General features: G+C 48.2%; 1 protein-coding gene across 2 annotated transcripts; it reads right to left on the reverse strand.

Annotated features, from left to right (window-relative positions):
• Positions 1 to 49,016: 49,016 nt before the first annotated feature.
• On the reverse strand, positions 49,017 to 60,092 carry LOC119461217 (uncharacterized). 2 transcript variants are annotated; one of them, XM_049672053.1, is made up of 2 exons: positions 59,676 to 60,092; positions 49,017 to 49,144 (listed from the first exon to the last, which is right to left on the reverse strand). In XM_049672053.1, the coding sequence occupies exons 1-2, from the start codon at positions 60,086 to 60,088 to the stop codon at positions 49,138 to 49,140; spliced, it is 420 nt and encodes a 139-aa protein (XP_049528010.1). In that variant the 5' UTR covers positions 60,089 to 60,092; the 3' UTR covers positions 49,017 to 49,137. The 2 variants fall into 2 exon arrangements, with proteins under 2 accessions (XP_049528010.1, XP_049528009.1); XM_049672052.1 differs by lacking the exon at positions 49,017 to 49,144 and adding an exon at positions 58,525 to 58,786.
• Positions 60,093 to 69,100: the final 9,008 nt, after the last annotated feature.

Raw genomic sequence — 69,100 nt, forward strand, 5'->3', positions numbered from 1 at the left:
CGCAAGACTGGGGTAATTGGAGCCTTCGCCCTGCAGTGGACATAAAAATGGGCTGATGGCGATGCTTGCGCATTAAAATATAGTTTCCAAAAAATACTTTCCCTTTCACGTTGTTTTTAGCGTTGCCCCCTTAGTGCCACTTCACGACCTTGACCCTTTCGTCCTGCTTCTCGCTCTTTTACTCTCATCTACAAGACCCTCTAAGCTAATCGGGACAACCGAACGGAGCAAGAATGCACCGAGTGAAAGCACGCGCCCATCTTGTCGAGCCTCATTTAGTTCCTTACTTAGCCGCAGGGGGGCGCTCAATCTTCTCGAGACTTTCGCTGCGGGGTGCCTGCGCTTAACCCGCTTTCGCGCGTGCAAGCAAAACCGGCGCTCGTCCCGACAATTGACACAATTACTGTTGCCGCTTCTGCCTGCATGCCTCCGCCGTTTATGAGCATCTGGTCCCATCTCCGCGGTATGCCCTTCATCGCCTCGGGAAAGCGAAACGAGTTGGCCGAGGCGGCGGTATAATTTGCCTTTTCGACACGCCGGCCGCCCAGGAACCACGACGTAACCACTGCCCTTCGCTTGCTCACAGCGTCCTCCGCGTTCTTCCTCATTCCTCTGATGGGCGGCCGCAGTGGAAACGAGAATCCGAGCTTCATTTTATCGCGTTGTTGATTCATCGGGCACATGGTAAGCCCGGTGGGGGGTGGGGGGCAGTGGTTGGGGGCTCCAGGGTAATTTTGACTCCTCGTGGTTCTTTAGTATACACCTGCATATAAGTACATGAGCGTTGTTTGCATTTCGCCCACATGTAAATGTGGCCGCTGCGGTCGGGTATCGAACCCTCGATCTTGTGCCGTGCAGCAGAATGAAATACACACACACACACACACACACACACACACACACACACACACACACACACACACACACACACACACACACACACACACACACACACACACACACACACACACACACACACAAACACACGCGCTCATTACATACAGACACATACAGACAACACACATACATACATACATACATACATACATACACACACACACACACACACACACACACACACACACACACACACACACACACACACACACACACACACACACACACACACACACACACACACACACACACACACACACACACACACACACATACATACATACATACATACATACATACATACATACATACATACATACATACATACATACATACATACATACATACATACATACATACATACATACATACATTGCTTTGCTTGGGCAAAGCTTGTCGACTCTTAGGCGCAGGGCGCTTTAAGTATACAAGGCCATCTATAGAACACTATTATCGGCGAGCAAGTGGTCCTGATAAACTTCTCGAATGTCGAAACACATGTAAGTTAAGCTATCGCTGCTTCTCGGAGCAATAGAAGAGGCTTTTCTAGACTCGTTTACTTTTTTTAATGATCGATTGAAAAGCAGCTTTCTGTTAACGCGCCGCGAAATAACTGTGTGATGAAAGACCTTCCTTAATCGTGCAGTGGGCATTCACGAATTCATCTTGCAAATGACCTGTGCGCCAACAACCCATGCGTTGACGTTCACGACAGCGTAAATAATGTTGCTGCTAGCATGCCCGTGGGTGGTCGTCATATCTCGGGAGATACATTTAATTACTGCGTGAAACTTTTGATGTTGAGTGTTTTCTTGCCAGAATGACGAATAGATGTGTCCACCTTGAGACCCGCCTTCTATTCTTCGCAAGCTGCGTTTCACCGGGTTGCGAAATTATTGCTACTGCTTTGTTGCCTGTTTCTTACTTTCTTCGTTATTATTATTCATATTTTGATACGCTGTAGGCCGTCTAATTTATATTAAAACAACGAAGTGTGCATTGTGCATGTTCCTGTAAGTAACGTGAGCTGACTAGATGTGCAATGCCCGCTCCCACAACGCCCCCCCCCCCCCCCCTCCCCCCATCTACCGATTGTTAGACGTAAGCAGCACACAACACAGAAAGAGAAACGGGCTGTCAATTGTCTCTCGAAAGGAACACCCCACTGACCGGTTTGAAGAGCATCATATAAAGGAGGGAAAGATAGAAGCACAGCACATCGCACCAAGCAGACTTAGTAGGATGGGCAAAGGCTGCAGCCGACTCGCCGTATCTGAAAAACATCCCAGAACAGCTTCGTGGACTTCGTGAATAGTTGCTAGCACAGCTGTCGTATACGTCTCCACAGAAAGTCAGAGAAAGAGCGTACGCAAGTCTTTATGCTACCGGCACGCATAAGTTAGGAGTATAACGGGCGCGGACTGATGCAAATTTATCGCCCCCCCCCCCCCGCCCCTTCCTCCCCGCTTTCCCTACTTCCACCTCCTTCCCTCGTTCGCAGTGAGGAATTGACCATTCCATCCCGATATTTCTGCTCGCTTTCAACCAAATTCCACTTTGGCTGCAGGCTTTCAGTCTCAGCGCGAGAGTGTGCGGGCCGATCTTTTCTCAGCCTCTTCGTGCGCGACGAATGCAAGCGTGGATTTAAGTAAGGAGGTAAGCGACGTGGTAAGCGACGAGGTAAGCGACGAGGTAAGCGACGAGCCTCTGCATCTCTCTCAGGCTGTTGCCAGAAAGGATGCGGAAGAACCCAAATCACTCGTCCTGCAGTCTCTCGTAGTCTCCGCCACGTCTCGCACGGCGGTCCGGCTCACTGACGCCGCGAATGAGGCAGCGGGAAGCATATTCGTATATGCGACAGCCGCGAACGCGCGCGATAATTCAAACCGCCTCGCGCGGAACGCGGACGTAAAGCCGCAGCAGCAGCAGTCTCTTGTCTACGCGAGCTGACTCAGGAACACCTATAGGCGGGAAGACGAGAGAGCCGGCCTTTCAAGAAGCCGCGGAAAGAGCCTTGTCTCGGCTTCTTTATATACTACCAGTCGTGCTCCCCGTGCCAAATTCTGTGCAATGATGCGGACACTAAGAACCCGCCTTTGGATCGACGTCCGTTCGTGGTAGTCAGATTGTCATGTTCGCTCGAATGCGTATGCCAGCTTTCGAGTGCAAGCCCTCTAGACTCGATAAATCGGGATGGGGAAAGGGCGCAGAATAAGATATTACGTTTTTCTATGAACGCCACTCTCCCAGGAAGAAAGTGTCAGCAGCAGTGAAACAAATTCGTTCTTTCCTGCAACGCAAACTGCTCGCCATTTGTAATGACATGGCTTGAAAAGCCCCTTTGCAGGTAGATTTTCATTCGTCGTCTTGGTACTCATTAGTTGTCGTAGTCTGCCGTATAGGGGGCGCGCGAGGCGCTCTAAGCTTTTGGCCATGGTTGTGGAAGAACCGGCTGGATCCTCGAGTCCTGGTCGACCTCATAGTTTACATTTCGCTATTCTTGACAAACTTATCATTCGAATTGAGACGGTAGTAGAGCAGTGCGGAAGTTCCGCTTGCATCAGCAGAACTTAGCCATTAATACCGGAAGTGTCATTCCTGGGGAGTTGTTGATCCAGTAAGACTACTCTCTAATAAACGCTCACGTGAATGAGCGCGGTTGCAGAGTAGACGATAAAGGTTCAGTTTGGGCTCGTTTGTCGAACATGTTCTCTGCCTCGATCGAGCAAGACGACAAGGTGAATCTCGCCATCCTGTTTAGTACTGCACGGAATTGTAGAGCGTAAACACGTGCGCTACGCCCTAGCTCTGTATGGGCCGAAGCCTAGAGAGGCCAACCGCTGCAGAGAAAAGCTCATTTCGCTTGCGAGACACGCGGACAGCCGTGAGGGGAGGACAGCGAGACAGCGCGTGGGTCCGTTCTCCTTCACTTTGCCTTCGCTGTGATGGCACACTTTCTTGTTTGCTTTCGCCGGGTCCACTTGCGCGGGTCTGTGGTGTGATGTAGAGATTGGACCCTCACAGAGGTATGTAAGTATACAGACGGCTTCTGACGGCACGCGAGAGTCGACAGACGAAGCGATAGAGATAGGAGTGACAGAACAAGCGTCTGAGAATCTAATATACTCGAGACACTGTCCGTGGAGAATGGCCGGCATGCGACGCATATTTTCATTCATACGTCTCGGTTGCTCGGAGGTGCGGCGAAAGAGAAAGAACTTTGATAGAGGCCGACAGATAATAAAAGAATACCAAAGAAAGCGACCAGGGGAGGACTGGACTCGTAGGTTACTATTTCAAAACCTTCTCTGTATTACAAAAAAAAAAAAAGGACTGGCCTATTTGCAGCAGAAAGAAGATATTCATAATTATAAGAAACTTCCTTTCTCAAAAGAAGGCCAAACTTTTTTTCTTTGACCTTAGCGATAAAGTCATTGGTACGTCATGAATTTCGCCTTATGTTTGTGACAGAGTTCAGGCCGCTTTGACCCCTGTACCCTGTCACTTTCCTTTAAAACCTCTCTGGTCCCTTTACCTCCTCCTGAGCTCCTTTAGGCCCTTCTGCCCCTTTGCTTCTGAGCGTTATTGAAACCTGTTAATGAGTCCTACCAGCCGCGGCAAACACTACTGCCTGTATGTACAAACTGGAGCGCCATAAACGACGTAAAATCGAAACGCTTTTTCCAACCTTCTCTCCCTTCTAGGACTACACTGAGCATCGACGCCCAACACACATTCAGCGCCTTGGCCGATCTGGACCTGAACCTGGTCAAGATAGCTGATGCAACATCATCGAAGAGTGACGACATTCAGTGGCGTAGCCAGGATATTGTTTTTTTTTTTTTTTGGTTAGGGGGGGGGGGGGGGGGAGTTGAGGGGATAGAGGTGACATGCACTTGACTGGGGAAGGTGGGAGCGGAGTGGAGGAGGGAGGATTGGGCAGGTGGCATCCTGGTACACCGAAATTCCGAGCTCGCTTGCCTCCTGCAAGCTGGCTCGTGTGGTGCAAGGACGTTGCGTGCGCATGACGTAAATGACGTAAATATATAGTTGCAATTGTGCAGCCAACTGACTAGGTCACATTCCTTACCGCCTTATCCATGTGCCCTACCGTGACATTGGCAAGCATAGGAGGACGGACGAAATGGCTTCTACTTTATTTCTTCTCTAGATGTCATTATAGGACGTCGAACGTTTCTGCATATGTGAAAAATGACCTGATCTTGTTGGCCCACATGGTTTGCATTGACTGCCTTGTTTTCGAAACCAATCCGAGGAAATGTGCCGGCTCTCTTCTTCAAAGTACGCGTGTGCAAGTGTTCATTAACAGTGGTCAAACAGAAGCGTCCGTCCTGACTGACGCTTCTCTTGCTGGTCAGTTGATCAGTCCATGTGAACGTCTTCCTGAGACCGCTTTGTCATGTGCAGGCCTTTGTCATGTGCAGGCCTTTGTCATGTGCAGGCCTTTGACGTGTGCAGGATTTGTCACGCGCAAGTCTATGGCCTCTGGATGCAACGCTCATCGACAGCCAGCCAGCCAGGTCGCATCTTCGTCTCCATCGCGCCACAACACCCGGACCGGCGTCTCCGCGGGCATTGCTCTGGAAGCGTTGTCCCACTCTTCTATGCCAAAGGGGCAGCGACAGTCGAGAGTCGCCGCACACTCCCAAATCGATGCAGAAAGCGGTTGCGGCGGCGCATCAGAGGACCCCGGGGCCACGCCGCGCGCAAGGGAGAAAACGACCGCGCGCCCAGCCGCAGCGGCTCGGGCAGGCACGCACACACACATGGCAGACAGTTCCTCGATATATGGGTCACAAAGGCAGCCCTTCTCCGGTCGCAACCTCCTCGCCACTCGGTTGCTGACCCTGACCGTGAGGCAGGCCAGGCCTGGAGCGAGAAGGCAGAAAGAGAGAGACTCTCTTTCTGTCTCTCGCTCGACTGAGTCTGGCCCAAAATAACGGAACATCTCTCGCCCTCCTCTATCGGTACGACGGACGAGGAGGAATTCGAGTGGCGGCAGCGCATCTTCAAGAAGAGCAAGAAGGCCGACGGTCAACTTCCGAAACCCTCGCCCGAACGCCGTCGAATCTGTCCCACGGGGAAGTCTGCCAGCGGCGTTGAGGTTCCACGCATGAGCGAGAGAAGCTGCGGAGAAGGGAACACACACTGACTCGCATCTGCCGGGGCATCCGTACCCATCGCGCCGGAGCTCTCGGCGGTGGTGGGGGGCAACGCAATCCGAACGCCGGCCGGCTGGCTGTCCCCATTTTGCTCTCGTTTTGGTCATTGGACGCTGCAGGAGGGGGGGGGGGGGGGGGCATAGCCGAAGGAAAGAAGAAGCCTCTACTGGCGGAGAAAGGGCGCTTGGTCGGTTGGTCGTTCGGTTGGTCTGCGCGCGGGAGGAGAAACGCGGTGGTCTTTTTTCCCCCTTTCCCGTCCAGGTATAAAACCCTGGCGCTTCCTCAATGGAGGTCTTGTTGGCCAGCGCGCGCGCGCATCTATACCAATTGTCTGTGGATTTCATCGCGGTCGGTGTGGTTCTTCGGTGCCTTTGATTGACTACGCCGGTTTGTGTGTGTTTGCGGGCGGGCCGCCTTCTCCTCTCCGACAAGATGGCGTACAGACGGTGCAGGACAGTGCCGGTGAGTAAATCAGGGGGCCTTGACCCACGGTCCATGCCCGTATACCTCGCATCGGGTTCTCCCGGTTGGGCCTTCGGTCTTCAGATCATAGGGGAAGCGACCACCTTGTTTTCTGTTTTCAGTGTTGGGTGACGATATCAAACGCGGCGGCATGCGCGCACACAGACCGACCTTACTAATACGGACGCAGTAATGTCTTCGGACTGTGACTTCGAATTCGGCTAGGCCATGTGTGGGCACGCGTCATGCTCCTCTCGTCTGCATGCATCGCTCGTTCGGAGAGAGCCACGGAGTGAGTCCGCCGCGTAACGAGGCTGGACGCCCGTTACGCTTACGTAAGCGTGACAATACAGGCAGAGGCGTATAGTGTACGCTGTACGTGCGCGATCAAAAAAGCGTCTTCCCAAAACGCGCTTTGCAGAGTTTCAAAACAGTTTCTGTCTGCATTTAAGTGTGTACGCAATGCGCGGCCTAAATATTTATACTTTGACGCTGACAGTATGCGTTCGCGGTGAATAAGCATTGTTAGCCACCAGACACGATCACAAATATCAGTATGTTTGTTGCAGCGGAAGAAAACGCAGACAAAGACTAGAAAGGTAGGACGAGTGCTCGGCCTGTGTTTCTAGTCTTAATCCGCGACTTTCTTACGCTTCAACAAACATGTTACCATACCAACTCGCCCAACCCCATAGATCCTGCTACAGACATCAAAGCTGACGCATTGAATCGCAAGCTTCGGCGTGAGCGATTCGTAGAGACGTAGGGACGATGCTTAGGACTTTCGGTGAACGGTATGTACCACTCTGTGCGCTGCGAAAAAGAGGCTGCATGCAACAGGTATTGGAGGAAAAGGCGTCATTCTGCATCCCGTATACTTAAGCCGTGCAGGATCACATGTCTCATTGTTTCTAGTTCTGCGGTGCTCAAACATGGCTTGACAGCGTTTGGCATGTATTTCATTACGTAAGCACAAGATTTCAGAAGACGCATAATGCCACAATACAGTGTTCAGCAATAGAAACGCGATACTGAGACTTCATGGAGGCCGACGCTTTTTTGCGCTACCGGTGTGCACTGGTTGATCGCTGGGGCGCCAACTTCAGTCACAATGCGTCGCAAGGACATTCGCTTTCATCGCATAACACAACGCATAAGCTCGCTGTTCCCAGCTCCTACTGTTGGCACAAAAAAAAAAATGGCAGTAATGTGCTCTGAATATCGCGTTGCAATCGCTGAGCACTGTACATGAGCACACCGTCCGATGCCTGAAGGTATACGGTGCAAACAATCGCACCCATAACATTCAGATGAAAATAAGTTGTAGTATCTTTTGTATAATTTACTTAAGGCGGAGGAGAAATAAAGCAGCGGTTACGGATCAAAGCACCTCTTGAGTGTGACACATTCGTAGCGCACTCAAGCGTGTGTCAGCCAACCTTAAGTAAGTTTAGTGAGCGTGCTTTTAAACGCCGCTGGTGAAACTGCAACGTGAATTTTTGCTAACGATTCAGAGTATATTTTATTGCAAAGTTACAGAGTCAGTTATCGGTACAAGTGACGTGATAAGAGGTCCCTGGTAAAACTATATTTAGTACATGCAGCTTAATGATGCGACAAACAGTGTCAACTCTATGACAAACTCAAGCATACTGCTTAATTATAAGGCACAGCTACTTATAAGTAAATGTTACCAGCATTGATATTGTTGAAGAAGCGTATTCCGAAAGTTGGGAGGAAAGTAAACCAGCATATTCAAGTGAACAGACGCATTTTATATTATCCTCATAAACAGCCATTACCTTCGTCTAGCATTAAACTGCCACTTGCCAAATGATCATGTCGGCATTAACGGATCACTGAAATCTCTCAACGGTACTCCACTCACTATTAAACGCTGACTAATAAACGTATAACGTGATTTCGAATGTGAAGGAATTAAGGGTACATTTTTCACTTTGCCTTCTCTTCGCCATTGGCGTCATATTGGCATCGTTTCTAACTTTTCCGCTAACTTGCTGGTCAAACTATAACCTCACCCCGTATGGGGCTTTTTGGGGCGCAACATACAAGCGTACAGACAAAATGAAGCATGCCTTCCGCATGATTCCTATCAGTGAATTATGTACGATCGAATCATGATGACATCGAACAGCGCTAAATGGATGAGTTACTAACCACGTGCGACCGCTGACCAGCTTCAACTTTTGCATTGATGTAAAATTTGCAGTTTGAAGATAACCTCACTCTTTTGTCTTATTTCGCTTTAAAAGCACCAACGTCGGGTACCAGCGTGTATTTACCTCGCAGATAATACACCTCGCGCTGAATTCACGAAGATTTTCGTCCGTAAAGGCTGTTTGTCATTGGCCGAACGCCTTCGCTAATAATATGTCCAGCACCAGTAGTGGCTCGAATTTGTTGAACAATTTTATGGTAAGAGCTTCTTGTGAATACGGGCCCAAATTCTTAGGCAGTCACACAGGTATACGGGTAGCCGTTTCACTGAAAAGAAGAAGTAGAAGAACAGACACACGAAATTGTGTCTAATGTCAGAGCAGAGCACTCGTGAAAGACAAACAGGAAACCAGGCACCTGTGCAACATTAAGGCTGTTCGAGCATGGCATTGCTTACAAACAACTTCACGTCACCTTCGCCGCACTGCATGCAGTACACGCGGTAGAACACCGCTTTCCTTTTCACTAATTCGTATTTACGGCAGTATTCGCACGCAACGTGCGAAGCCGGATAAGTCGACGCTGGCTCGCAAGGCAATAAGGAAGTTGCCTGCCAATCACAGATACACTGCACGTGCCACCGCGGCCCGGCTATAGGCGACCTATATAGGTCCGCCTCATATGGAAAAAAAAAAAAAAAGAAAAAGGTCCGCACAGACTGGCCGTACCCATATAATGCCGCATCGCTGAAGGATACAGTCCCTTCCCAAACGAGAAACGGAGACAGTAGCAGAAGGAAGCCTTCGGACATTGCTACAGGAGGGCGTGTGCCTGCTTTCCATCGCGTCGTTCCGAGACGCACACGAGCGGTTACCCGACAACTAAAAAATGACCGGGGACGACGGCGCGCGACAGTTGCGTCACCGCCCACGTATCAGCTGGCCGCAGAACGGCTAATATGCACCTGAATGGCCCTCTCCGTTGGGATTCGTTGACCCCTGTCGGTCCGAACCCCTGTCGCCATCAAGCCAACGCCCGGCCGCCCGCCTGCAGCCGCCCAGCAGTTCGCCATAAGCCGAGACGCCGACGACGTCGGCGGCCGAAATAGCCCATTGTGCGGCTCACAGCACGCGCGCATGCGCTCACGCAACAAGCACACGTATACAAAAAGCGGCCCACCGGCCATGCAAGCACACTCCTGCGCCTCTCTCCGACCGGCAAACGGCTATGCTATGCCGTACTACACGGCTCGGGTAGGACGTTTCGGGTTCATAAACAATGGCAGGTGGTGTGTCCGCTTACGGCGCGTCGTGTAGTATATGGAAACGACGCGATGAATAGCCCGGAACGCGCGGGCTCCCACCCCCACCACTCCTTTTACGATAGCGGTCGCACTGCCGCGCTGCTTCTCTCTTCTGCGGTGAAAGCCACCGCGCGGCCGCTGAGGTCGTCGTATTGTTTTGTTTCTGCGGAGTCGACCGCGTGTCGACCGTTTAGAGCTAGCAGGGCTGCGTAGTGTGGCGCGTGTGTGTGCGTATGTGTAAGCGGCTGCTCGCGTGCTAGTTGGTAAAGAGGAAGAGAAATGAGGAAGAGGTAACCGCGTGCGTCAGAGGGCAGCTCGTCTTCTGCATTCTCTATACAACGTACTTTCTTCTGCTTCTCTTCTGCTGTTCTTCTACTCCTCTGCTGTTCTTCTGCTGTTCTTCTGATGCTCTTCTGCGACTCTTCTGCTGTTCTTCTGCTCTGACAGCGAGAAACAAATGAGCCTATAGGAAGATGCGCACGTGCGCGTACGCGCGAAATTAACGAGGAAGTAACCGCCCGAGGCGGATGATGTGCGGAGTGGGCGCACGACTGGTTTAAAAACAGGAACGGAAACGATGAAATGAAAAGTGAGCACGCGCATTGTCTCGCCTATATTAGGGGTGGGCGCTCAGGGCGAGCGCTGTTGAAAGCAGTCACCTTCCTGTTTAGCGAAGATGGACGCAATTTGCGGTCCGTGTCCTTCGGAGATGAAAGCAGCGTGTGGCAACAACGCAGAGGAAGACTTGTCCGCCGGGGTTATTTCGGAAGCACTAAGCATACGATGCACCGCAACAAGACTGTGATAAAGCAGCAAGCGGCGTGCACTTTTACTTTTGTTTGTTTTGTCAGTCAGCCTACACATTCTGTGCGGGCGATTTTAGAGATGTTGAAAGTTTCGTTTTTCTAATATGCTTTCTCTATCAAACTGTATTGTAAGCAGGTTGCGCAATTCACGAACACTTTAATAAGACACTGTTGCGAATGCGGGAACATTCCCTTTACTCATAAGTCAGTTTTTTTTCTTCAAAGAAGTCCGGCGCGAATTAGAAATGCAGACTAGTTCCAGACAAGTTCTAAATTAGTTTCAGATGATTTTCAGGCGCCCTTAACTGGGTCTCCAAACCATCATATTTGCCCGCTTGTTTCTTTCCCTGAAAAAAAATCAAATGTTTTCACAAGAAGTGTCTATTTTTCCCTGATGGGAAGATTCGCCAGAGAAGCAATTCGTGAAGAAATCGAATGCGTGAATAAATCAACGAATAAAACCATGAGTGGCATGCAAATGGATAGTGTCAGGCGGAAACACATTTGAAATCGAAAGTGGCAGATGCGGTGATCTGAAATCAAGAGTCTTGCCAAAATTGTTGCCGTTTGTCAAAATTACAGTTTTCTTCTTCAAGCGAGAAGAATAAGGGGAAACCGAGCGGCTCGATATTTTTGTTAGTTACAGGCTCGTGAAGCGAACAGATACTGAAGACAGACAAATTATTGAAAAAGTGAACTGTTATTTCTAATCGAAATGTAGAAATAATAAAGAAAATGAAAATGAAAGTGGACTACAGGTGGAAGCCGAAACCACAACTCCCATAACGCGTGCGATGCCTCTACCATTTAACTACCACGGCTTCCATTCTCCCATCAAGCTTTTTTGGGCATTTGCGCATCTATACTATACATCTAGCCCCGGGGGTGTTAGCCAACGCCCCTCACAAACCACGGCTTCATTGTCCGTAGGCAACTTCGTCTTTTTCAAGAACTTTCCCGCGCAGCGCGAATGTCGAACGGAGAAGCCAAGTACATTGGGGCATGACGACAACGTCACGCTTTCGCAATACGAAAGACGTGGCGCACGCAGACATTATCCGGAATTCATAGAAGCCCAGAACAAAAGCGCCCCCCCCCCCCCCCCTCCGACTTGGATAAGCGTCTATATAGATGCAGGCAAGCTCTGCTATCGTAAGAGAAATTCGGGGATGACCAGAAACACCTGCTCCATCCATGCACATGCCCCTAACTCCTTGGAGCGTGCAGTGGATAGTAGAACGCCGGCGGCTTCCCGCCGCCGCTTGTAGCTTAGAGAGGCTTCGCCGGAGATGGCACGCAACGAACCGATAAGTTTTGCATGAATGTGTTCCGTCGCTACCGACATGGAAGATTCAGAAGGCTTATCCAGCCTCACGTCCACACAAATAGGTCACTTGCTCCGATGGGTTGGGAAAGAATAATAGAGCCTACGTGACCGTGCCCTGCGGTCGAGCCTTATGGAAGGTTTTATTTCGGGTGCGAACAAAAAATGAAGTGGAGGGGGGGATCGAGCTTTTAAGAACGAGAGAGAGAGTGGCGGAAGATGGAACGTAGAAGTGCTCTTAGCACGCCATAAATAAGTACCTGATGGCGTGCTGGAATTCGTGGTAAAAAGAACAACGGGCTTAAACAGGGGTCGTTGACTGAAAACTGTTGTCGGGTAGAAGCGAGCGACTTAAGGGTTAGGGTCACAGAACTCCTCTCGCGTGAGTGCTGTTCATGATTCGCGTTTGTATAAGACGCAATCTTGTTTATGACCTCGTTTGTTATCAAGTAACGCGAACGGCCGCAGGCCAAGTTGAAATCCATCGCGTGTGCGTTAAGGAAATGTGGCGAACACTTTCGTTTTGGTTCTCTCGTAAAGTTATCTGTTTCGACGATGCCGAGGAAGGCTCTGCTTACCCCTTGAAGTTCCATTTCTACAATTGTCACAGTAAATAAAAGAAATGAAATGAAAGCATGCATTGAGACGATCGAAATGACGTGGAGCTTTAGAAACGTGAAGGAACAGTTCACTCACTTCAACAAAGACGTTAGAATGTTTTAGCCTATATAGCGATATTACTCTGCCTCAAACGCCGACCACCTCTCAGCAGGCCCCATCTCTACTGCACGTGCGCAGATGGCATCAGGCACTGCAGCAGCGGTAACGGCATACTGTTAACTTCTTGCTAAAGCTTCCCAATATTGACTTAAGAGTATAAGATAGACCCTCAAAGTTTCGGAACTTAATACATGAAAGATCGCTATTTCTGTCAGCAAAAAGAAATGGGGGAAGACGGGCGAGGAGGCTACTGAGAATATATTCCGGTTTGCTACCCTACTCGATTGGAGATGTCAAAGATGGGATACAGAGAGATAGAGTTGTTCATAAACGGAGTGCGTTATAAGCATGGATTCAATGCTGTTCTGAAAACAGACACTTCTTTTAGCGACAGTCACAAGGCTGCATATTATGGGCCCTTATTTTCTGGAAATTTTCGTTATATCGATTGCCTATGATGCAGTGGTCGTGTTGACTGACGGGTGAGCGAAAGTACTGCCTGCGGCCGTGTGCACAGAGGCGGGTGGTGGTGAGGTTGGAGAAGGTGGGTTTAGCCTACTAGTTGAGGCCGACAATTGCGTTTACTAGAATATCATCAGAGTGGTCGAAGAAAGAGCTTGCGCATTCCACTTTTCTTTTTTTTTCTTTTTTTTTCGCGACAGCGGACTCTCAGACGTGTGGTGTCAAACTATATATCTTGAAAGAATCCGTGCGAACTGATCGCTGGACGTTTGGCGTCGTACTTTCTGGCAAACTAGAAATATTTTATGGATATCATTCTATTCTATCATTTCAGCCGTCACTATAACAGCGCGTCAGCCAAACACTCGAGTGACATTGTAAATTTGCTTCCACGCCCTGCCCAGTCGCGAGTCTATTACGTAAACCTGACTTCGTGCGTCGGTCGCTAGTCAGTTTTTTAAATGAAAAGGGGTTGCACAACTTGCGGGCGTCTTAAAAGTGCCGGATAAGCTGCTGCCATCTTTCTAGCATACAGGGGGAGAACTCTATTCCCTTTTTCTTCTTTATTTCTTTTTTTTTCTTTTGCATTACCGCTCTCTCTGCAATGCAGGAAGAAAGCAGTAAACAGTGTCATTTCCTTGTGCATGAAATGATGCCGTTTGGTATAAGTTGCAATTTGGCGCATCTTACGAATAAATGAACGAAATTCATTTGCCCGCAAACTCGGCATCACGCACAGACTAAACAAATCGCCTAAAATTGTCCAGTGTGGTGTTACGCGCCGAGTATGTTCTATGCGTATTACATTATTCTTTCACGTATTTCCTTTTTTTTTTTTTTTGGGGGGGGGGGGGGGGGGGGGGGCGTCTCTGCCAATGTGTTGTGTCAAGTCAAGCCCTTTGTCGATGCACTAAGCGGTGCCATCAAATCGTGCATTAGCGTCTCCGTGGATCCTCCCTAGCCCACTCTATACTGATATTTTACGTCCACTATCAGCCAACCCTCTCTTGTGATACTACGGTATACTTTTACTTCGTTCGCACTCGTATGCCAAACTCACTTCTAGTTTTGCGGACGCAATAGCCTGTACTACCCGCGGAGTTCTCCTAGGCCTTCGATCCAGCAGGCTTTTTATAAAACGAGCCTCTAAGTAACGGTCGAAACCGTTACTGTATTATTGCGTATGCTAGGCGGTAAACGAAGGCATTAAATGAAGAGGAAGATAAAGAAAATACAATTACGGGATGACTTAGTAAGGATGACCCGTGATGAACATTGGTATCTGATTTGCGCGATACCAGCGATCAAGTATACTCGAATAAATTAGCTCCGATTCAACGCTTCGTTCGCGACGAATCTGCGTCCCCACACAACAAATTTTCACGATGCCACGATATTCTATCATCAACATCATCTTGACTTTATTTCCACTACAGGACGAAGGCCTCTCTTCCAGCGATCTCTAATTACACCTGTCTAGCATCAGCCGACTTCACCCTATAAGCTCGCAAATTTTCTTACATTAGACTAAAAAAAGACAAAAAAAATAAATTGCGGAAAAGTGCGAAGCACAAAATGATCGTTAGGTCACTGCCACTTTACAAGCGAGCGAGTCCAGAAAAAAAAAAGATATAAATCACGAACGAAAGCTGACGGGCACGATTCGCGGATAAAAACAGCGTCTAGCCGACCTTAACCTTTGTATGTGTGTACGCGTCGCTACATACGCGCTTGCAACGGCAACGGCGTTGGTGCTTCTGCTGCTGCTGCTGCCCTGGTTTTCAACTTTCTGCCCAGATTTTGATCGTGAGCATCGGGCCGGGATTGCTGCTCTACTTTGAAGCGAAGCGCGCGCCGGTCCTTTATTTTATTTTTGTTTCAGTTTTTTTTTCCTCGCGCACACAGGGCAAGACACCGTAATGATACCTTATATATACTCTCTCGCTCCCATAGCCGCGTATGTGCAAGCCTTGAAAAGGGATGCGGGTTAAGACGATAACAGCCGCACGACATTTTGGACGAACAGACAAAGTGAAAAAAAAAAAGCAGAAGAAAATGAAAGAAAGATGGAGGGTCGGTATCCTCAGAGCGGGTGGAACAGTTGCCGCTGGCTTTGGTAGATTACCGTTTGCTGGCGAGGTGTGTATGTACGGTTAGGATTTTTAAGGAAAGTAAACGCCTACAAAACTGGGTTGACAGACGCGTGAGGTGCACGACCGGATCGCGCAGGCGAGGTTGTTCTCGGCGCGTCGTCCCTCCAAACTTGCTCGAAGCGTGGCACGCGAGTCATCCCTTATTTTTAGGACGACCTGCCTGTGTGTACCTTTTCTTTCGTTGAGGTTTCTCGCGCAAAGAAAAAAAAAGTGGGCTTTGCAGATAAATCTTTATGTCTAAAGCAGGGCGCTGCTCGAGAATGCGCGGACGTGACTGGCTCGTGAAGTTTGTTTTGGTTATGGTTATGCCAGTGGGGCAATCGACATGAATGCCTTGTTCAAAGCAATTTTTTTTTCATTTTTATTAAGTAAAGAAAAATGGGAAAGTAAGTCTCTTTAGTGCTGGAGATCCCAAAGTTCCGAACAGTACTCAGGAACAAAAAAGGAAAGGAAGCGAAAATAAATTTAAAATAACAACAACGCTGCAGACACAATTAAACAAAATTATTTCAGTATACCTTACAGGCCCGGCCCAGAAGGGCATGCGTAAGGGGGTGATACAGAAATTGTGATCGTAGAAACTCACGAATTATATAACGAATTATACAACAATTATGCAAATGATACAGAAAGAACGAGGAGGGGAAGAATAGCAAGATATCAGTGATAAACAAGTGTAAATTATTAATAAACAAGCACAACCTTGACACAAGTCGCCAAGCACACGAGTTGTGTCACCACGGAATCAACACCGGAAGCATGGTCTAGTTACTTGGCATAATCGTTGCATCACATTAGGAGAGTCTACACAGAGTTCGCATCAAATGTAAGTGACACCCGAACTGGCAAATAATCTTAATGAGATTGATGAACATAAACTTAATGAGCATAAAGCTAATGAACCGGCACTCCATGAGAATGCTGTCCACTAACAATTCTTGAAGCACCTCTGCATATCAGGGGCACGGGCACGGCACTAAATTTACTCCTACGTAACCATTTGAGCATTCTTGACAGACAGTGACAGTGACAGACAGTGACAGTTACTGACAGTGAGCAAAGTTCTTGGAAAGTGGTCACGCCATGGTAAGCAGAAGCTTGCCATGGTCGCCGTTTCCCTGACTTCATTTTAATCCTTTTTTTTTTAGTAGAAACTAATCTTATGGATTGGCTTTGAGGGACATTATATGATTTTTCTGCTCTGTACTGGGGCCCTACTTTCGAGCGTCTTCGTGTTACGACCGTGCTGTCCTTTTCACGGTTAGCTTTACGTGCAAATATGGATGCATGCTGCAAATATGGATGCAGGAAATGACTTGTGCTGACTTTCTCCATACCTTTGTGACTGGTGACTATACTACACCTCACAAGTCGTTTTCAACACTGTGGAAGCTGCAGGACTCTCCTTAGCCAATCGAAAGGCCGAATGCCCCTCGAGACACGTTCATCCGCGTCGTGTCGTCTGCTCACCGCCACAGTGATTCGCGGTATACGACGTGCATTGCGCAAAGTTCCTAACATGTCGCGAATAGCTGTAACGTGCCATGTACCAGGCAAAAACAAAACTCTCTAATCCGACCCATAATCAGACACTTATACGCCCGGAACTATATTTCGCTGCCCAAGGATATTACCTGTGTACACCTCGTACCTTCGGCAGTGCTGCAAGTTACTTGTGAGATGGAGTATAGGTTAGGTTAGTAAGGTAAGGTTAGGTTAGGGTAAGCTAGGCCGCGCTACCGGTATTGGTGGACTGGTGGTGGTGTCTGTTCAGTGACGCTATTTCTGCGCTTTTGACTTGCGATCGTGTGTAAAGTGCCCCTCGTGCCGATATTTTTCTTTTTTTTTTCTGGTTTGCTATCTGTGTCTTCGTTCTTCTCGCCTGAGTAGCATATTTCGAATACGAATATTTGGAGTAGCGTACTTGGGCACTTGGGAGAGAGATTGAGAAGGGAATGCGGGAAGGCGAACCGCGGTCGTGCTCGGTTGGTTTCCCAACGCGTGGGGAAATGGAAAGGGTAAAATAAACTTAACAAGGAAGGAGGAGGGTCATTATTATTATTATTATTATTATTATTATTATTATTATTATTATTATTATTATTATTATTATTATTATTATTATTATTATTATTATTATTATTATTATTTGGCTTGAAAACATGTATACATTTGAAATATAAAGAACGAGATGAGAGATCTCAAAGACTAAAGCATAACAGTGACATAAATCAGCGTCAGACGTAATGGTAAAAAGTGTGTCGGCATCTCGTCTGTTCTCAAATAGGAACACGCTGTTCTTAGATGGCTCTATCGGTTCATCCTGATTATGTATAGAATTACCTCGTGCTAGTCTTCAGTTTTCGGTACTCTGGTGTGTCGTGGTGCTTGCGTTCACTGTGTAAGCCGTACGCGCAGAAAAAAAAAAATGAAAAAAAAAAGAACGCGTACGTGTCATTGCATAAAGATAAGTTGGTAGTTGGCTCACCGTGTTGTTGCATCTGTCTCGTATGCGCCCTTAGCACCATGTGTGACCCGATTCATGATATCGCTGAGACTATAGTATGCACCGCATATCGTTGACAGTCGTAAGTAACAATCAATGAGCGTTCGCAAATGCGACGCCCACCCACATGCGACACATCTTAAGTTGTTTCACGATGGGAGAGTCCTGGTGGCGCTGCGAAGCCGCAGGTCAAGGTCCGTGCAGTAATCGGGATCTGGCGAAACCGGCGAGTACCACTGTCGAAATCTGAAGAGAGTGGGAAAATTGCCGCATTGCACCTGTTCTCGATGGCGGCATGGACTCGCTCCGATCTTGTTGGTGAGCCGAGCGCATGGCTTTATCTGCAATGCCATTGCCAATAATTCCGCAGTGCTTCTGTTGACACTGTAGCGTGCCTAGTTCGATATACTAGCTGCTAGTGAGAGCTATCACGCAGTGCTAAGTGCAGAGCTTGTAGTGAATTGAAAAAAAAAAGCCCATAGATGAGGCGGCTTTGGAAGCATGTAGTCGACAGCACCTTGAAGAGCGGAAAGTTCCGCGATTGTCGATGTCATAACACGCGAACGTTCCAGCTGGGCAGAGAGAGAGAGCTCGATGGCATAATCAGAGCTCCGATATATAGCTGTTCAATATGGTAAATCAATCGAGTCTCGAATTTTTTAATTAGAGAACTTTCGGGGTGTCCTTTCAGACCCCAGAATTTAATGTGTGCAGGTATAGCATACACACACACGTGCGCATGTATACACGCTCTTCTAAGCTCTTCCATCACCTCTATATTTCTACCACGTGACTCACTTCCCACACTTCACATACATAAACTTTTTTTTTCATTTCCTTGTATGAAAGTACCATTTTGTCCGCAATGTGTGACCTTGCAGTTGCAACAATAGCTGCAAGGGCTGCTCTGGACTACTTGGAGATCACTGAACTAGACGCAAGGCTTTAAGAAAACCGATGTATTAGTGTATATATGTATATGCATCTCTTCTTCCTTTCCTCACCATCACCTTTCATAACTTTTTTCGTCCCCTTTTCTTTTCCCCCCTGTGCAGAGTAGCAGGCCAGAGCATGTTAGCTCAGGCCAACCTCTCTGCCTTCCCAATAAATTATCGCTCTCTCTTTCTCTTTTCCACTTCCACACTCCTAATGCTTACGCATTAAGAACTGCTACAAATAACCACAGTTTCAACAGGCAGAGAGAACGAAAGCGATGGTTACACGGGCTGCTTACCTTCACCGAAGGTCACAGCATGACAACCTAGCAGTACACTCAACTCTCTTTCGTACCCGGACGTTCCACTTCGCGAAAGCTAAGCAGTCACGCCAGAAGCAGGCAGACACTGTCGGGGGAGCAAAGAAGCGTGCATAGCACTTGCATGTCCGTGAAAAAACGCTATGCACACGTTCACACACGCACGCACACATACAGGCGCGCAAGTACCGCTATGTTATAGCGTTTGAGCATGCGTTCCACCTTTTGACCTCCGCGGCGGCGGCGGCGGCTTCGCCCTCGACTCCGCCATCCGTGGAAAACCGCGATTATCCGGCAACGAGGAATCGACGGACTTTAACGATCCTTTGTAGGCTCAGCACACACACACACACATAGCTGCATGCGAAAGCATCAGACACAGTACACTCTCTCTCAAGCCGCAACGAAAGCGATGGTGTTCGGCCCCAGAGAAGGGGAAGACCGCTTCGGGCGAACTGGGTCACGCCGCGACCCTTGACCTTGACTGGAGCCACAGCGTGCCTCCTGCTTCGCATGCGGGAGCCAATATTGGCACGTGCGCGCAGCGAATGAGGAAACAAAGCCACACTGGCTGTGGCCGAGCTGCAAGCCGAAGCCCCCAAATATTTGCTCGGCGATACACGCGTCGTTCCATGATGAGCGACCGCAGATGGCGCAGTGTAGCTCGGCAAGAACTCCGTGATGCGGTCGGCCCGATGGCACGGCTCGGTGCGATTGCATCGAAAGGCCACGCTAAGCTGAACTGTCCACCGGCATCGGAGTGTTAGGTATCGCTGGCTACATCCGTGCAAAGTGTGTACTATGCTCCAGGTCATGCAGTCCTGTCGTTTGCAGTTGCCATATAACCTTGAGGATTTACCTCGAACCGTCGCTGATTCTGCGTCGTGACTCACGCTTTGAGGGACCGGGGCTTTCCCTGGCCCCGGCTGTAGCAACAAGGCTTGATTTAATGCTTCTCGGGCGCATAAAGTACAGAACCAGATGAAGAACAGCTTTGAGCGCTATGGGTGGTTTGGCACAACCTGTGTGCTCCTGTGTAAAAGGCGTCGTTAAAAATTGACCGTGCAACAGTTTCCTCAAGGAAGCTAAATTTCTGTTTAGTTCGGGCATGCAGAATCGCGCATACAGAAACTAAATTATTGTCGGACTCAGCAAATTGTAGTGCTGGTGTCGGACAGCAAGCACGCTCTGCAAATGTTGCAACAAAGCTTTGCGTTTGAGAAGTGCGCACAAAAGTTCGTTACACCTTCTGAAAGAACTGCACCGCCTCGGATTCACTATAACGTTTCAATGGCTTCTGTCGTATATAGGCGTCACGGGAAATCATCTGGTTGATAGATTAGCTCGGATAGACTAACTAGGCCCTCAAAGAAGGCTCCTAGAGACCCTCGACGTCTTCCAAATCAAGCCGTGGCCAGTTATATTCATTTTTTTTATGTGACTACCATTTCACCCGCCCAGTGTGACAAAGGGACTGAGCACGCCAGAGGCGTCCCTGCGGCACCGCCTCCACACGAGGTCGTTGCGTACTCCGGCATGGTTATTCGAGATCGGACTCGCAGCGTAGCCGTTATGTGTGACTTGTAAGACTCACGGCGATGTTCAACATTATTTATTGGATTGTGCAGCCCTCTTTACAAAGCGCAATTTTTAAGCGAAGCTTTACAGGCTCACAAGTGTCGGTGGTGGTGGTGTCACACTGAAAAGTGGGCCGATCCTGGTGATAGTGCAGAAAGGGTCCAAGCTCAATGGCACATACCAGGGACAAAAAAGAGAGAAAGAAAGAAAAAGAAAGAGAGACAAAGAAAGATAGATAGAGAGAGAGAAAAAAAATAAAGCGAGAGAGAAAGAGAGAGAGAGAGAAAGAAAAGAAATCACCAAGAAGGTGAGATACACACACGACAAGCTTCGCTTACCCCCATTTTTTTAGACAGGGGAAGGGCTGGTGATATTTTTTAAGCACTCCATGGGTCTAGGCCCTCGACACCTGAGTGTGGGCCACATTGTGTCTCCGCATGCACACTGTACCTCCGGGAGGGAGGTGTCCCGACTTCTCCGGAAGTGTTTAAGGGATGTAAGGTTAGCCTATGATTGGTAACGCTTGGCAGACTCATTTCAGCGCGCTGTGTGGGGAGGTGGGATGCCCTGCCCGGCAAGGCACCGCGAGATGGCTCACAGGCTTGCGTCCTGGTCTGCCTCACTGTGTGCGTCATCTTGTCCGCCCGTCTCGAACGACGCTTCTGAACGGCGACGAACTTTCCCAGAACTTCACGAAAGTAGGCGCTCGGACGGGGTAGTTGCCGGCATGTCTTGCAAGGCTATAGATCCGCCGACAGCCAACATGCTTCTAATCCTGATCCCTTAGGTCGCTTCTTGCAAATTGGCGGAGAACTCCAATGACTCGAAAAAATAATGAAAGAGTGCCAACGAGGAATGAAGGAGTGGTGGTGTTCTCACGGAACTCTCGTAACCATCAACCACAGCGGCCTGCCACGAACGCTTAAATGAGGATCTTCCCATGCCTCGTCTTTCAAACAGAGCTTTATCAGTCGTCTCTCGGGCGCAAGCTGTTATCCGATGAACGACCATGCAGCAAGCAATACCAAATTAAAGCCTCCGCCGAACGTCTATCACGTTTATCTTCGAAGCAGACCGCGATTACAGCGCGGTACAATCCTCGCGTCTTCGACTTTATTCTGCCGCAGTAGGTGCTGCTTAATACTTGCCATAAATCTCCAAATCTCGAAGGTGGCGGGGTGGGGGGTTTGAGCCGAACGCTGCCCTACATTCTTGCGCACACCGCGGCCATCCTCGCACCCGTATCTTCAACAAGCTTCCTAGCGGTCGTATTTCTTTTCTTAACCGCAGCTTCAATTGTACATTCGGCAACACGTCGCGATACTTTTATATATAGTCTTCCTCTTACCCCCTCCCGTTTCGGTTTGCGATGCTCGTCCATTTAATCCCATCCTCTACGTATGCTCTCGTCACATACATACGCAGCAGCAGGAACGCGTTCACGGCCACGTGTGTAGCATCGAGAGCGTTTCCATTCCCGCCAGAACAGGACTAATGACAACCATCCGCCTCACGTGCTTCTCAGCGGGTGGGGCGCTCTATAGCGGAAAGCACACATTGGGCAGGTGGAACACCCGGCGAAAGACGTTAAGAGGTGGGGGTCCCCGTAGGGGGGGTCGGCGGTGTTTGAAGAAGGTGCTGACCCAGAATCCGGTCAGCTTTCTTCGAAAGTGAACGGAACGACTTAAAGACCCGGGAAGAAGCATCGGGATAATGTGTATACCGGCGGTATGTACGACCTGTGTGGATTGGCGGCTGTAGCCGTGGCGGAGAGGTGTCCACTTTCTAATCTAGGTCAAAGGTTCCACTCCCCCTCCCCTCCCCTCCCCTCCCCTCCACGTGGTCTCCCACGACTTCGTTCCCCGGACCAAAGGCGAGTGCCGACTCGTTTGTCGCTGTAGTTCTTTCCATGCATGTGGAAAACGAGAGGCGACGTACAAAAAGAGAAATAAATAGAGAAAAGAAAAGTCAAGCCGACAGGACAGTTGGGGTAGGCTCATCGTTTTAAGTTGTTGTCTCGGTGTTTTTCTTTTTTTTTTTTTTCACCTCGCGTACCAGAGTTCAGCGAGGACGTTGCGGTTATGCGTCAGGACCTGTATAGGCGAGCAGAGGTATCCGCAGAAGTCATTCCCTCGAAAAGGCAAAAATGAAGGAAATGTAGAAAACTTTTCCACGAGCTGCTCTTCCGAATGGCAGGCCTGCGACCTCTCGGCGCTTTCTGATGAATTCAGTGAAGTACCACTGGAGCACGAGATCGAAGCTTCGTGTACCGAGAAAGCTGTAATTGGGAAGTGTGCTATATGTAAACTACTTGGAGCGGCTGCCCGTAAACAATTTGAGCTTTCCTCCACTTTCCGTGAAATACGCGTGCTTATATATATATATATATATATATATATATATATATATCTTACTGTGGATATATCCAGTTAGTTTCTTAACAAAACGTCGCTTTATGCATGGAAGCACAAAATTAACTGGAACGCCAATGCATTTCTCCGCAAAGTTCGGGAATTAATATCTCGAAACTGCTGTCATCCTGAGAATTAATTCCAAGTGGATCCGCCTTGCGAACTCCACGGCTACAATTTGTAAATTGCAATGTTGGCCATCAGGTAATTAGTTAAAAACTTAATTCATGAATTTCTGTTAATTATTCAATTCTGCATGCCAATTTTTTTGTGCAAGTAATGTCCGCCTCTTCAAGCAGACCAGCTCATTAACTAGAATTGGGTTATCTGCCACAGGCAACCTTAAATAAATTTTGAAAGTGTTCGCTGAAACACCCTGTATGTCTGGTGAAAGGTGACAAAGCCCACCTCTTTCTCCGAATGCTCAACTGAACGCACATTAGGGTGGCGCAAAGTTTTACGAAGCATTGCTTTAAAACTGAGTCTGTCTGGTGTTGGATTGTTCACCTAGTAAGGGTCAGTGCCGTCCGGCTAAATACAGCAAGGATCACTGTCTGTGGCTAAGCCGAGCTTCTTTTGCCACGGGCTAAATATAACCTGTCTTAGGCAGCCCATGTAACAAGTAATCCGAATAGGCAACAAGGTTCACGTCGTGTTAACCTCGCTGTCCTCCTTTGGTCTCTCTGTCTCTCTTCTTGAAACAGGCTGGGTGAAGGAAAAAAAAAGTACGTGGGTTCATTAAAGAGTTGAAGCCGCGCTCTGATTCATGCCCTCACTTAGCCGTAGCACATCCAAGTTATACGTGCAGCTCGTGATCACCTAGGCCTCCAGCTGCCATGTTTTTTTTTTTTTTTTATGTTTCTGGCTGGATGTTTCTGGTTGGAATGGTTCTGGTCCGCGGGAGTTGAGCTCGGTTAAGAGTATGCTCTAACGTGGGTCAACCACGCATGCCGCTAAACTTAATTTAATGCAGAGCTAATGAGAGGAGCGTGCAAAGTAAAGTAGAGGGATGTGTACGGGTACAGGTAGACGTCGTTGCCCTGGACCCGTGGCATTAGAGATGGCTGAGCGATTGCGTTATGAATTTTACAATACATGCACTATATATATGAAGCCCCGTGGTCTGTGCGCTGAACCCCGCGAAGCCCAAACGCCTTTCCCCATCAAGGAAAATTAGAACAACTAGATAACCGTGGTTTCTGGTCATGAGAGTGCATTCGTATAAGGCAAATCAATGAAATGGTAGATTAGTTAAGCTTCATAATATAGTAATTCTTTATTTACTAGTTATTTTTCTGCATTAACCACAACATAAACTTCGCTCCCGTGTATTACAAACGCTGCTATGGGCTTAGCGTTAAGTTTCCGGCACTTAAATCACAACGAGAGAGAGAAATCTCTTTAATGAAAAGCAGAGTGATTAGCTAGCGTATATTCGCCTACATGCTATATATACTCTGGAGGGTATGGAAAGAAGAGGAAGAAAGCCCCCCCACCCCCTAAAAAAAAAATGTCACAGTTTCGCCCTAAGGGCGAAGCAATGAATGCGATAGCAACACAGCAATGTCATACGAAGTAAGGTGAGCGGCTTTGGTAGCAACAACACGCAGAACTGTTGTCGACGCCATCGGCGTTTTGCCCGCGTTAGCTCAAAATGCGTGCGGCGTTGGTGACTGTTGCTGGAGCCTCTGATATAAATAGGCACTTGGTGCCGCAGCTAAACGTCGCCTCCCTTCCCTCCCCCTCCCCCACGGCCTCTCGCGCGTCCGAAGAAGGCGCGTTTGCTCTACATATATGGTGATTGTAAAGGAGAAAATGTCACAGTTTCGCCCTAAGGGCGAAGCAATGAATGCGATAGCAACACAGCAATGTCATACGAAGTAAGGTGAGCGGCTTTGGTAGAAACAACACGCAGAACTGTTGTCGACGCCATCGGCGTTTTGCCCGCGTTAGCTCAAAATGCGTGCGGCGTTGGTGACTGTTGCTGGAGCCTCTGATATAAATAGGCACTTGGTGCCGCAGCTAAACGTCGCCTCCCTTCCCTCCCCCTCCCCCACGGCCTCTCGCGCGTCCGAAGAAGGCGCGTTTGCTCTACATATATGGTGATTGTAAAGGAGAAAAGAGACGCCTACTTCTGCAGCCCTTAAGCGAGCACGGCGCAGAACGCGCGTTTGTTCTCCGCCGTGCGTTCACTCCCCGTGAAAGACGCGCCCCTCGCGCCCTTTCACTCGCACATACAGCGTTCGGCGCGCGGCGACGATTTCATCTCCAAATGACGTCATACGGAACCTCACGGCGACGGCGACGCCGACGGCAGAAATCTGCTTTTGAGTGTCCATATAATTGCTATCGCAATAAAAAGTGGCAGAAGAGAGAGCGAAAAAAAAGTTCAGATCTTGTGATTTTGTCGGCAGCAGAGTATGGTTTTTAGTAAAGAAGGTAGGTAATCTTAAAACATGACGGTTAATGTAAAAAATAAATAGAATGAAAACGCATTTTTGATGAGATGACTTGGGTAGGTCATAGTTTAGATATCAAACACATTGATTCAATATATAAAAACAAGAAGCCCAGGTGTTTTGCGCTGTTTTGATGGGCGATGCCACGGACGAAACATCCGTGTCCAAGTCAACGGGCCTTGGTCGAGCTTTTCCGTGTTCATTTCACGTCGATGTCGCTCGTCTCTATATAAGATGAGGAATAACGCAAGGTGCGCTCTAGACTCCACGGCCCCGCAGTTGTCACAGCGTGGACTTGTAGTTTGGTCATTGTGGCAACTAAAGCTGGTTGTGTATGCAACGCTTAGTCGAAGCCGGTGATGGAGCGTCTCCAGATGCCGTCAAAGATGCCGATTGTGGTGGCCTTTATTGGAGCTCTGGGTCGATGATGTACAAAACAATTGTAGCTTCCTGAAGGTGAAGACCAGCTTCTATAGTACAAAGCGCTTCGCCAGAGCTGAAGCCTCATTTTTGCTGAAACAACACTTTTATAATTTTTATGTGATCGTGCGGGCTGCCTCATTCGCCTTTTCATTACTTGTTATACCGTGATGTCCTCGAAGCCGCTGGAATGCTATCACACGTCCAGCGTTAAATGCCAAGTGGTGTAAGTATGTTATGCCATGGATCAAAATGTAATTTGCTTGATATAGAGTGCCTTTCGTGATTAGGCTTTGCAATTCTGCTTTTGAGCCTGTGGAACTTGTCCATTCTTGTTGAAGTTGTCGTAGTAGGTACTTCATCGGCTGTTTCATCGCATACAGCTCGGCCGATGTTCATGACGTTACTCTCTCTATACACCATGAAAATGTCTGACCTGCGGAAGGAACGAAAAGACCACCAGAAGAGCTATGCCGTGTGGAGGAGTCGTTAGTAATTATGTTCATCGTAGTAGGGTACTTCACGCTGATGTAGGCGAGTGCTGTCTGTATAGCAGCGGATTGGGACATGTACTTCTCGGAGTCTATTCCAGGGACATAATTCCGAATGTGGAAAAGGGGGTGGCATCCACGAAGGGAACTGCAGCGGCACCATCTATAGGCACCTGTTTGGGAATAGTCAGTCGAATTTCGCCAACTGTAGCTTGTCCGATTCCGGAACTCTCTTGCGTTTTGATATGACCCAGCAAATGATTCTTGTTTTTAAACACGTGCCTTATATGTATGCGGGTAGTTTCCTGAATTTGTAACGTAAATCATAAATTTGAATTATCAAACTCAGCGAGCATGAAAATTATACGTTAGGCATTGCGAGCTAGGTTAACATCAATTTCTCTGCGTGTTTGTGACTTTTAATCCGTTCACCCTCTGATCGTTTGCGTAGTCAGCATCAAAAGTCACGATGAAGTCTGAGAGATTCATTGTGAAAGCAAAAACTGAGAGACTGTAGCCTGAGCTGCTGTGTTCTATCTAGCCTGCTACTAAGCATTGGGGTAATGGGAACAAAAGGAGAGATTAGAGTGAAAGGGAAGACGATAATGATAAGGAGAGAATAACAGATGCGCATTAAAAAGAGGAAAAAATGACATTATGGAAACACAAATTGCAGCCGATAATCTAGTTCAATTTCTCTCAATGAAGACAGAGACGACACAAAATGACATTCCACACAGATTGTTCACACAGGATTCAATGTGAGACGGTACACTGAACTTACTCCAAAGCAAACTTAAGCATCAGCTACGAATTCATATGTGACATCTGAACACATGCAAAGCAGCATTCCTGTTAAACATTGCGGTACCTGAAACGCTTTCACGTTTGGCATTGATATTGAGCCGCTATGACCTTTTAAATGCAAATTTGGTTGTTCTTTGGGGCTGCTTAAGGTGGTTCAATTCTAATTGCGCAACACTTTTCTTTTTTATAACCAGTAATGAATGATTTGATGAATATTTATGGCTGAGGGACCCTGTTCAACGTGAACTCGGAAACTGTATAATCTATTGTGTGGCGCGTGCAACCAAAGGCTTCCACATATTTATTAATTTACTCTGGCGTCATGCATAGCTCAGTGAAGTACTGTACGCATGCCAAACAATATGCCGACATGTTTCATGTACATCACAACACAAGCAGGTGCAGGATTAACCCGGGCATGTAAGCATCTATAAACATTCACTCCTAACGTAGTCAGGAATAGCGCGACTGTCTTGAACATCCTCATAATACTAAAATACGCGTTCAATATATTAATTCAATCCGAATCGTTTTCTTTACCAGCCCTTCTATCACTGTATTGCTTCGTTAGCAGCGACACACTATACAGCACAGTACAATGGCTCGTCTTACACGACAAGGGGAGCGTGACGCAGGCCGGGCTGCTTAATATGTTTTTTTTTTTTTTCTTATCCTCCGTTTAGCCTAAAAAGCCCGTTTCGCGTGGAACAAAGCGTGCCTCTCACGTAACCTTGCTCCGAGGGCGCCTTTTATCGCCTGCCCTCGAGAACAGCATTTTTCGCTCCTTTATTCTGGTAATAGCCCAGAAGCGGCTTCTGAGGGCGCTCCGCCGCACCGTCGCCTTTAAAAGCACGATTCACGCCGGCTGAGTGCCTTCATAAAGTGGCAAGTCATGCATAGGAAGGCGAGTCCTTTAGTAGTTCTTATCCATTATACTAAAAGCCTTTCATATTTCTTTCTTTCTTTCTTTCTTTCTTTCTTTCTTTCTTTCTTTCTTTCTTTCTTTCTTTCTTTCTTTCTTTCTTTCTTTCTTTCTTTCTTTCTTTCTTTCTTACTCTAACGGCGGCTGCTTTTACTTCCCTGTATGTTTCCCACCTTACAGGTCGAAACAAGACGTCAGATGCCGTGGAACGTGGCTGGCGTTGCGCACGTAATAGGGCGCGCATGTGTTTGGCGGTGTAACGTGACCTCGTTGCAACGCGTTGTTGCGATGAAAAAGAGAGTGTCTGAAAAAGCCCTCCCAAAAATGTAATGCGAAGAAGGTCGGGAAGAGATGGTCGGTCGGATAACGGCTTTAACACGGTTGCTCGTTAACCACTTACAACGTGCGCAAACGCGATTACCACCGAGCTAAAAAGGACACTATTGAGAACTATTTAGATAAACCGTATAAGTAAACTGTACACGCTACTGCAAAAAAAAAAAAAAAAAAAAAGCCGCCAGTGTATACCGTAATATGAGGAGAGTGGCTTGTTGGGCTTGTAGATACATGTTTATACTACAACGATGACAGCACACTTGGAAAAGGGAAAAATCGAGAGGCAGACGTACAAAGCTCGAGACTTGGTAAGAGAGACTTGGTAAGCTGCGAGAGAAGGCGAACACGAAAGACGGGTGGGTGGCGATGCGGTGCTAAAGTTCCCGCATCGGTTCGCTGTGACTTCATGAACTTTGATCAGCGTAAACTCAGATCTAGTCTATCATATATCGGTGAAGAGGGAACGCATTGCGTTCTCAAGGAACCAAAGAATGACCACCTATTGCAAGTTTCACAAAAAAGAACTAGCTCTCAGATAGCGTGATTAGAGAATGTGATGTCTCGACCTCTGTACGTGCGTGCGTGCACGCGCAAGCTCGCACATTCTCATTTATCAAAGTGACCTTTCCAGTGTACCCCGTGTTTTTCACAAACTTGTGATTCCGTGCACACTGTGACGCACTCGCGTACGCTCAACACAACTCGATTTTTGTGCGTTAGATACCACCAAAGCGGGCGAAATATAGCTATAATGCTCTCGGGCTCTAAAGAAACACGTGACCAAGTGATGGGATGGAGCATCTGTCTTCCAGTACAGTAGCTCAATGCTCTCACGATGCCGTTAGGCCACGATCGCATGTATTCGACCAAAGTCGGTATTTGAGACGTCTGGCGCTTGCGTCACGTGTCAGTTTATCGCATTCTTCCCTCGTGGCAGTCAGCGCTTTGAGACGCTGCGTGAGACTGCACTGCCTTCGGGATCGCCAGAAGAACGCGATGCCTCCAAATTTGCGTGAAGTCCGCCTATAATTCCATCGCCTTAAAATCTTACTTGTCATCCAACACACTTCTCTAGTTTTCTTTTTTACTCCCATTTCCCTACCCCCCCCCCCCCCTGAAAAAAAAGGAAAGAATGAAATCATAATGTAGAAAGAATACGTTACCAGCCTATTCTGATCTAATGTTAGTGTTTCTATTTAGTGTCGCCGCATAAAAGATAAAGGTGTGAAAATATAGGCCTATACCTGCCTTCTTATAAGACACGTCCATCATCCCCTACAACGTCCTTTTTTAATTACTACGAGCCTGGTCTTGGTTCGTTTTGATTTCGTTTTGGCAACATGTCTATTCGTTCGTTTTCCTTCCTTCTTTTTTTGTAATTTGGAGGCTCACGAAAGCACCGATTGATATATCGTTTCGACAGACCAGTTACCGCCCAAATGCACGAATAATTCGTTTTACGGGAACTTCGGTTTGAGTACTACATAGAGGAAATCATAAAGGAAACTGTGACACACACGCACGCACGCACGCACGCACGCACGCACGCACGCACGCACGCACGCACGCACGCACGCACGCACACACAACACACACACACACACACACACACACACACACACACACACACACACACACACACACACACACACACACACACACACACACACACACACACACACACACACACACACACACACACACACACACACACACACACACACACACACACACACACACACATACATACATACATACATACATACATACATACATACATACATACATACATACATACATAATTATTACGACTAAGAGTTATACTTGCGATAGGCTGCATTGTCCTGTCATGGAAACATGTCGAAATGAATGACACTTTGCCACCGATGGAAGCCATGCCAACAACTTGGCATATCACGTCTTCGATGATCTATACCAACTGGTTTACCGCGGCGCCTCTCACTGCATCCAATATCGATGGAGTGTTACCCAGTATAACACACGACCGTGCCGGCGGATGCGGATCGTATTTTCAAGTGCAGGCGTCACAACGTAGTATGCGACCTTCGGAGCAGGCAACCGGCCAGTAAACGCCGATTTACGCTCGATCCACTCAGCGCCCCAAGGCGCACATGCACCGCACATGTGCGGTCGTGCGAGAAATTGCACATGTCGAACACTTGCGCAGAAATTTCGGTTTACGCTGCATAATTTCAGTTTACACTACATGCGCGGACACAGTGCAATCCGAAATCTTGCACGAGTGTTCGACATGCGCTATTTTTCGCACCACCGCAAGCGTGCGGTGCGGCTTGCGGCGCTGCTCGAGCGTGAATCGACCTTTAACCCACGTATGCTATACATTTTGCTTTACATGCGTGTTTTAGGTTGCCAACAAAGTACGCTTTCAATTCGAAAGAGAGAGAGAAACTGAGCACCTTACAAGCTATACGCACTCGCAGAAGCGCGTATTATGTTTTTTGTTTACAAACAAGACTTCGATTCGGGCTATAGTTAGTTCTTTAGTATACACGCAGCAGCGCTTGTCGCGTGTACTTTGTGTTCTTTGTCCCTGTCATTCTTTCGCCGCGTTCTCACCAGTTAGCTGCGTTGTTACGCCTCCAATGAAAAAAAAAAAGCGTTACAAACACTGACGTTTTCTTAAAGGCCACTTTCCCACAGCCGCCTCGCACGTCATAACGGGTAGGCTCTCCCCTTTTCAAGAAAAATAAAAAAGAAAAAATTCACTCGCACGCGTGTTTCGAGTTCGTCGACACGCCCTAGCGAGTCCTTTTCTTGCCAAGGCAGTCGTCGACGTCGCTCGGTCAAGGTCTCTCCGATAAGCCCTCCGCCGAGATCAAACAACGCAACACGACCCACGGTGGTCGCGCCGTCGTCGTTGTCGTCAACTCAGCTTATCCCTTTCTCTGCTCCGTCCGCGGGTGTACTCCACAATGGACTCCCTTTTTTAAAGGCAGGCCGGCCGACCGGCAGCAACGCGCGTGGTGTTCGGGCGAGCTCCGAGCCTCCTTTCGTTTTTTGGCGGCTTGGCCGCGGCAGTTAGCCGCCGTTGCCGTTAACCTCGTTCGCACGCGGTCCTGAACTGACGGGCGCCGTATATCTGCTGCCCTGCGCCGCATACAAAACGGTCGGAGCGTGCGTGTGTGTGCGAGCTGCGGATGACCGACATTCTCTCCCCCTCCTGTTCGACCATGGATGCCATCGCGGTGAGAGAGAGAGACAGTGACATCTCTCCTCCCCTTCTCTCTCTCTCTCTCTCTCCCATTCAGCTCATCAACACTGAGAAGATCAAAATAAGAAAGAAAGAAAGAAAGAAAGAAAGAAAGAAAGAAAGAAAGAAAGAAAGAAAGAAAGAAAGAAAGAAAGAAAGAAAGAAAGTACCGGCGGCACTGTGAGGTACTGTCACTCGGACATGTACGCTGCGCCTCTTTGTGGACGTGTACTTACACGCTTCTGTCGTTTGTGGCTTTGGGAGACGAGCGAGGCAGGAGGGACGCATGTGAGGCTGCTCTTGAGCGTCTTTGAGAGTGGACAAAGTAAGGCCCGACGAAGTTGAAGCGGCAACTTCGGTTGAAGTCGGCAAGGCTGGGCAAACGTCGGCTGCGCCTTTTCTTAGAACACGTTGTTCGGTTTTAGTGTTATGCTGTGCTACATTTCATCGGCACGGCTTTTAGACTATTCGTTTTACGTGTCCCGAGGGCTGATAACTCGTGCGTTTCGATTTAGCTTTTGTTGTGAGAACAGCTGTTCGCGTTTTCCTATTAACTCTGGCACATATCTGTACACCCCTCTGATGATCCTCTCCTCTAATCAACAATGAAATAATACCTGCGTAAGAAGCTCATTAGTACAGTAATTAATTTGTAATTGGTTTGCTGACTTATTCCCAAATGAGGGGGGGGGGGGGGAGTGAACTTTTTCTAGCGCATCAAAAAACGCTACTATGTAGGCTATGCCATAAGTTGCCGGCGTTTAAATCAGAATATTTAGGTATCAAACTCGGTGTAGCTAAGATGATCACCGTGATCGTACCGGCGCAGGTAAGCCATCGCAATCTCCATATCGGAGGCCACGCTTGGTCATTACACTGGGTTAATTAGGTACAATGGGTTATACAGACCACTTATACAGTTTCTGTGTGAACAAGGCCTGCACGCTATGATTTAGCTATAATAAGGCGCATTACAGCTCGTCCAGTAAAAAATAAAAAAAAAAAAGAAAATAAAAGGTGTATTACTTCTGACACAGATTGCGACGCGTCATTTCGCGGCTTCACTGAGTACTACTAGTAGCACGTCTAAATAACGCCTACTTCGAGGTCTCAGGCTGGCGCTTACGATGCCTATCAATATAAATAATCACTGGCCCATTATAGGAGTAACATAATGGGTGCCAAATGAAAGGAAGGCAGCTGTGGACACCGAATCATTAGATGTAATGATTAGACAATGAAATTGGCGGGTACAGTATACGCTTGGTTCGGCTGCTCGGGACAGGGATAATTAGAGATGTCTGGTAGACGACTTAGCTTTACAGTCAGTTTGATTAGAATGACGACGGTAATGATGCTTGTCTTGTTATTGTTGTCGTTGTCGTAGTAGTTGGTGGTGTTGTCGGTATTAGATGATGATGCTGATGATGATTATGGTGGTGGTGGCGGTAGTTGTGTTCATTATAACGATAATGACAAAAGTGCTTATATAGACACCCAGACATGTTCCCACGTCCTCTGACGAATTAGGTTCGCTATGGAGGGTTTTATGAGTGGGTGGGTTGTAAGGGCAATGACTCGCGAAGACTACTTCATGGAATTCCTGTTATTTTATTTTTTTGGAGGCGGGGGGGGGGGGGGGGGGGTTATGCGAAATAGATTTAGCGTCGCCTAAACGTATACCCGGCGTGCGGACTCAAACGTATAACGGGGGACATATCAGGATGCAGAAGTGCCCGTGGAGACCTCTTGTATCGCCTCTATCACCTGCGGCGCCAGTAGGAAAGTTGTTACGCTGCTCAACTGTCTTGTTCATAAAGAACAGACGCAGAAAATACATATATGATGAGTACGTCACTGCGATTGCACCAGCAAATAAGCGAAACCCATGGGATCTTTACCATAGGTGATCTACATGCAACGGTCAATCACAGCTCCATGAGGTTTCAAAGCAAGTGCCGATGCCCCTTGCCACATATTACTTTCTAATACGTTACGCCGCGGCTTACGAGGTTGCGGGTTCGATACCGGCTGCGGTGGCCGTATTTTGATGGGGCGGGGCGAAATACAAAGAACTCTCGTGTACTTAGGTTTAGGCGCACGTTAAATGTCCCTGACTACGACATGTCTCATAATCGGATCTTGGTTTCGGGACGTAAGAACCGTAGAACTTTAATTATTTCTAATAGCAATACGTCCTGCCTAATACGTGCCCGCTGTTCTAAAGCTCTCTGTTGAGATTTGGCTCAACATTGCAATGCTGCTGGCTTTCTATACACCTGTAAGAGTTCGATGCCCCGATGAGCGTAATGCACGTGAACTGTTGTGTTCGCGTGACCAGCGTACGAAACGCGAAACGTTCACGCGCTACCGCTTATCAACAATTCTCCTTCTACAGGTGCGAGCTCGCAGGGCAGTTACATAGGCAAAAATAAAAGATGAAGAAAGTAAGGAGACACTGCGCATGCGCGAAGAAGTCAGTGAACCTCACGCACGGTTGGGCAAAGACATAAACGCACGGAAAACGCTCAGCAAGACCGTTACGATTCCCATCGCAGACGTCGTCGGGCGCCACCGAGATATATGCCAGTTCTTGCAGTCATTATTGTGTTCCTTGCCTATTTAACGCTTTATTATTTCTTTTCTCGACGGGAATGGAAACGTGGCGCACCATACCTAAAAGGAAGTCTAACTTAACCTAAGCTAAGCCAAATGGAAAGTTATCCGGTTAAACGAGAATTGCGCTAACATAGCGCTCCGACTGGTCCCGCTCCCTGCGGGAACCCATATGTAGTACCTCTAGGTCACGGCTGCAACAAGCGTACGCTAGTGAACGGCGTCGTAAATAGATACGGTCACTGGCATACAGATGAATGAAGCCGCCTTCAGCGGTACGAAGTGTGCACAGTGAAAAAGGGCTGTTCGTCAGAGCACCTGTCTGAACGAGATATTCGAAAACGGAAAGCCATTTCTGCAAGCTGAGAGATGATGAGAAAGAGAGAGAGAGAGGACAGGTTATTATTTAGAGCAAGCCACGGTAACGGAACTCTTGAGGTGGTAAAATTGTTACGGGAAGCCTCTCATGCAGTGCCGGTGTGCGCCGATAGAGAGGAGAGAGAATCGCCTAAGTGAGAAGAGAAAAGCTCGCACAGGAACTCGCAAAGATTTAGCTTTCAAATTGTGACGACTAGTAAGGTGAGCTGAAAAAAGACACACACACACACACACACACACACACACACACACACACACACACACACACACACACACACACACACACACACTATATATATATATATATATATATATATATATATATATATATATAACTAAGAAAGAAAGGAAGGAAGAAAAGGAATCAACCACACTCGAATGAGTCCTACCGGTTCTTGGATTCAGTTTAGAAAAAAATGCGTTGTTGCTCCACAAACAACGCACGTCACAAATCACATGTAGCGAAGACTTTAGCCTTTAGCTTCACCCAACAGTATCTCCAACTCCAACGTACTCTATGAAAAAAAAGAAAATGTACGAACTCTACAGTACCTTATAGAGTATATGGTACTCTATATAGTTTATAGAGGATCGCGTACGTATTTCATGTAAGGAAGCCTATATATATAGTATATCTGTGTACGCAATATAATGTACGTGACCACGAAAACGCGCGTCGCTGCTGCACGATATAGATTCCCAGCAGAAACTTCTGGTGTCAGAGAAGTGGGCTGTTTACCGTATTTGCACACTGCGGTACCCACACTTAGCGCTCGCTGTGTGACACTGGAATCAATCACCACACGTATTGACAACGATTCAACGACATGCGCAAGTTCAACACAATACTTCACACATGCGCAATGAATAATCATAAAACTGGGATATATAGGAACATCAGATGCACATAGAGTGGGAACAAACACAGAAAAAAAAAGAAATAGACGAAACCACACATTGATAGTCCGCACTTTTTTTTTCTTTTTTTTTGTGTGTGTGTGTACATGTGTCAGTGTTTCTTGAGTGTGGTGTGTTTTCTTATGTGATTTGAGATCGTAACTAAGAACGAGTCGCCTATATATAGTTTAAAGTTATACTAAATTATATTTCAATATATTTATCCTAGAACCGTTGATTTAGTATAGTTTCCTTATAAGAGCATTTTGTGCAGTGAGAACACGTGGTACAACGTTGGTGCCTGCGTTTCCTGGGTCTACTTTTGGCTCCTTGATTGCATTTGCATACGGCGTGCGTGCACTTCCGGGACTACATTGTGTGGTGTGATATATGCACGCTCGTAATTGCTGCGATCATGCCTGCTGATTACAAAGGGCACTCTAGGTCGACCTACGCTTCGCGCGCGATCGTCCTACGCCGATACCGAAATTAGCGTGCGCCTTCCTCTATTGACGCTTCTTGAAAAAAAGAAAAGAAAAAAAGACAAAATAATCTTTCTCATACGCGGACGATGAAGTTTGTAAGCATGCGTGGTCTGTGAATACCACATATTGCCTTAAATTGCTGCAAGTAAGCCCACTGTTAGTCAGCGCTTGTGCTCACTCCATTCCTATCTGGACTCGTCTTGCTGAGCTGTCTCGCACTAGAGAAGCCAGGCAACGCCATTCAGCCCGACGTAGTGCACTGCTGCACTCCAGCGTTCTGTATACGGGGTGTCCCAGCTATCATGCAGCACGATTTAAAAAAAAGAGGAACTGGCGTTACGCGAAGCCAAGCTAGTGCGTATGGTTTCCAGTATACAGTGTAGTAGCCGCCAGCAATTTTTTCGTCACTGAGATTTAATTAGGTAATTGTAATTAATTATCTAACTCGAGAAGTACTGTCCTAATTATCAAAGTGTCAATGAGAAAGTTGTAGAGCAACATGAAAACTACCCGATACAGCTTTCTGTTGCTCAATACCTGCTACATAAATGTGTTTTTCCGAGCGTGAAAGAAGCCTGCGAATACATGCAAAATGCCTCGAGCGGCCAGGCACGCGGCAATTCTGCGTGTATTCGCGGACTTCTTTCACGCTCGGAAAAACACATTTATGTAGCAGGTATTGAGCAACAGAAAGCTGTATCGGGAGTCTGTCATGTTGCTTTACAATCTTCTAATTGTCACTTTGATAATTAGGGCAGTAATTCTCGAGTTACATAATTAATTACAATTACCTAATAAATGTCAGTAACGAAAAAATTACTGGTGGCTACCCACTGTACTGGAAACAATACGCAATAGGTTTGCTTCGCGTAACGCCGTTCCTATTTTTTTTTTAATCGTGCTGCGTGATAGCTGGGACACCCTGTATATGTTTGTTGTGACTTAGCCGCACATGTCGTCATTGTAATGAGTGTCCTAACACTTGCACTGAATTTGGGATTGATTGAAGCCTTGCGGCACTATTACGCTCGTCATTGCCTACTTTCCAATTTTCTGCATTCCGTGTCATTTCTGCCTACTCGTATGAGAATTAAACGTCGTGTAAAGGCTAACGCGGAAATTGCAAGCATTTTCAGCACACTGAATGAATGAGATATAGTCAGTCAGTCAGTGAATTCATATATCAATCAGTCGGTCAATGAATGAATGAATGAATGAATGAATGAATGAATGAATCGATCAGTCAGTCAGTCAGTCAGCGAATAAATCTATCAATAAGTCAATGAATGAATGATTCAATTGATCAATGAATCAGTCAGTCAGGGAATAAATCAATCATTCAGTCAGTCAGCGAATAAATCTATCATTCAGTCAATGAATGAATGATTCAATCAATCGATCAATCAATCAAACAATTAATCAGGGAATAAATCTATCAACGTGTCAATTAATTAATTAATTAATCTGTCAATGAATGAATTAATGAATGATTCACTCCATCTGCCAATGAATGAATGAATGAATGAATTAGTCAATAAACCATTCAATCAATCAATCAATTGGTCAACTAATGAGTGATTCAATCCATCGATCAACCAATCAGCCAATGGCTTACACTTTCAGCTTTCCCACCTGTCCGCTTGCTTCACCCTATGTGTACATTTCCTTTCTCTCACGCATGTCGGCGAAGTCATGGAGCCCACTCTTCCTGGTCCTAGTCACATTGGTGACACTCGCTGCGGGAAGCGGACAGTCACAGCAGCAGCAGTCGCAGCAGCAGCCAGCCCAAGTCGCCGCCCAGTCCGCCGAAAAGGATATCGAGAGCAGGGGGTCCACCAAGTCCATCGTCACGGTGGCGCCATCGCCATCCCCACCACCGGCGGTAATATAACCTCCTGCAGCGACACGGTGGCAGAAGCCGTCGGTTTTTTCTCCCGACGCCAGAAAGCAACAGCTCATATAACTAGTCGTTTCTCAAGACCGGGCTTTGTAACCAGACATTGTTAGGTGGTTCGTACGAGGGTTACTCGCTAGCGGTGGATCAGGGGTGGAGCTGTAGAGCGCGCGGTTGCGGACTCTTTTTTTTTCCCGGCCGCGGCTGTCACGTTACAACAGAGGCGGAATGCGAACACAGTCGTGTTAGGTTTAGGCGCAAGTCAAAGAACCCCGAGCTGTCAATATTACTGCGGCACTAATCTTTCATAATCCAAACAGCAGATCCTGAACGTCTCATCTCAAATTACCTCCGACGCACACAACCGTCATGTTAAGGCCTTGAAGGGAAAGTTGGAGGGTGGTACGTTTTGTGCATCCTGTTTGAAACTAGGTAGTGGAATGAGCCACAAAGTCCCGTTATTCTCAATTATAGGTTCTTACAACTTTCGTAAAGGAAAGCGCAGTTACTGTGTTCACATCAAGTGAAATTTTGACCAAATATTTAGAATTATCATTGCAATATGAGCCGGCACTATGGAGAGGACGAATTAACGAAACAGTATTAATAATTACGTCAGTGGCCCCTAAACAACGAAAAGTGGGAACAGACATGATACGATTATGCACCTACAGCAACGTTAGCGCCAAATTATAGACTCTAACCGTTCCGCTAGGTGTCGCAGCTACCACTACATAGCGATAGTACAGTAAAAGCTTTTCAAGGTCACGTTTGGAAGTTTAGACGTATAGAAAACACGACAACGACAGAAACCAAAACGACAACACATATGCCTTCCCAAACGCGGAGCCGTTCACAACACAATTGTGCTCCAAGCTGTAGCTCCACAGCACTAACTTTCAACTCCTAAGCGTACGCTGTAACCTCGTGACTCCTGTCTTTTGCAGACCTACCAGTACGGCTACGAAGTAGGCTCCGCACCCTCCTCGATACTGGATGCGAGCGCCAAAGAGTCGAGTGCCATCGCACTTGGGCGGTATCCTGTGAAGGACAGCGTCGCAGCAAACCAGCAGGTATATACGACTGTTAGCTGCGTCGTGCGCTTCATTTGAGTCAGTAACCGCGTTTACACCAATGCGGCTGGATAATGAGCAGAGTTTGCCAATCTTTTGGTGCAACGGGTCGAGTTGTTGGTCGCATTGCGTGACGAGAGAAAAAATGTCACAGTTTCCCCTAAGGGCGAAGCAATTGGATAGCAACACAGCAATGTCATACGACTTTGGTAGCAATATGAATCGAATTATATGTAAGGACCACACTCGCTTGTGATGAGAAGCGCTGAGCGATAAACAAGGGGGTAAAAGGACTTTTGCTGCTCACACTGACAGCAGAGTCAACGACTGTGCTTACGCCGCAGCGGGCCCGGTCTATCGCTTCATGAGCAATACCGAGCGAGCACGAGCGTTTGGCTGCGCCCCCCACAGCGGGGATTGAGTGCTTCGCTCTCCGTGAACGCGCGTCCCCGCACGCTTCCTCTCGGGCAGCGCGCGGCGAAGATTTTACTATAGGGAACCTCACGGCGAGCGACGGCGTGTTTCATTGCGTACGTCACCCCAAATTGGAACTATTTCGAATCTATTAGGCTAACTGCTTGTGATAAAGTGACGATAAACAAGGGGGTAAAAGGATTTTGCTGCTTTGGCGAGTCAGTTGTTGCCGGCCCCTAGTATACATACCGGATCACCGTTTGCTACAGCATCGCTTCGAACAAGCAATTACCAAACTCATTATTCGATAGGTGGCAAACAAATCTCTTTTAAACTTTCCGAATTTATTTTAAGCGGGTAAAATTGCTTAGCCCGGTATTTTAAAATTATATTCTGGGGTTTTAAATGCACGACACGTGGACGTTTTCGTATTTCGCGCCCATCGAAAATGCGGGCCGCCATGGCGCGGATTCGAAACCCCTCCCTCGGGCTTAGCAGCGCAACGCCAAAGCATATACGCCACCACGGTGGGTGACCCGGTATTTTAAAGTTATTGATCTATCGTCTAGTTGGAGTGGTAACGAGTTAAGACGGGCACGAAAACCGAGAACAATACCCTGATTTTCAACGTCCAGAATGAGTTGAAAGTCGTCGCTCCGAATCGCGTCTTCTTTGTTGTTGGGCCCTTGTCTCGACGACGTCCTGCTGAATTCCTGGCACCCAAATACGAGAAATGTGTGCAGTATGGCCCGCGGAAGTAGAGAACACCAGCTTAGCGCAGAAAAAATTTGACATGAAGGCCTACCGAATATGTGTTTGTACGTGTAGCTTCCTACCTGTCGCTTCTTACTGTTACGTGGAAGTTTTAACAGGTAGGAGACAATGCCACAGGATCGAGGACAGCACACAGATGATGATGATAATAAGGATGATAATGATGATGAGCCTTCAAGATATGACACGTGCCCACAGCGGGAGACGGGCCAAGAATCGGGGGGTTTGAACTCACTGACATGTATAGGAACGAATAGATAAATGATAAATTTGATAATTAGTACTAAGGCCCTTCGTCATCTTCAGTCCGGTGGCTAACTTTGTCGTCGAGTATAAAGTAGCAATATCGTACACCTTTTTCCCGATATAGTTGAAGTGTTCCTGTTATATTTGCCTCAGTATGATTTAGACGTTCCTTTTATCAGTGCACCTTACTATACATGTGTATGATTACGGTTGATATTTTCTTTTCATGAAAGTTATTAAGGAAGGAAAGTTGCTCCGGGGACGTCTTTCGCGCAACACACGCGAATATTTCGAAAGTACTCGCCTATACAAGTAACAATGAAACGAATGCAAGCAGCTTAGTAAACACCTAACAAATATGCAAAACTATTCACACATATTTGCAAGGCTTAAGTCAGTTAACGAGTGGGGTTCGTGCGTAGTGACCAAAACATTAGAATAAACCGTGGCGCCGGCTAGTAACGGTCGTCATTGGCAGTATTGGCGCAGATGCATGCACGGGTATATAAAGCAGGACAAAGATCTACATATAATAAGAGGCCCAAATCTCTACAGATTAATGCAATTCCTCTCACAAACTAGTGCTTCGTGCCCTCTGTCGCTCATTTGTCATCGTTTTTAGCCTGCAAAATAGACCTTATTTCACCCCTTTGTATGCGACCACTACACTAATGTTCAAATGCGCATGGTGTAAGAATTTATCAGTAACATTTCTGGTGCTCACTACACAGTGTTATGCACAGCCAAGCTGTACATTTCGCTTTACATGTTTGAGCTACAAAATCACAGAAATAATTGCCTAGGTCACGTCATCTTTATGTTTCCAAAGTTCAAACTCGCAAAAGCACTGAACAGATACTTTATTATAAAGAATGATTTTTTTCTTCTTTTCATAGGCAGCTTGTTTATTTAAGAGAACGATATATATCTTCACACAACTGCCGCACTGAGTGTCTCTTTGGTCTCCAGTGTGCTGTACGAAAGTCACGCAAGTACTGACGTCCCCGTGCCGTGAGTGTAAGTGAAGTAAAACGTATACTAATACATTTATTTGTTGCGGCTATTGATCAACTCGCAGGTCGAAGACGTGTCGGGACATTCTGCCTCTGCCTTCAGGTCAGGCCTCGTCTCCGATTCCGCGCTACGAGTCGAACAGGGGCGGAGCAGCCAGGTCTTCTTCGAACCCAAAACGCCAGAGAAGGAAGAGGAATCTTCTTTAGTCACCAGCTACGAGATACCGCGCGCATCTGCCATACCGGTACCCAAGAAGAGCGCAGAAGACACCAGCGCTGGCGGAGAGCAGAGTGGGACGGTGTTCAGCCAACCCAACAAGAACGAAAGAAGAATCGTAGTCACGTCGAAGGGATCTTTGCCCATCACGCAACGCCAGCAGAAACGCGTGAGCCAAGCGCAGAAGAGCGAAACGTCGCAGGAAAGGGCGAAGACGTACCACGCCAGAACGTTCCCCAAGGCTCAAAGGACGCCCCAGTACCGGCCCACGCAGCGACCTCAGTACAAGCACAGGACAACGTTGCATCCGACACCGGCGTCTGTAGTCGACTACGAATCGAAACAGGTGAGCACAGAACAGTCCGCACGGGGTGTAAGTCAGGCAAGTCAAGTTGCACATCAGAGCCCGCCGAGCGCGAGTCTCACCAGTCAGGAGAGCTTCAAGCAGGAGCACAGAGCCGCGGCTGGTTACCAGAAGCGACCGCAGCTGACGCAGAGGCCGAGCACGGGCAACACGTACGAAATCAGGACGCCACATTCCACTCAGTACGTGAGCATCGGAAGCGACGCTGCAGAAAAAGCGGCCGCTAGGTACCAGCATTACCAAGACCAGCACCAACAGCAGCAGGAGCAGCCACAGACGCCTCCGTCAACGTCTAGCGCCTACAACTCTTACGCCTCCTCGTCATACCAGAGCACCACACCGGTGCAATCGGACCAAACGAACCAGGGCGCCGGTTACTCTACAGCCGCCCATCAAGATACGTATGCCAACCAGGAGTACAGACAGCAAGACGTCAGAAGCGTGACTGTAGGAGCGTCAGCCCAGGTGTCAGACTACAACCAGGGGACTGCCGCGCCAAAGAACGAGCAGGGACAGCCCGAGTACCATCGTGGCACTGCTTATCCAGCTCGAGTGAGCGAAGCTACCCAAAAGACCCCGACGCAACCGAGCACGACATTGTCGTTCAAACATGGCTATCTCGCTTCCAAAAAGGGAGGCGCAAGGCAGGCGCAGCAGTCGTCTCGTGAAAACTACCACCACCAACAGCGGCAGCACCTGCAGCAGCGGCAGCAGCAGCAACAGCAGCACCAACAGCAGCAGCACCAGCAGCAGCGGCAGCACCAGCATCAGCAGCAACAGCAGCAACAACAGCACCAACAACAGCAGCAACAGCAGCAGCAGCAGCACCAACAACAACAACAAACCTACCAACGAAACCAGCATAATTCCGGTTCTTACGAAAGTCAAGAGGGATCTCAGCAAGCGAGAACGCCCGCGTATGACTCGCGGTACCAGACGACTCCTAAGCAACCGAGGACGCAGACAACCTTGTACAAGTACCACCGAGGAACCTACCAGCAGGACAGAACACAGCAAGGAGACGATGGACAGGGACCGTTTTCTCCCATAGACTACAGCCGCCCAGGAAGTCACGGCCAAAACGCGCAGAGTATAACGACGCCTTCGCATCGCCCCTTCGCTCCGCAGCCGCAACAGCACTACGGGCAAGCTCACTCATTGGGGAAAACGACTACAAGATCTAATGCCGTGTCCGGACAGCCCGAACCACTGTACTCGAAGCCTGCCCCGCCGCCTCTTCGCAGTAGCTTCCGCGCTACACCGAAGCCGGACCATCAGCAAGGAGGCGGGCAGCTGCCGTTGCCTCCACCGCAACCAACCCCGCCTCCGCAGGACGCCCAGGTACTCCTGGTCGAAATCAACAACCCTCAAGCGCAGACGCAGGTCTACGGGCAGCAACTCAACGCCATACATCGGCATCAGCAGCAACAACAGCAGCAGCAGCACCAACAACAGCGACAGGAGCAACAACAACAGCAGCAGCAGCAACAACAACAACTGCAGCAGCAACAGCAGCAGCAGCAGAATAACTTGCTACAGCATCACCACCTGGCCGAACTGTTGGCCGGCCACCAGAAGATTCCGCTGATGCAACCACTACACTTCCTGGGAGCCGCAGGCCCGAACCAGCCGTTACGCGTTCCCATCATCGAGGTGGCATCTCCCCTGCTGAACGCAGGTAACCTCCAGCAACAGGGACCTCACCTTCACAACCTCAGACAGGAGATCCAACGACAGCTTCAGCAGCTCAACCAACCCCACCAACAGCCGTTCTTGTTCGGTCAGCCGCAGGACGCGATCCAGCAGATGCTCAAGTCGCATCAGCTTTACGTGCCGCAGAACCAGGGTATTCAGAAGGTCATCACGCAGGGGCCCGTGCCCATCGAGCTGAAGGTCGAGCCCCTGTTTGACGTGAACCACAAGGGAACGGGAGACGGCGGCGGTATCAAGGACGTGCGCATACAAGCGTTGAAGCCGATTCCACTGCCTGCATCACCGGTTGGGCATGGTCCTCATGGCGGGGCGAACGACGTACCCTTCGAAGTCAACATGCTAGTGGACGCGGCCAAGAAGGCAATCATGTCGGCGGGCGGTTTTCCGAAGCCAGAAGTGATCGTCGTGGATGGAAGTCAGGTGAGAGAAAGATAGAGAGACAAAAAATATTTATTTAGCTGTCAAGTACATGGAGTGAATCCTTATTTAAGGTGAGATGCACCGCGGAAGTGCGATACTGTGAATTCTGATCGGATAAGTAGGTTGGCTGCCCAGTAATGTCTCTTTTTCGCAGTAGATGCCCCAGTGAACTTATTTTGCAAGGAAAAGACGCTCCTTACCTCTCTCAAGGGTTTCAAAGTGCAAAAACCACCATATCAGCCAAAAGGAATGCATCCATGGTGGATTCCACAAGGCGCAACAAGCGCCGCGCATCAATCTCCAGCGCGTGTGTCTAGTCGTCTTATTCGCTGTGCCTTAGTGCTGAGTCCACTATCCATTCTGAAACAAAGCAACAACTAGTCCGCTTGTCTTTGTTGACAGCCCAACGGCGCTGCGTGGTTATCACTTCGGTTACGTTCGGTGTGCTTATGTTGAGTGCCGTGTGTTTATCTCTTTCATCGAAATGACAACGAAATTACGCATTGCCTGGTAAGCTACTCTTTCAGCAGCTTTTAATTCCTGTCGTTGCGTCTTTTTCACTGTTTAATTTTTTTTCGTCTAACCACTATCATTGTATGAATATCGGATCATTGTATTTTAACATACCATTGGGTGAAAAAGGATGCTCAATAAACAAGTTCCTCACCTGGACTGCACTAAAAACGACGAAAACATTTAGCGTTATATTTGCTTGAAACATCTTCTCACTTAAACTAAGCTAATCACAACAGTTCCTTATTATTGCCATGGTCAATCCACGTCACTGGTATTGCTAGTAAACTTCAGTGAGTGCCACGTTACGTTTTTTTTTTTTTGTATATATTAAGTGGATAGCGAGTGACCATTGCAGGGATTCCCGCAATAATTTACCCGGCTACATTCTCCGCGCGTCTCACACGCAGGGTGGCCAGATGCCGGAAAACGTCCTGCGAGCGGTGCAGCAGATACTGAAACAACGAGCACGCCAGTCGCAACGAGCACGGAAACGCCGGTCGCCAGCCGAAGGGCTCGGCCTCGCATCAGTCGCAACAGAAGAGCCACGCCGACCAGGCGTTTCCTGCAGCGGCGAGCGTCAAGCTCAACGACAAGCTGAACGTCCAGGTAGCCGGACTGCTCGTGGACAGCCACAGCCTTCAGAGCGTCTTCCCCAAGAACCTGATCCACGGCACGGGCAGCTCCAAGCTGCGCTACAACGAACCCGTGAACGTGCACATTCCGGTTAGCGACCTCCCGCCGCGTCCGGCAGTGGATGTACGCATCAGAGGGCCCGACGGAAAAGTTTCGCAAGTGCTTGTCCCGCTCCACGATGCGGTGAGTTACATTTTGATCAGTCGATATTTCCTTTTGTGCGAGTTTCCTCGATCGAACTATGGCTATAAAAAGACAAGGAACTCCGTGGATCTTCTTCAGTCCCTGCGGCATTGCCCCGTGTTATCAACGGCTAAAGCTACGCAACAATTATACACCTGCTTGCTTCTTAAAGTATAGCGTTTCACGCACGGTGGTGACACGGAACACATCCGAGCTTCAACAGTGTCGCTTCCCGAACGCGATGGGCTCTAAGCCCCCTCGCTATATATAGGACTTCTCTGTTGTTTCGCTGGTGACATAATTCACGATACAAGTCCATTAAAAGGAGATGGACGCGATACATCTTGAACGTAACCGTCTTTCCGGGCGCATTGGGTGTGTGCAATCTACTCGTATATTTCTACCGGCTGAAAATAGCGTTGACTCTGTTTCTGTTCCATCCCGGTCACAATGCTTCTTTCAGAGCGACAATTTTCCGCAACGCGAAGAAACCCAGTCAGCTAAAGGTACTGCCCCAGTTCAGTTAGTTTGAGCACTGCATTTGACTTTTAGAGGTCTCATGAGCGGTTGTATTTAGCGGAGCATTGCCTTCCATTTCCGTTAATCACAGATACGAAAAACTCGGTGCTGAACTAAATGCAGCTCCACTAACGTGAAACCTGGGGAGGTGCAAAGCATGCAGTGATGCACCGCTAATGGGCTCATACTGCCTTAAGCAATGCCTCATAACCCCGTAAACGCGGCCTCCCCATTACGACGACAGAAGAGAAGTGAAATTCTACGCTGGAGCGCTAACGCAGCCAGCTGGAGAAGACGACGACGACGACGAACGCGGGAGCATTGGCACGAGCGCGTGCCGAGCGCGAGCACGAACAGCTTGCTTCAACGCAACCAGCTGTGGACTACGACGACGATTACGACAGGAGACGCCGACATCCCGGGCGCATAAAGTGCTTCGCACCTAAAAGCTATAATGTAACCACGTGTCCCTTGAGTACGAACACTTCACGGGTTTTGTAGCACTTCAAAGGTAAACACTTGAGGACTTCGAACACAAAGAAGAACAAGGACAGAAGAAAGAGCTACTACTGACTCACTGTGAAAAAGAAAAGAAAAAGAAAGCACAAATTTAAGAGCAATCCTCGGGGTCAATTACAATTTTTTTATTCAAACACATGTGAAACTCAGAAATGGTCGCTGTGGTGCAGTTTTATGAGACAACAGCAGGAACGATTTGAATGTAATATGTTGAACTTCGGAGGAAAATTAAAATTCTAGCTATTCTAAGAAGCAAAATTTTTATTTAAGACCTCAATATTTTTGCAGAAATTGCCGAAAAATTGGCAAGGTTAAAGAAAATACAAGCACGAAGTTTACAAATCTTCCATTCTGCACCAAAAGCAGATATCGCAGATCTGTAAACTACATCTGTTAGGGCATCTCAAAAGTGAAAATGTGATGTAATAATGTACTGTTTATGCGAAGATGTTACAATGTTTACGAACGTTTCGCAATAGTCCTACTCCCAAATAACTGCATGATACACTTGACAGCTTTGTATAATACATCAATTTTGCGCGCTTCAGACTTTTTATTCGGGGCAGTTTGCAGAATGATGACATCACTTTCTTTCATTGAGGAGTTACTAGAGTTTCAGAATTTTTTCAATCTTCAAGAATTTTTGTTAAAGCATTTACGACCTGAAATGAAAAAAAAAACATCTTGCTACAGTAACTAGAGTTTAGCATTTCATTTTAAATGCAACAAATCTAATCAAAATCAGTGCAGTGGTTGCAGAGAAAAGCGATGTCTCCGTTACCATTTAGGTAGGAGACCCCAAGTACGCTTCAAACGCTTCAATGGGATCCGTGTGCCCATGAGCAGCTCAAAAGTCGGCTTCTCTTGGCACGCAAATCATTCCTAGGCAGTATATCAGATACGTTTGCAGCTTTACCCTGGCTGAGGGTCGCATGTCATAAGCTGGGCATAAAAAGGTAGCATCTCATTTCCTAGGTCATGCCACAAACCTGTTTCCTAAGCGCGTCTACAGGCATCCGCAATCTTCGTCAGGTGTACCTTTATGAAAAAGCGCGCTATCAGAAATATGTGCAATGTGGCTGTCAGTGTCTGTCGTATACCAGCATCGCTATAAGGAACGAATGTGAGTCGAGCACTTGCGCACATTGCAGTACGCTGCAGAACATGGCAGCTACTACTGACAATTTCTTTACTCGAAGAATTTCCCACAGAACGTAACGAGAAAATAAAATCAAAGAAGCACGTGCAGCTCTGCATTACGCAGGAACTTCGGCAGCGTCTCGATCCGCAGAGCTTCTCCGTTGTCACCCAACGGTACATGGCTTCAGAACGGCGCAACAAGGAAGACGAAAAGACGAAGGATCACACGAACACAAGCGCCGACTCACAACTAAAGTTTATTCCATATCACAGAGCAGATTTATACACATACGTGGCCACACAGCAACGCAAAAAGAACAACCAAAAACCAGAACACGTTAACCATTCAGGTACATGATTTCTTTGTCCTGTAGCGCATGGAACATGTCTTGTATCAGCTGTCCCTCTATTGCGCTACTCCTGTACCTGAATGCGTGTTCTGGCGGTTGTTCTTTGTGCGTTGTGTGTGGCCACTGCTCTGTGATACGGAATAAACTTTAGTTGTGATCGAGTCGGCACTTCTGTTCGTGTGATCCTTCGTCTTTTCGTCTTCCTTCTTGCGCCGTTCTGAAGCCATGCATCTGTACCAACTCGCCCAATTGTCAGTGCCACCCAACGGTAGCTGTCCGATACATCCGGCTTCAATCCGGCTTTTCAAGACAGTTACAGCTTGACTATACACGTCCCAGAGCGTAGCCAAAGCAGGTGTCAAGCAACCTGCCGTTGTTTCAGAAGTCGAATGCTTGGGAAATGATGTTCTTTAGTCGACCGCAGTCGATCACAGTGCCCATGTGACGGATTGTGTCGTGTCCCACTCAAGCAGCACTTTTCAAACTCTTACTTGTTTGCGTTTGCCTCTTTCTTTCCTTTGCAGAACAAGTTGGCGGCTTTGGCCAAAGGCGACGGCGGTGGCAACAACTTCGCTGGCTCGTCCTTTCCGGCAAACCTTTTCCAGGGCGTGCAGAACTTTGGCCCCGGCGGGGGCGCACACCAGGGTCAGAAGGAGGGTCTGCTCCTGGGCGGTTCGGCCCAGGAGCCCGCTTTCGGAATCGGACCCGTCCGGTTGGGCGAGAAAGTGAGCCTCATGGACGGTGCCGGCGGGACGCTGCAGATCGCCGACTTGCCGCAATTTGACCCTGCGGCTCTGGCGGCGGCGGCGACGGACATGATCCAGTTCAGGCCTCTTTGAACTATTGCGTGCCATTGAGATCTGTAAAGTCATTTCCTTGAAGGAGCAGGCGAGAGAAGCCAGGGCAAACTCACGCCACAAGCCGCAAACCATTCCGGCTAAAGAACGGATTTATACCTCGGTCAGGTTTTCAAAGTCCAGCAGGGTTCGTTGCTCACGTGACACGGAACGGAGCTCGTTCACAAATAGGGTAGCGTGAAGCATTTTAAGCATCATAAAACGCGTAAACGGTGCCGGCACCTGACTCACTGCTGGCTGTTATTATGTGGTTCTTCACGGGCAAGAATCCGGTATATCACAGGAATAGTTCCTAATTAACAGTCGTTGGTTACTTGGTGAAACCAGCACGTATTGTACCAAATGATCGCGTCGCGACAACTTGTTAGGTAGATGGTCAGTGACAACAATATGTATCCTACATAGCCCCGAACCCTCAAAAGCGGACGAAATTTCACCGAGTCTTTGACTGCTGGAGAACTTTAGGTCGAGTCACATGTGAAAGGCAAGAAATCATCGTTAAACAATATTCACACCTACGAAACACAGTCAGTGCTTGGCCTGGAAGCCTTGCTAAACTGAGGGCTTTATTGTCAACAGTGTCAAATGTACTTAGGCCTATCTCTATAGGGACGAAGCCAAATTTAAATTTCGTGAACGTCAGAGAAAAGAGACCTGCTAATCGTTCCCTGGCCGTCACAAAATTTGGGGAATGCGAGCGTGCCCTTTGTAGGGATACGATTACTCATATGTGCATATAATCAGACCTTGTACAGAAGTAGAGCTGCTAACTAGTGGGTTTATCAATTCCGCGTAAGTTGTTAAAAAAGAACATGCGCACAGCAATAAGAGGAGAATACAATAAGAGGCTCCCAGGCTTTGAACAGACATTTATGCCGACAATCTTGTGAAGCACTTATCGAGCGGCACTGGACATTTTAAAGAAGGTGACAGGCTCTGGCCATTTCGCTTGCTCCTCTAGGAATTTACTTTATAGATCAACTTAGCTCGCATTTACCACAGGTTATCGCAAACATTGGCGCATGGTGAGATTCGAGAAGGGGACGCAGTCTCGCTGTGTTCCCGGCCAAAAGCCTGCGAACAAACTCGTTCCACTTTTCCCTCTAGTTCTGCGCTTAAATGAACTCTTCATTCGGCAGCTCTAGAGGCATACTGGCTTGAGATACATGTATCGGCGTACAGAATTAGATTGGTGTACACGATTGGTCAGGCATCTTGAAGCAGGGCTCCAAAGTGTGTATGAGGGTTTGTGACGCGACCAGCGGCTGTCGGTGTTACGTTGTGCTTGAGTTGTTATCCTGTTGTGTGAGGTTTATTATCACCACTTGAGTCGTCATGTATAAGTCGTCGCATACCAAGTTAATAGGTTGTCTGAGAGAAACTGTGCATGTTTCTTGCGAGAAAGTGGTGAATGTTATTATGTAAGTTTCTTCGTAGTGGTCTGGACGAGAGCCGTAAAGGATAGACCCTGCATTCATGCCTTGTCTGCTCGAATTTGTACACAGTGTTCAGAAATTTCTTTTTCAAGTAGCAGCTGGGCTGCTTTTATAATTTTTGTGTGTTTTTCACGGGATGCTGTCAATCAGTGGCCTAAGAGGACGAGTTCGAACAGATCCCGCGCGAAATTGTCTTTTTTTCACAGTCTGTTCAGTGCCTTATAGAACAAGAGAAGGTAGAAGCAAATTAACGCAAAACGAATACAGATTTGATGGTAATGGTGTAGTTGTATCCAGTATAGCAAGGAAAGCGACGCTGTCCACAAAGCTAACATTGCAGCCAAATGGTTAGATGAGCTCAAGTTGCGGCTTCAGAACAATTAATCGTTCATTTGGTTTTTTTTCCTTAAAGTTCAAAATGGATGTCGTCCCGCTGACGGTAGCAGAGAGTTCGGTTCGAGCAGAATGCTATCTTCCGTCCTGATCTGTCACATGAATCAACAGACATTTCCTGAGCGATTTGCTTCGCACGAAAAAAAAAGTGCTTTGGTATAACCATAGAAACGAGTGGATGTGAAAAGTAAGCCGCTCTCAAGCTGAGAAAGACAGCATTGTAAATATCTTTTGTACATATACTTTTCTTTGTGCTCGTCCAATGTTACTATGCGATCATCTTAGCAGTTCACAATAAAAAAATATCTGCACTCATTCGTGCAATCAGCGATATCGGCCCGCGTCCTTCGCCTGTATTATGCAAAAACGAGTGCTTAAAGGTGTTGTGCAGTTCACGATAACAGCACAGACACGCTTAGACCACTTACGCCTGGCACAGAAACGTTGTCACGGAAAGGAAATATGAGGAACGTTAACACACATGCGTGACAACCACACGGGGCGCATTTGAGGTGCGCCTTCTCGTGCAGAGACATTTTTGTGACTCGCAGCTGTAACCGGGGCTGAATGTATTTCAATGTTTCGATATATTTGTCACTTTAAGAGATGGTGCGCGAGACACATTGAAGCTGTGACGTGTCATCGTGTGACATGAACAGAATCGCTGACGCAGAGCCTTCAATACGTTCGAATTAAGTTCTACTTGATTTTCTATCTAAGTTGCGTCTCATGTCTTTAGTGAAGCCAGTTACGCTTTAAACAAAACACGTTTCTTGCAGGTCACATTTTCGGAATTTAGAAGTAATCAGCGCTATTTATTTTGGAGAACGATAACAGTCGCACGAGCTTGGGTATTTGGTTATCTTGTGCCAGGTTGCATTTGTGTTGCGAGGCTGCAAGCTTGCATCTATAAGTTGGTAAAATTTACAGGGATAACATATGTGCAGCTTTAGTGCCAGGTTCCATGTTATACTTGTTACAAAAGAACGCCTGACACACATTTTACGTATCGTTCGCTCTCTCCGATTGATGCTGGCTTGGGCCTGACTAAAATGTCCAAAACGTCGAAGATTGTGCGGACATTACCATTATTGAAGGTAAGTAGCGGTGGTTGCCTTTAAGTCGCAAGAATTCGCTCCTTTACAAGAAAGTATATCGTGTTCAGACTGTATCAAATGAGTCCTTGAAGTACTTGAAACGAAACCGCGCTGGCAAAAGCGATTACGGTGTTGCCTTGCTTAGACCATTTCGGCGTTGAGATAAGGTGTGTGCAGTGCACCGCCGACTTGAGAGCGGGGAAATTCTACAGCCGGAAGTGGCAAGAGGCCCTATTTCTGGCGGGACCACATTTGGAGAGATCGCTTCCTGCGTGCGCTGGATGGCTTAATACCAAGCAGAATTCGACACACGAAGAAACAAGTTTGTAGACGGGTAGAGTTTCTCTCACTTTGTTTTCACTTCTTCGGGTGCATTTCACCCTACAAAAAATTGCTAGAGAGTACCCTGATGGTAGTGTCGACCGAAGCTGCAAGCGTGGTGGTTCGGTCAACATAGGAATGATGGTTAGCACATGTATCTGTCTAATCTTCGTCGTCATCGCTTCGAGTGGTTTTGTGACTTTGCGGATTGATAATTTGCAACACGATATGGCATTATAAGTGCAACTATTTGCAGCGATCATGCATGCGCGCAGATTCTTATTGCGTCTGGCGTTTAGAAAGATGGGATTGCTTCAAAATTAGGCCAATAAAGGTAGGTAAAACGTAGTAAACGAGATCACAAGAACTTCTGAAGCCACAAGCACGAATATTAGACAAATCTGTGTACTAACCGTATCATTTCCGTGGTATCCAATCAATCGCAGCGCCACGGTTCCCTCTAATAATTTTCAGTAAGAAAATCTATACATTTCACGTTTTCTTACAAAGGGGTCGTCCGGTGCTGAGAGAGGGAGGGAGAGAGGGAGGGAGATGAAAAGGCAGGCAAACTAACAAGACTTTGTCCGGTTTGCTACCCAAACCATGATGAGAGGATGGCGTGAGCAAAAGCGAGAGAGAAGACAGGAATTCAGATAAATCAGGTTGGTACAGCTTAGGCGAAGTGGAAATCGTGAACAGTATATCTCTTTCGCAACAATATAAAGATGAATGCCAAGATTGTTTTCAAGACGCCATAGCTGCTAAACACACATTAAACTAAATGTTCAACGGAAATAGCTGTTTGTTTCAGATTCGAATTCTCAAGAGCACGTGCATTTTTTCTACGGATTGGTACGGCTTCACTGCGAATGGACCGTTTGTCGTTTACGTTGATGACAAGTCAGAACATCTACATCGCCAAATACGGACGACGTTTAGACAGGAATATACACAATGGGTAATTCCTTTTTATATCGCAAGCACTTACGTTTATAGGCCAGTAAGATGTCCTGAAAATCAGTTTCTTGGTAGCACTCGGAGATTAACATTAAGTATTACCGCAAAAACGTTTTGTGACGAGAAATTAGGCCTTCTAGAAGGATCTTGAAACAAGAAGACAGTCAGTTTTAAGCCAAAGAGGTGATATTCGTTGAAATGCAGGCACTGCCTGTCATTTCCGTGCTGGCGGATCACGCAGATTGACATTACTAAACTGTAGTGAAAGAATCTTAGTGTCCTACTTCACGACACATTAAACCAACTGGAAGTAGAAAATTGGCGATGTCTGCGGTGCCACCAGAAACCGCGCTGCATGCTTGGGGTGACCTCTTGGGGTGAACAAACAATGATTATGGGTTGAGGATGACGATGAATCTGCGTCGTAGAAATGTGTTAATTAAACATTGGAACTTGGAGTCAACGCAGCGTGCTTGGAAACGTGGATTCGTGATAGACGAGAGGCATTTGTGGTGGTGTTGACATGTGCTTGGGATGCCGGGCGCGACAGGAGGCCAAACTTTGGGTGCATATTCGCTTCCATCCGGTACGCCTGCTTTCTTCTTCACGGCATACGGGGTCTTTGGTCTGGCAAGCAGCAGTGCTGCGTGGCCGGGACTGTTGTAACTTATGTGTAACGATCTGCTGGTACAAATAAAGATGTGCGAGATGGTGAAAACAAGGGGACGAATCACTTGTCAATGTGTCACTGTGCCTGCTGAACTGCTCGCGTCTGACACGATTTGAAGCGGAAGATGTCCTTGACCGGTCGGTGAGTAGGCTGCAGCTAGCGAGCAAACTCTTGCTCGACGTCAAGCTCAGATTTCATTAAACAATACAGCCTTGTGGTACCTCAGCCATGAGCAACTTGTGCCCTGGCCACACATGGTAACCGACAGCACTGAAGCCAAGGCACCTGCAGCCAGTCATGAATCTTGCGTACGTATGATCACCTTTCCCGTTGCACCGTTTCTCGTTCTGCGGTAACAGACAAACATTCCTCAACAATACGACTCCAGCAAGTCTGTGGTTTAAAAATTAAACAAATTCTATGTGAGCCTCCAAGTTTACACGCCTTTAGCCAAAGTCTAAAAGGTACAATCCTGCCGTTTAAGTTATAACCAACAACGAGGGTGACTTTGTGGAGAAGCGCTGTCTGTGTCTACGGTAGGAGCTAGATCGAGTGGCGACTACCAGTGGTAACATTTAGGTCAAGTAGCTACCGGTTTGATCAAGGATATAAATTTCTCCGCGCCTGCAATGTTTGACGTTCACAGGTACGTTCCATGCAATGTATTGAAAGAGTCACCCTGCGAAATATGACACAGACTGTCACCCCTTTAGCTTTGCGCTTCACCAAAACAGGCTGTGCTGTCAGATTCGCTTGCTGACGAGTCGGAAGTAAGAACCTGCACACATTTCTGGATCAGAGCTATATTTATTCGCCGCGTGGTCAATTTACAGGTGGCAGCACCGTCGCAGCGTTATTGTGGGTAGGTGGTCGGCTGCACGCGTTGAAATGAACACAGCGCCGCCTCGCTGTGAGCGATTTCGCTCGATTTTCTTGTAATTAAGAGCGCTGACTGCGGTGAATTGATCATATATTGCCCTCCAATGGCACATTTTCGCACGAAATGCGCAGAATGTTCTCTTTTACTTGAAAGAAGCGCAATTTGTCATTAAACGGGGGACGGGCACCAATTCCAGGCAATCTGTTTCTGGTCTTCTTTAGCGCTTCTTGCGCATATTTGTCTTCACTTCCACCTACTCTTAATATAGATGCGCAACTTAATGGCGCATTCTCCGCTATATATATTCCTTGCACAGGTTATAGAAAAGCCTGTATTCCTGTACTGCTGAGGTAAAGTAGCCAGGTATTTTTTCTAAAAAAAAAAAATGACTTATGCCCACTACGGCGGATTGGCCAAGAAGCAGGTAGTTTTACAAGTGTTTTTAATAAAAATATGACTAAAATAAAACTTATAGCGTGATTTCACCGCTTCACCACTCTTTTCTGTCTCTCTCTCTCTCTTCTTATCTTTTTTTTTTCATTCGCTGTGAAATGCCGACAGCTACTATAATTCACTTAAACAAGCTGTGTCACTGGGAGCGACAGCGCGTTAGTGGGATTACCAAGTTTCTTCACACACAGTTATCCTGAACGCTGCCGTAAAGCATAAAAAATTCCGGCCGAAACCCTCTCACGATGACTGCTGACGTAATGCGATTAGCATTGACGCAATGTAGCGACACACCGCATTGTCACCGCCGAAACGTGCCTTGTACGAGGCGTGTACGACAGCCGCGCTCCTCTATCGCACTTGATGATGATGATGATGATGATGATTTATTGGCATCCCCTTTGAAACGGGGTGGCGACAAATAGTCACCTAGCCTGCTTGATTTAATCAGCTATACTACACATGTTCTTTATCTAGCATTTTTGTATACCTTTTTCAAAAATTTAGCTTGTACCGCTGCCTATGATTTTAAGAGATCAGGTCGTATCCATCTTTTCCCTGCTTTTTTTCCACCAGTACTCTAATCGTCTCTTGCTGATCTCTACGGCTGATCTGTTTGTTTCCTTCCACTTTAAACCCAAGCGCTTCTGGGAGTTGCACGTTACCTACGGTTCTCGCTGGGTGGATCCCGTCGCATTCCATTAGGATGTGCTGAGTGGTCTCTGGATCTTTACTGCAGCATACACATGTCTCATCTAGTTCCGAATATTTGTTCCGATATGTTTTCGTCCTTAGGCAACCAGCTCGAGCCTCAAATAGCAAGGCACTGCCCTTTGTGTTATCGTACAGATTTTCCCTTCTAATTTCTTTCTTCTCATTCTTGTAAATCTCCATTGTCCTTTTCGTTTCCATTCTTTGCATCCAATTCACGGTCTCTATTTCTCTCACTTTCTTTCTGATGACCCCTGGTTGTCTATTTACAGTTTCGATTATCCTGTACTTGGTTGCCAACTTCCTTGACCTCTTCCTCCATGCTGTGTCCACGCTTTTCATGTAGAGATACTTGTGCACTTTAGCCGCCCATTTATTTTCATCCATGTTCCTGAGCCTTTCTTCAAAACTAATTTTGCTTTGTGCTTCTCTGACTTCAAAAGAGGCCCAACCCATGTCTCCATGCACTGCCTCATTTGTCGTATTACCGTGTGCTCCCAAAGCCAACCGGCCTACTGATCTTTGGTTAACTTCCAAACCCGCCAATATATCCGATTTTAAGCATATAATGGCATTTGCGAATGTTAGCGCTGGCACCATTACTCCTTTCCAGATTCCACGCACCACCTCATACTTATTGTGGCCCCACAGTGCTCTGTGTTTCATTAATGCTGCATTCCGCTTCCCCTTTATTTTCAGATTATCTCGGGACGCGTTGCGCCATCTACCGGTGCCGCCGCAAAGTTCGCGCCTGGCGCGTGTCTGAATATATGAGATGGTGGTTCGATTCCTCCCAGCACCGAAGAAACTATGGGGCTTTTTTGTCATTGAAGAGCGGTACATATTCAGTAGCACATACCAGTGACCCGAGTTGGTGTCAGATTGGTTCATTAAAGAACGACACGTATTCAGTGACATATACCCTGTGGACCAAGTTGGCGTGAATCTGTGGACCAAGTTGGCGTGAATGGAGAACGGTTCGATACCGGAACGGGTACCGGGAATTGCGTGAAGTATCCTGAGAATGATAATCGCCTTATAGCCTGTCAATTATTGAGCACGAAGCTGTCCTTGCACGGTAGTGCCGGCCGGACAATGTTGCGAAAGAGTTCCAATAACGTTAAGCGCTAAAATCATTCGTTTTTTTTTATTTATGCTAATATAATAGCCGCTGCACTTCTTCAAGCTAACAGCGTCATACTAAGGAGCGAGAGGAAATTATATCACCCACCTTTCAAATCAGTGTAATGACGTCTTGCGTCTGTTAGACTGCCGTGTCGCACATGCCTCCTCGTGCAATACTAGACTTCAGCGTTCCTTGTGCACCAGAGAATGAAAGCTAGAAAGCGTCACAATTTACTTGCGAGGCAAAATATATTTTCCGTATATTACTAGCAGCAGAACCAAACTCCTCAGGTGCAGCTAAGGCTGGTCGTGTAACCACAAAGCGACAACCATGCAAACATACTCGTAAGACCAAGTGCATCGCGCGACATGACATCAATTCTCAAGATTCTTTTTTTTTTCTGCGGCGGATGGATCTTCACGCCGCCTCATTCATGTCTCGTGGCATCAGAAAGATTGCGAAATGATCGACACATTGTGAGAAGGCGTCGCTAAAGCATGGTATTCACGTCTCGCTGCGATCACTTATTTTCTTTTTTGTTTTCGACGAGGTCAAATGTTTTCGTAGTCGAAACACAATAAGCGGCAATAAAATTGAAACGGTTGCGGCGAATGGAGGGTGCGACGATCACACATCATGCGCTTGACACGGGCAGTCACTGATCTTACTACAGCTTCAAAGACGAACGCACAGGCCAAAATGCTTCTGTACATCGTAAGAAAATGAATAACAGCATTTACGACTGCGCTATACAGCCACGAAACAAACAAACTTTAAAGCATAAGCTCGCCGTGCAAGCACATGTGAATACAGGCGCCTAACAGATAACACGCTGCGCAATACACAATTATGGCGCGCCCGTTTAAGATCTTGGATCCCACGACACACTATATGCGAGGTTCGGTTAGTGTACCCCAGGTGGCGACTCTGCTCGATTTCGCGGCCAATAGTGTCACATCAAAAAAAAAAAAAAAAAAAATAAAAAAAAATAAAAGACATACAGATCTTTATCAAAGCATTCCTGGAGACGAAATATGCTTGTCTAATGGTCAAAAGTTCTACTATGGTGGTGACAAAGAATCCCTCATTGGCCCTTGTCTCGGAAGTTAGCGAGGCCCAGGGCCAAGTGAAATGTTGGGCTGCGCCAGTCTCTGTCTCTCACTGGGTTTAGTCAAACGCTTAAGGGATGTAATGGTGTTCCTCAACTGCTTTGATAAAAACGATTCAGTGGTAAACGCCGGCATATATTTCCCAGCCGCTCCATTTGCAGGGGTATGTGCCATTGTGCACTGCAGCTTTTGTTACATCAAGTCTGCACAACGATTCATTTAATACAAATTCCTTCAAGTAGCCTCGCTCAAAAGTAAAAATCCATCAGCGCCACGCCTTTTGTCGCGTACGAACGCACGCTCGGGTCGCTGCTGTCGATGTGAATGGTGAAGTAGTGAAAGATGCACTTGAGCGGGAGGAGCTTAAGGTAGCGCGTCTGAATGACGCGACAGAAGGCTTCCATGGCGCACACCGTCTGCAGCTCGTCGCAATGCTGCGCCAAGTAGAGCAGGTTGCTGCAGGCGTGACCCGGATGCTGCTTCAGCAGAAGCACGATCACGTCGACGAACCTGGGTTCGAGACCACCACGACAAACGACTACAGCGTCTGAAGCGTCGTTACCACCCTTCGAGGGCAGAATTAAATAAAACTAAATGAAATCTTCACGTGACTATCACCTCAGCCAGTTGGTGAATGAATTATTCAAGAATACACGACGCGGCGTTAACTTTTTCGCTCATATATAATCGCCTATCTGTACATTGGTCGCTTTAGAAAAAAAAAAGCGGTTCCTGCATAACCTGGGTAACTTTTTTTTCCCCTCTTTAATCCCGCGTTAACAACAGGCAACGCTAAATTTGGCACTCCGAACGTTGGCATTCGGAGCTGGAATTCGAATGTTGGCATCCGGACGTTAGGAGTACTCTCCGAACGTCCAGAATTTGGCACTCCGAACGCTATTAACTGTAAAAAAAATTAAAAATGTTTGTTTTGTTTACGAGAACTATTGACGCAACTTAGCCGAACAACGCTCAAGGGTAATAATCAAGCTCGATCGCTTCCACACGTCCCACCCTCTCGCGACTCTTAAGTGCACATCTGCAGGCAGTGAACGCTAACGGCGGTAAAGAGATCGATCTTGTCCGCAACGTAAGGTGATATTTACAAGATAGTCGCGAGGGTCGTAGTATATTTTACAAGAACGTCAGATCGCCTACTCATGAAACGCGAAGTAGCAGACATCCGTTTCTTGAGATAGCGTGCACGACCAATGCGTCTGTTAAAATCACGCCGCGTAACGGCGGCATTGGGGGCAACCAAGAATTCTGCCTTTCAAGCAGGCTTATAAATCGTAGCACAAGATGGCCGATTTCCCCGAAGTATTCCCATCTCGGTACGCGCTACAACAGGAGCATGCCGCCCTCGGCATGCATCGACCGGCCATTCAGAAGGACCGACCTGTTTCGAACCTTGATGCGCGCCGAGAGCAGCTGGTCGAACGACGTCTTCAACACGCTCTCCACCATGGCGGTGTTCATCTTGGAGCCGTGCTTCTCCAGGACCGAGGCGAGCGCATCGGCCGACGCGACCACCACCTCGGGGCTGTTGGTGCTCAGGGCGTTGCTCAGGTTCTCCAGGCAAATCCTCAGGTTGCGCTCGTCCCCCACGACGCAAGGGTAGCGCTCGATGTACCTGATGGTCTTGAGGCGGTCCAACGTGCTGCAGCCCGCAGTTCCGGCCGCGGCCGGCTTGGCCAGCGCCTCGTTGAGCAGCGAACCGCTCTCACGCTGACGTCGGCAGGCGCAGAAGCGCTGGTACCAAGGCAGGCCGGACTGCAGGATCTCGACGGGCGGCGGTACGTGACTCAGCATGGCCAGCATGGCGGCGGCGGATGGGGCGGCTGCCCGGCGGCGGCGCGGTGTTCGCACGCACTCACACAGGAGAGGCATGCATGTTTGACCTGGGACGCCTCTTTTTGTAGAAGAGTGGGTTTCAGTGCCGCCGCTTCTCGCGTCAGCCGTGGGCCAAGCTCGCGCGCGCTTGGTTGTAGTTGTTTGTTGCTGTTTTTGTTGGCCACGAAACTTAATGGCTTTTACCCTCTACGGGGCAATTGGCTGAGAATCGGATGGATTATTCAGTTTAATTCCGTTTATTACCCAAAAGCTGACCGTGAGGAGGGCACTACATAAGGGATGGGTCTGAATAGCTTATTCAGCACCACAGGATTTCATGTACAAGATGAGCAGTTACAGATTTTCAAAAAATATGTGATCGCAGCCAGACGTGAATACCGCGTTTAAGCGACGCCCTGTCTCGCGATGTGTCGATCATTCCGCAATCTTTTTGATACCACGAGGCATCAACGAGGTGACGTGAAGTTCCATCCACAGCAGAAAAAATTCACCGGCGATTACGATACTCCCCAATGTGAAATTTCCGTGCTGCTCTATACGCGTTTTCATTTCGCGATATACTGGCTGGCACGGACAATCGGTCTTGTGCGGCACATTGCAAACGGAGCGAAGTGTGGCGCCACTGCCTCGTTAATCTGGAGATCGCGAGAGCCAGCGCGTGGGTGACGCGTGGGTGCGATTCACAGAAGTCGCCGTCGACAAACCTCCCTGACGACGCGCGCTACTCGGGCGCCATCTCGTAGCCATCGTCGCCACACTACGCTTTTACAGTGAAGCTGTATATGGCTAGGTTCTGACCAAAAGTGCGTGCGCCGACACGGTGTGTAGAAAAAAAAAAAAGTCGCGTCGACGAAATTGAATCCACAGTAGCCTGCTGCGCGCCGGCGGTGCTCCGTGGCTCCGGGGTGGATAGTGGAATAATAAAACGTCATTGTGTACCCACCGATGTCTGTGCCTCGTTATCTTGTGAAGTGGACATCGCTCTAGCGACGTTATCAGCAGTTGTAATTTGGTCTTGCTATGGCCAGGACGCGCGTAGTCCGTACTGGAAAAGAAGAACATACATGGAAAGAACGCCGGCGTGGGCAACAGCGGAAATAGGCGCGAAGGCGACGGGAAGCCGCTCATTCACACTATAGGTCGACACGACACCGATTTTTGTCTGCCGACTGTTGGCGACAGCGTTTTCCTTCGTTTAAACGGCTAGCCACAGCATTTTCCGTCCTGTAAACTGCTGTCGCCAACAGTCGGCAGACCATAAATCGGTGTTGTGTCGACCTATAGTGTGAATGAGCCTTATAGCCGAGCGCTCTGTGACCGATGAAGCAAAACAGCGTGCCCGTGAGGATCGCCTTCGCGAACGGAAGCGGGAGTGGGCGCGAAATCATCGGCAACCAATTGCAGTATATCACGTGACCACAAAGCAATGATTACCGTGGTCGATAACAACAACGAAGTTATGTGTCTTTATTCAATAATATAGCAATTAACCATATATAACTCAATATAGTTAACAAGTTCGCTGGTCTTCAATCTTCACATGGTGGAAGGGCGCTGAATTTTATTTCTCACACTTTCGCCATACCCACCTTTCGGTCTAATGGTCCCGCTAAAGCTGCACCAGCCTCTCCTGCTCTCGCCGCTTTTTTCGTCCCCCGCTGCGCGCCGCGTTCGCTCCCAGCTTTCTCTGTGCTCGTTCGCTCTGTTACGAGGCACGACACCGACGCTCGCCACAGGCACGGGCGCTGCGCTCTGATGGCGGTGACGTGATGGGGAAGGCCGTTCCAGTACTTCACAGCTCGGCAGAAGCATGACGCTCAAAAGTTGCCGTTGGACGGGCGACTTGCTTGCTATGGCCAATGCGCCGTGATAAGCTTGTAGGGGCTCGCGATTAAGAGAAGAATGAAATAACTTGTCGAATAACAGACTTGCACGCGATATGACGACGAGACAAAAGAGATGATAAGTTGGTATGTCAAATGAATATGAATGACAATGGCAACTGTAAGTAAGCTCATAGCACTCATAAAAAAACAATCAATGCGCAATCGAAAATAAAACGGGAAATATTAATTGGAAAGCACAAGTCGATGTTACGCTTGAAATCTACGATTCATACCCATAATAAGGCATGGCGTTATGGCTATGGTGATGACCTTGACCAAGAATGACGTCGTTGTCCTTTATTCTCAAATATGCCACTAGCACCATAGAGCTTCCTACAATTACTCTTGTCTTCTTTCTTTCCCTCCCTCTCCCCACGTGTGGGGTAGCAAGCTGGACACAGTCCTGTTAACCTCCCTGCCTTTCCTTCCTCCCTTCTCTTTCTCTCTACCTACAATTACGAGAGGGATCAGTCAGCCACCATGGAATTATGGGTAGTAAACGGATATTTTCTGATATTCGTGCGTAGGGCTTCATACGTTATTGTGGCTTGGTTTATTGCGCTTTATTTGGACGTAAATTGGCCTATGGCTGTGTTCCAATTTTTTCCATCATCGTAGACAGTCTAATTTGACGTCTACGAAGACAGCCAAGACAGCTTCGAGGACAAGTAATAGAACGCGCTTCGAGCCGTCTGGAAGACGCTTCTGCGACGTGACGCCACCTCGCGCCGACAAAAACAAAGTTGAGAAAAGCACACATTAATTCTGTATTTTAAGTATTTTCGCCTGCGAACCTATGAAAAACATGATGTGACTTACATTAAGGGTATAGAAAACCGTGTCTCCGTTTTTGTGTGCGCAGACAACCTTCCCGTCGAGTTTCTAAGCGTTCTGCTCAGTCGCCATCTTGTTTAGACTAGGAAAGTAGCCTGCATCGTTCTTGACTTTGATGCTGTCTTCGCGTTGCTGTCTACTTTGACATCTTCGTGAGAATTCGAACGAGACTTAAGATGGCCGCCGTCCACTTAGCTGTCTATTTAGCCGTCTAAGGCGAGTATTGTAACACACCCTATATTTCAAAGCACTTTAAACTTTTTTTCCAATGCAGAAGGTAATAAGACTCGGCAAGCACGCATAATCGCTGCTAATTGCAGTGGTTCCGCTTCTCCATGTGTCCGTGGCGCTATTGTTTCAATATCGAGCGTCTGTGCTAGAGGTCGTGTGTTTTAATCCTGCCATCGGACGATTTTAATAGTGTTTACTTCATTAGTTGTCACACAGGGACACAGAGGTTCTTAGGGATGATCATATTGCAAAGTTACGAAGCCATTTGAAGCCAGAAGGACGAAGTTTAGGCAAATCCATGTTCTACCCACCATTCCCGTGCTGGCTGAACTGCCTTGCTTGCAGCTTCTGTAGACACAAGCGCTACATATCCATCTAGTAATTGTATATGAGACTCTATGGCAAGCACTAAGTTCTACATGACATGAGATACGACGAGTGCGGCCGTACTATAGGCGAAGGTAGGCAACCTCACGATGTTCTGACCTCATGAAGTCGGCCTCGACCCCAACTGGACCTCAACCTCACGATGCGAGGTGAGGTTCGCGAGTGCCAGAAATCCTGCCAGTGAGGTCAGAAATCTTGTCCTTAGCCTCGTGTGCGAGTTTGAGTGAGGTCGAGTTTGCCAGGAGGAACTATTCGTCCTCCAGCGGCTTATGCGCACATCTGCTCCTCCTGAACGAATGAATCCACGGTACTTATAAGGCTTTCTCGTCTGGTTTGAGCGGAAACAGCGCAAAGAGACACAGGACCTAAGAAACAGACGGAAAACGGCGCTGGCTTGACAATCAAATCTTTATTCTGCCAAGCAGCATGTATATAGTGCATAACCACTTTGCGAGGAAAACACGAGAGAGAAGGAAAGCGAGCGTGCGTGAAAGTAACATATAGGATAGGAATAAACTTTATATGTCCAACGGATATGGCTGTTGGTGCCCGGGGCTAGGCTGCCAGGGGTCCATCGCCGGAGAAAAATCTCTCGAGATCCTCGGCAATAGCCCTGGCCCGATGGACGGCCCACTCCTGGTCTTCGGGTGCCTCGCTGAGGAGGGTGGCTTGCCATCTCTCTGTGAGGCGCCCACCTTCAGAGGGTCCTGATGTTGTCTTCTGCCTTCCTCTTGGTGCTTCTTGCTCATGGCGTTGACATTCCCAAAGCATATGGGCCATATCAGCCCGTTCGTGCTCGCACCAGGGGCAGCCGGGCGATGGGTGCCGCGCGGGCCACAGGCGGTGCAGGTGGTAGGGGTTGGTGAAAGTGCCTGTCTGCAACCGCCTCAGGTCGACTGCCTGGGACCTGTCCAGCCGCCCGTGGGGTTGTGGATATTTCTTGCGTTCTTTCTTGTAGTGACCAAGAACCTCTCGGTACGAGGCCGGAAACTCCGTGATGTCGCGGTTGGCGTCCCCGTGGCCCCCAGCTCCATCCACCGCGATTTGGGTTGTGTTGGTAACTCCTCCGTTGGGGCCCCGCACAACAACGGCGGCGGCTGCCCTCTGGGGGATCGCGTCGCGGCGGGTAAGCTGCCTCGCAACGAGATGGGCGCGCTCGTTGTGGTTGGGCGGAATGCCGGTGTGTCTTCGGCCGTTGGTATTGTTGTTGTCGTTGTTGTCGCGGCTGTTGTATTTGGTGGTGCCAAGCTCCCCGACGTGCGCGGGGAACCATTTGAGGGCCTTGTTCGTAATCGTGCCGGACACGAAGTCCCCGACTCTGGCGTTGAGCATGCGCGCCACATCCGCGGACACCCAACCTTTCGTGTAGTTCCGGATAGCTGATTTGGAGTCGCTAATGATCAGGCTATCCTCCGTACTTCCGTGGAGTACCGCGAGGGCTATGGCCATCTCCTCCGCTGCCTCGGACGACGGCAGCTTCGCTGATGCCGTGGCTCGTATCCTTCCCTTCGTATCTACGACTGCCATGGAGAAGGCGGGCGCCGACGCCGTCGGCCGGCTGTGTCGTTGATGTTGGCGCTTTTGCTGCTGCCGTTTTTGTCGTAGTAGTAGTAGTGATGGTGGTGTTGGCATCTCCGGTTCGTCTCGCACATTCTGTTGTAGTGGCGGTGGTGGTTGTCGTCCCTCTTCGCCGCCAACGTTAACGGCGGGCCGCGGGTACCTGGCTGCATCGACGAAGAGGACGCCTTCTCGTCTTCCATGCTCCTCGAGGATTGCTACCGCCCTGCGTTTACGTCGTTGCACGTCATGCACCGGGTGCATGTTCTTCGGCATGTTTTCCGTCTGTATGGCGTCCCTGACTTCCGGTAAAAGCGTTTCCTTCAGTCCCTGTGCCTCGTGATATCGAATCCCGAGCAGGTCGAGGATTCGTCTTCCCGTTCTGGTGCCCGACAGCCTCTCCAGCTGCGCGATTCTCTGCGCCTCGGCGACCTCCTCGAGCGTGTTGTGCACGCCCAGCTCGAGGAGCCTGTGGGTTGGCGTGTACTGGGGTACCCCCAGGGCGGTTTTGAACGCCCTGCGGATCGCCACGTTCAGCTTGTCAGTTTCGCTCCTGTTCCAGTCGGCGTACGCGGCGACGTACGATATATGGCTCAGCGCGTACGCCTGTATCAGCCTCGTCACGTTGTGTTCTTTCATCCCTTTTCTCTTGTTCGCGACCCTCCGCACGAGGTGCGTGGCAGCGGCTACTTTCTTCTGCAGTCGGGAAACCAGCTCGCGGTTGGCACCGTTCTCTTCCAGCCACAGGCCGAGCACTCGCAATTTGGACACCGTCGGTATTAGGGTCCCCTCCCTCGTCGTGACGTGTACGCCCAAACGACGGGCGTCGAGCACGCCCTGCGGGAGGGGTCCTTTCTTGCGCGGTCTGTGGAGTAGGATCTCTGACTTGTCGGGTGAGCAGACGAGTCCGGTGCCTTCAAGGTGCCGCTCCACCTCACGGACGGCCCGCTGCAGCCGGTCTTCCATTTCGCCGACGCTCGTGTTCTCCGTGGTCCACACCGTCACGTCATCTGCGTAGATCGTGTGATTGATGCCCTCTATTGCATCGAGACGCTCCGGCAAGCCGATCATGGCGAGGTAACATATAACATATAATGATCGAAATCACTCCGATAGAAATTGTATCTCCTTCCTAATGAGTGTAATGTAAGGAAAGGTTATACATGCACCGCCACTGTTTTGAATGTGGAAGGCTTCAGGTATCAGTCGTGCGCGCTCATCGTGTTATTTTTTTAACACCTGAAAGCCTCCCACACCATAGAAATCCAAAGGTCCGCCACCAACCTGATCTCGCGGATTATCAAACGAATAGCTCTGGTGATCAGCCGAGTAACGTATAGCCCCATGCTGTATCACTACCACTCGCTAAACAAACGCGAGCAAGAACAAGTCGATGCCATCATCAGAGGCGCGTACAAAACCGCCCTGTGTCTCCCTGTCACCACCTCAAACGAGAAGTTAGCAGACCCTCGGGATCCACAACACATTCGCTGAGCTGTCGGACGCGGCTACGGCTTCATAAAAAGCCAGACTGCAGAACACGGCGGCGGGCAGAGCCATCCTCCACCGGATCGGAACGGCAACGGAGCTTCGTGCCCTCGATGGGCAACGATCACTCCTGCCCGAGGTCAGAAACAAGGTCAAGGCGAGCCCCATACCGAAGCACATGAGTCATGAACTCCATGAAGGACAACGCAAGGCTCACGTCGACAGACAGCGCCGACAAGTCAAGGGTGAACCGTACGTAACGTACGTGGACGTGGCGGCTAACCCTGCCGGGTGCCTCTTCGCGGTAGCCGCCGTGAACGGGAGAGACAACTCCTAGACCCTCGCGGCCTCCGTCAGGGCAGAGAACCCATCTGCGGCCGAGACCATAGCCGCGGCACTAGTAATAAAGCAACAAGACAGGGTATGCAGGGAAGTTCACGTCGTTACCGACTCGCAACAGGCCTGCCGTAAATTTGCCAACGGACGAACACCGCTCCTGGCGGCTCATATTCTAGGCCCGAGGCTGCAAGAATCCCATCAAATCACGTGGACGCCGGGCCACGCGCGAGTGGAGGGGAACGAAAGGGCGAACGCCTTAGCTCGAGCGCTAATCAACCGAGCGGGGTAAAACCAATCGTCTCATCAATCCCCATCCTTTACCTTCGTGCCCCTGCCATCCAATTACTGCGACCGACTCGAGATCCAGCGACTCAACCACAGGATTTATCCTTCCCCACACAAAAAGCTCCGCACGGAAGACGCAGTAGCTCTCAGACTTATTCAGACTAACACATTCACAAATCTACACAGATACATCAAAATGTACCCACCAACATATCGCGGCATCTGGCCCTGGTGCGGTGACACACGCCCTACACTCTTGCACATCTCGTGGGGGTGCGGGGGCAAACCTCAACACTTAGACACGCCTAGCTCGTCATTTGAGTGGTGTGAGGTACAGCTGACCGGCGATACCCTGGCGGGACAAGAAGCTCTCGTCCAGCAAGTACGTGGAGCAGCCATGGCCAGTGGAGTCCTGGAATGAGGACACCACCCACTCGACCTCAAGAGCAACGACCTCGATGGTCCAAATAAATGTTTTCTCTCTCTCGACACTATGGTATTTGCAGTCTTTAAAAAAAGTGCCTCACAGCCACATTCAGTGCAATACAGAGAAAGGTGGCTATGTTTTGCTTGCCGACTGGCCTTATTTGAGTGTTCGCGCATGCGGTCATTTACACAACACGCAACTTTATGATCGTCCCAAATTAATCTTCAGTGCGTAATCGCACTGGGTAGGTAGCCACGTGTTCTATGGGCAATATGTTTATAAACAATTGCCACGCGTCCAGCCCCACCAGTCCTACGTGTACCTTCAGTGCCCTGTTCACATTGTCAGTGCAATTCAGGAGTTAGCTTGAGGTCGAATTTTCCTGATTAGCAAAACACTCTATCCCTGTCTTGTATTTTTCATTGACTCTTAAATTACTTTGAGTAAAACGCTGAAGAAATAAGCATCGTCATCATCCTTGGTGTCATTATTATTATAATTATTAGGCATTTTATTTGCTGTTGGATTCATCTGGCTAAAGCAAAGAAATTGCATATTTGATACGGGCTATTTTTGATAATAAGATCCGCGATGTAAGGGGAATCCTCGCGCTGGACCTCGCCAAAGCTTTCGACAGGATCAAACACAGGCACATACTGCGAGAAATTTCTGCCCTTAACCTGGGAAGGAACTTTCACGACTTCACAAGGTCCTTTCTGGCGAACCGCAAGGCACACATCAGGCTAGGAACGGTTTCGGGAGGTCCATACGAGCTGGAAAACCGTGGCACCCCGCAGGGCTCGCTCCTCTCCCCGCTACTGTTCAACATAGCCATGCACAGGCTTTCCGCTCGGCTCGCCGAGATCCAGAACGTGGGACACACCATTTACGCGAATGACATTTCGATCTGGGTGCAAGAAGGATCAATAGCCACGATTGAACACTCATTACAGAACGCGCTAGAAACCATCGAGGGGTTCCTCTCCGGCACGGGGCTCGATCTCTCCCCGTCCAAATTGTAACTCTTGCTGTACAGACAATCTAGGTAGGGAGTCAGAAACCTCGAGCCTCTGGAAAGTCTCCCGTAGTTATCAAAGCCAAAAACGGGCAGCCAATACCGAGGGTAGACTCGGTCAAAATTCTAATCTGCTCATCGACGCCAAGGGTTGCAATGCGACGGCTCTCAATAAGCTCTCTGGTCAGGCTGGAAACGTCATCAGAATGATCACCCGCATCTCCAACCTAAGAGGTGGGCTAAAGGAGGACAATCTTATCAAAGCTTTCCAGGCCTTTTTCCTAAGCCACATTGCCTATATAACTCCCTACCTTAATTGGAGCGGGGCAGAGAAGGCCAAATTAGACGCGCTTATAAGAACGGGCTTCAAACGTGTGCTGAGACTTCCCCAGTTCACGAGCATGGAACGACTACTGAAGCTAGGGATCCATAACACGATAGACGAAATTATAGAAGCCCACTCGGGGGCGCAGGTTTATAGACTATCGTCCAGCAGGGCTGGAGTTAGAATACTAAATGAG

The sequence above is a fragment of the Dermacentor silvarum genome, chromosome 8, assembly GCF_013339745.2.
Source record: "Dermacentor silvarum isolate Dsil-2018 chromosome 8, BIME_Dsil_1.4, whole genome shotgun sequence".
In the NCBI taxonomy this organism is placed as follows: domain Eukaryota; kingdom Metazoa; phylum Arthropoda; class Arachnida; order Ixodida; family Ixodidae; genus Dermacentor; species Dermacentor silvarum.

Coding starts and splice junctions, on each gene's coding strand:
- LOC119461217 (XM_049672052.1), bottom strand. CDS start 60,088: ATGCTGAGTCACGTACCGCCGCCCGTCGAGATCCTGCAGTCCGGCCTG. Junction 58,787..59,675: donor CGCATCAAGGTTCGAAACAG/GTCGGTCCTTCT, acceptor TCTCGAACCCAG/GTTCGTCGACGTGATCGTGC.